The sequence below is a fragment of the Phytophthora cinnamomi genome, assembly GCF_018691715.1.
Source record: "Phytophthora cinnamomi strain GKB4 chromosome Unknown Contig9, whole genome shotgun sequence".
Taxonomy (NCBI): domain Eukaryota; phylum Oomycota; class Peronosporomycetes; order Peronosporales; family Peronosporaceae; genus Phytophthora; species Phytophthora cinnamomi.
In genome coordinates, this window is record NW_027150942.1 from 71889 (window position 1) to 137137 (window position 65249).

The 65249-nt window shown below is 57.3% G+C and overlaps 24 protein-coding genes across 25 annotated transcripts; 13 read left to right on the plus strand and 11 right to left on the minus strand.

Moving 5' to 3' along the window:
- Positions 1-6766: 6766 nt before the first annotated feature.
- On the plus strand, positions 6767-10486 carry IUM83_16300 (homeobox and zinc-finger domain-containing protein; the record flags this gene model as incomplete). Its single annotated transcript, XM_067941173.1, has 1 exon — positions 6767-10486. One exon carries the CDS (start codon positions 6767-6769, stop codon positions 10484-10486), a length of 3720 nt encoding a protein of 1239 aa, XP_067798384.1.
- A 112-nt stretch (positions 10487-10598) lies between these two features.
- Positions 10599-11744, minus strand: IUM83_16301 (dna polymerase i; the record flags this gene model as incomplete). The annotated part of the gene is made up of 4 exons (XM_067941174.1): positions 10599-11370; positions 11441-11519; positions 11581-11604; positions 11672-11744. The coding sequence occupies 4 exons, from the start codon at positions 11742-11744 to the stop codon at positions 10599-10601; spliced, it is 948 nt and encodes a 315-aa protein (XP_067798385.1).
- On the plus strand, positions 11677-13146 carry IUM83_16302 (NAK/MPSK protein kinase; the record flags this gene model as incomplete). The annotated part of the gene is made up of 7 exons (XM_067941175.1): positions 11677-11840; positions 11921-12173; positions 12245-12282; positions 12358-12469; positions 12534-12687; positions 12760-12982; positions 13068-13146. 7 exons carry the CDS (start codon positions 11677-11679, stop codon positions 13144-13146), a joined length of 1023 nt encoding a protein of 340 aa, XP_067798382.1.
- A 676-nt stretch (positions 13147-13822) lies between these two features.
- On the plus strand, positions 13823-14861 carry IUM83_16303 (uncharacterized protein; the record flags this gene model as incomplete). The annotated part of the gene is made up of 2 exons (XM_067941176.1): positions 13823-13999; positions 14082-14861. 2 exons carry the CDS (start codon positions 13823-13825, stop codon positions 14859-14861), a joined length of 957 nt encoding a protein of 318 aa, XP_067798383.1.
- A 194-nt stretch (positions 14862-15055) lies between these two features.
- Positions 15056-16225, minus strand: IUM83_16304 (NAK/MPSK protein kinase; the record flags this gene model as incomplete). The annotated part of the gene is made up of 1 exon (XM_067941177.1): positions 15056-16225. One exon carries the CDS (start codon positions 16223-16225, stop codon positions 15056-15058), a length of 1170 nt encoding a protein of 389 aa, XP_067798410.1.
- A 597-nt stretch (positions 16226-16822) lies between these two features.
- Positions 16823-17838, plus strand: IUM83_16305 (Exocyst complex component 4; the record flags this gene model as incomplete). The annotated part of the gene is made up of 4 exons (XM_067941178.1): positions 16823-16879; positions 16976-17109; positions 17201-17320; positions 17460-17838. The coding sequence occupies 4 exons, from the start codon at positions 16823-16825 to the stop codon at positions 17836-17838; spliced, it is 690 nt and encodes a 229-aa protein (XP_067798411.1).
- A 310-nt stretch (positions 17839-18148) lies between these two features.
- IUM83_16306 (V-type proton ATPase subunit B, isoform) lies at positions 18149-20109 on the plus strand (the record flags this gene model as incomplete). Its single annotated transcript, XM_067941179.1, has 6 exons — positions 18149-18224; positions 18311-18366; positions 18483-18893; positions 18974-19495; positions 19571-19708; positions 19780-20109. 6 exons carry the CDS (start codon positions 18149-18151, stop codon positions 20107-20109), a joined length of 1533 nt encoding a protein of 510 aa, XP_067798409.1.
- A 362-nt stretch (positions 20110-20471) lies between these two features.
- On the minus strand, positions 20472-21818 carry IUM83_16307 (uncharacterized protein; the record flags this gene model as incomplete). Its single annotated transcript, XM_067941180.1, has 6 exons — positions 20472-20526; positions 20598-20675; positions 21017-21318; positions 21385-21529; positions 21605-21681; positions 21738-21818. The coding sequence occupies 6 exons, from the start codon at positions 21816-21818 to the stop codon at positions 20472-20474; spliced, it is 738 nt and encodes a 245-aa protein (XP_067798386.1).
- A 190-nt stretch (positions 21819-22008) lies between these two features.
- Positions 22009-22748, minus strand: IUM83_16308 (uncharacterized protein; the record flags this gene model as incomplete). Its single annotated transcript, XM_067941181.1, has 3 exons — positions 22009-22085; positions 22155-22463; positions 22523-22748. 3 exons carry the CDS (start codon positions 22746-22748, stop codon positions 22009-22011), a joined length of 612 nt encoding a protein of 203 aa, XP_067798421.1.
- Positions 22749-22851: 103 nt separating this feature from the next.
- On the plus strand, positions 22852-27377 carry IUM83_16309 (uncharacterized protein; the record flags this gene model as incomplete). Its single annotated transcript, XM_067941182.1, has 8 exons — positions 22852-22910; positions 22995-23300; positions 23392-24284; positions 24358-24509; positions 26748-26903; positions 26988-27080; positions 27147-27234; positions 27298-27377. The coding sequence occupies 8 exons, from the start codon at positions 22852-22854 to the stop codon at positions 27375-27377; spliced, it is 1827 nt and encodes a 608-aa protein (XP_067798445.1).
- Positions 27378-27629: 252 nt separating this feature from the next.
- On the minus strand, positions 27630-28684 carry IUM83_16310 (putative CDP-alcohol phosphatidyltransferase class-I family protein 2; the record flags this gene model as incomplete). The annotated part of the gene is made up of 2 exons (XM_067941183.1): positions 27630-27639; positions 27705-28684. The coding sequence occupies 2 exons, from the start codon at positions 28682-28684 to the stop codon at positions 27630-27632; spliced, it is 990 nt and encodes a 329-aa protein (XP_067798490.1).
- A 91-nt stretch (positions 28685-28775) lies between these two features.
- On the plus strand, positions 28776-30585 carry IUM83_16311 (Telomeric repeat-binding factor 2-interacting protein 1; the record flags this gene model as incomplete). Its single annotated transcript, XM_067941184.1, has 3 exons — positions 28776-29255; positions 29332-29734; positions 29801-30585. 3 exons carry the CDS (start codon positions 28776-28778, stop codon positions 30583-30585), a joined length of 1668 nt encoding a protein of 555 aa, XP_067798450.1.
- An 86-nt stretch (positions 30586-30671) lies between these two features.
- Positions 30672-31631, minus strand: IUM83_16312 (zinc finger protein dhhc domain containing; the record flags this gene model as incomplete). The annotated part of the gene is made up of 3 exons (XM_067941185.1): positions 30672-31301; positions 31371-31505; positions 31566-31631. 3 exons carry the CDS (start codon positions 31629-31631, stop codon positions 30672-30674), a joined length of 831 nt encoding a protein of 276 aa, XP_067798451.1.
- A 60-nt stretch (positions 31632-31691) lies between these two features.
- On the plus strand, positions 31692-33270 carry IUM83_16313 (putative queuine tRNA-ribosyltransferase domain-containing protein; the record flags this gene model as incomplete). The annotated part of the gene is made up of 4 exons (XM_067941186.1): positions 31692-31869; positions 31937-31991; positions 32070-32178; positions 32263-33270. The coding sequence occupies 4 exons, from the start codon at positions 31692-31694 to the stop codon at positions 33268-33270; spliced, it is 1350 nt and encodes a 449-aa protein (XP_067798428.1).
- A 2008-nt stretch (positions 33271-35278) lies between these two features.
- Positions 35279-37564, minus strand: IUM83_16314 (4-hydroxybenzoate polyprenyltransferase; the record flags this gene model as incomplete). Its single annotated transcript, XM_067941187.1, has 3 exons — positions 35279-35536; positions 36146-37405; positions 37505-37564. 3 exons carry the CDS (start codon positions 37562-37564, stop codon positions 35279-35281), a joined length of 1578 nt encoding a protein of 525 aa, XP_067798448.1.
- A 181-nt stretch (positions 37565-37745) lies between these two features.
- Positions 37746-38814, plus strand: IUM83_16315 (Peptidyl-prolyl cis-trans isomerase; the record flags this gene model as incomplete). The annotated part of the gene is made up of 6 exons (XM_067941188.1): positions 37746-37868; positions 37960-38014; positions 38101-38336; positions 38413-38427; positions 38481-38555; positions 38629-38814. The coding sequence occupies 6 exons, from the start codon at positions 37746-37748 to the stop codon at positions 38812-38814; spliced, it is 690 nt and encodes a 229-aa protein (XP_067798447.1).
- A 286-nt stretch (positions 38815-39100) lies between these two features.
- IUM83_16316 (ATP-dependent RNA helicase) lies at positions 39101-39513 on the plus strand (the record flags this gene model as incomplete). The annotated part of the gene is made up of 2 exons (XM_067941189.1): positions 39101-39442; positions 39490-39513. The coding sequence occupies 2 exons, from the start codon at positions 39101-39103 to the stop codon at positions 39511-39513; spliced, it is 366 nt and encodes a 121-aa protein (XP_067798489.1).
- Positions 39514-40869: 1356 nt separating this feature from the next.
- On the minus strand, positions 40870-42568 carry IUM83_16317 (Zinc transporter; the record flags this gene model as incomplete). The annotated part of the gene is made up of 3 exons (XM_067941190.1): positions 40870-41197; positions 41270-41319; positions 41402-42568. 3 exons carry the CDS (start codon positions 42566-42568, stop codon positions 40870-40872), a joined length of 1545 nt encoding a protein of 514 aa, XP_067798449.1.
- A 179-nt stretch (positions 42569-42747) lies between these two features.
- On the plus strand, positions 42748-45653 carry IUM83_16318 (DENN domain-containing protein 5B; the record flags this gene model as incomplete). The annotated part of the gene is made up of 8 exons (XM_067941191.1): positions 42748-42814; positions 42896-42999; positions 43085-43229; positions 43318-43393; positions 43475-43940; positions 44019-44132; positions 44211-44531; positions 44604-45653. 8 exons carry the CDS (start codon positions 42748-42750, stop codon positions 45651-45653), a joined length of 2343 nt encoding a protein of 780 aa, XP_067798452.1.
- Positions 45654-46195: 542 nt separating this feature from the next.
- On the plus strand, positions 46196-47398 carry IUM83_16319 (4-hydroxybenzoate polyprenyltransferase; the record flags this gene model as incomplete). The annotated part of the gene is made up of 2 exons (XM_067941192.1): positions 46196-46255; positions 46364-47398. 2 exons carry the CDS (start codon positions 46196-46198, stop codon positions 47396-47398), a joined length of 1095 nt encoding a protein of 364 aa, XP_067798491.1.
- On the minus strand, positions 47153-51123 carry IUM83_16320 (uncharacterized protein; the record flags this gene model as incomplete). Of its 2 annotated transcripts, none has more annotated exons than XM_067941193.1 (2): positions 47153-47364; positions 50271-51123. In XM_067941193.1, 2 exons carry the CDS (start codon positions 51121-51123, stop codon positions 47153-47155), a joined length of 1065 nt encoding a protein of 354 aa, XP_067798438.1. The 2 variants fall into 2 exon arrangements, with proteins under 2 accessions (XP_067798438.1, XP_067798437.1); XM_067941194.1 differs by lacking the exon at positions 47153-47364 and adding an exon at positions 50192-50199.
- A 92-nt stretch (positions 51124-51215) lies between these two features.
- IUM83_16321 (putative methyltransferase) lies at positions 51216-52642 on the minus strand (the record flags this gene model as incomplete). Its single annotated transcript, XM_067941195.1, has 7 exons — positions 51216-51627; positions 51709-51904; positions 51993-52037; positions 52110-52233; positions 52317-52420; positions 52495-52567; positions 52640-52642. The coding sequence occupies 7 exons, from the start codon at positions 52640-52642 to the stop codon at positions 51216-51218; spliced, it is 957 nt and encodes a 318-aa protein (XP_067798427.1).
- Positions 52643-52966: 324 nt separating this feature from the next.
- IUM83_16322 (H - or Na -translocating F-type, V-type and A-type ATPase (F-ATPase) Superfamily) lies at positions 52967-54757 on the minus strand (the record flags this gene model as incomplete). Its single annotated transcript, XM_067941196.1, has 9 exons — positions 52967-53127; positions 53194-53446; positions 53516-53623; positions 53701-53855; positions 53934-54048; positions 54136-54217; positions 54296-54414; positions 54498-54550; positions 54622-54757. The coding sequence occupies 9 exons, from the start codon at positions 54755-54757 to the stop codon at positions 52967-52969; spliced, it is 1182 nt and encodes a 393-aa protein (XP_067798376.1).
- A 163-nt stretch (positions 54758-54920) lies between these two features.
- Positions 54921-57807, plus strand: IUM83_16323 (leucine-tRNA ligase; the record flags this gene model as incomplete). Its single annotated transcript, XM_067941197.1, has 3 exons — positions 54921-55134; positions 55209-55699; positions 55774-57807. The coding sequence occupies 3 exons, from the start codon at positions 54921-54923 to the stop codon at positions 57805-57807; spliced, it is 2739 nt and encodes a 912-aa protein (XP_067798394.1).
- Positions 57808-65249: the final 7442 nt, after the last annotated feature.

Below are 65249 nucleotides of genomic sequence, written 5' to 3' on the forward strand. Positions count from 1 at the left end.
TTGGACGGACTACAAAGTGCTACCAGGTGTAGTGGGTCTAACTTGACTCATTACTTTAACTTACACGTTGCGCAACGTGTATGAGGAAGCGTAAGTACTTAGTAACTACTTAGGTTAATTATATTTGAATACACAAATATAAGTTAAATAAGAAGGGATTCCAAGTGACTTAGATTAGGTAAAATGAGAACTGTATTGTTTGTAAATTGATCTTCCTCTAAAATCTGCTAAAAACTGTTTATCATCTATGAAAGGGTTGACAGCGGCTGGCTGTCAGAGCCCCGCTCATATGCATGTCTCTGATTGGTAGAAAGATGCTGCTTTCTACCAATAGGATCTTTGGGTATGTGTGGACCACTCATTGTGGTGGTCCACTTCAATGTATCCATTGGTGTGTCTTACACCAAGGTGAGGAAGTATCCAAAACTTTTAACAGATAACCTATCTGTTAAATTCACAAGTGGCTGCAAGCCACTTGTGCGTGTAACCCCGTTACACAATGGCTATGCCAGGAACGCCGGAATCCGGTTTGAGAGCAACGGCCGCAAAGCACGCGACCACGTCAAGCGGTTCCTCGAGACCTGCGGCGACTGGGAACTCGAACGGCGTTTGTGCCATCTGCGTATCGCGGATATCCATGAGTTGGAGGAAATGACCCAAGCGATATTGAAGATCGACGAGCGCATTTCGTCCCGCCAGTCGTCGCTGTCTCACTCCCGAGCTCGTGATGCCACTCGACAACTTGATGACAGGCGTCGCGACGACTCGCGAGATGCCTACAACCGTCGTGACCGACGCGAACGAGGTTGTGAGCGCCGTCTCTACGACTCACGCAACATGCCTCGGGTGAGCCTAGCTGAAGCATCTGTCACCGACATAATCACCGAACTTCATGGACGGAACATGCGGGACGCTCGGAGCGATCTGCAGCGCCCGCGCCACCGATATAATGGCGTCAGCAACAGCGACGATGGAAGTGAACACGACTCCGACGACTCACAGTGCTCTGGCGAAGACTGGGGTGACAGCTACTCGTCAGACGGCAGCGACGACTACCTCGCAGCAGCCAACGACAAGGGGCGACGAGTCGCCGCTGAAGGTACCTGCGCGTGGTCAGACAACCGACAACTCAGGAGTGACCCAGCTGGCCGCAGCCAAGGCCGGGACAATCGGCTCCAGATCCGTGGCTACCGTGACGAGAAATCTCGCCAGTACGGGCCGTGTGCAGCCTGCGGAGGCTTACATCACTTAGCGCACTACTGTCGACACCGTTGCCAGCTGTGCATGCAGGTCCACGATGTTGACACGTGCGAGGTTTTCCAACAACTCACAAAAATCGTCAAGTCCAAGGTGGACAAGAAATACCTCACGCCCGAGCTCCAGGAGCTGCTCTTCTCGGATCATTTAAACTAGGCAGCCCGCCAACTACGACTGGGTTGGTCCCTATCGGGCTGCCACAGTTAGCCGAGCCTGCGATTGAAGCGGAGTGTATCTACGCTTTCGTGGGCAAGAGCGAATGGACGAAAAATGAGCAAGGCAACGATGTGATAACGACGGTGCTTGAAGAGGAGAGAGGCAGAAGCCTCGGTGAAGGTATTACAAGTGGAGAAGATGACGATGAAGGGATTGGAGATACTGCCGATGACTCGCTGATAAGTGCAGTGCACGGAGACATGCCCCGACGACTCGCTACTGCAGTGCGATTATTACCCGGCGAGCGTATGGGATGGTGGTCGGTGCAGAAGTCGGACAAGAAAGCGCGTGATGAGACCCTGCTGAAGTGGGAGGCTGAACGCTATCAACAGTGGTTAGTCAAACCACAACCGATAGTGGATCGACCGAGCTACCCCACGCCCAGGGGCATCCTACGACGTCCAGAAGCGGTCGCTAAGGGTCAAGAAGGCGGAAATGTCGATGCTGATGACGGAAGTGACAACCCCGATGACTCGCCGGTGGAAGACGACTCGGAATCAGCAGTGCAAGAGCACTACCGGAACCTCCTTGCCACCGCCGACGACTCAGCGGAGGTGATCGACGCCGAAAAAGATGTTGCCATATCTTCGGAAGCACTTGAGGAAGACTCGAGTACTAGTGAGTCGACGGCGCATGGTGGCGAGGAAGTACAGAAGGCAAACGGAGCGCCGGGACATGCCTCGATGGCTCAAACGATACCTGCCCGTGCCCCCGACGACTCATTGGCGGTACCCGAACAAACATTTATCGCGACGATGTGTGACAAGCCCAATGTTCCCGACTCTGGTTTTATGTATACGGAAGCTCTCGCCACCATGCCGACGACTCACGCACAGGCTGAAGTGAAAAAGAAGCAGACCAGACCTTGCAGCAAGCCACCGAAGGCAAAGCCACCGTGGCCGACGACTCAAAACAACAAGTCGTCCGCCCACTGGTTGATTTACTCATACAAAGGACAAGAACACCGCGTTCCAGAAGCTCTCATTGTACCAGGCAACCGCATCTGGCAGTACATGGAGCGGGGCAAATCACGGCCCACCAAGAGACAGGGGCATCCACACAACCATATGTCCCCAGCCGTGACCAAGTTCAAATGCGAGCTCAAGTCATCAGGTCACGACTGTCAATTGAAGCGGACGTGCAATTATAATATTCAACTAACGTCCCGAGCCGCTCCAAGCGTCGCCGAAGACTCGCGACTTGGATTTGATGTTGGGCGTGATGCAATTGATGACTCAAGCTCTCTTTCTCGAGTATGGGTGCCTAAAATCGTTTTGGACGACCGATCCTGGAGCCACTAGCAGTCAGCACCCGCAAATGGTCCTGGTTGTTGAAGCGGAATAGGTGCCGGAGACTCGTCGCCACCATGACCTGTACTTGGGGCAATGCAGCCCAAGCCACAGACGAAGATGACTACTGCAGTATTGCATGACTACATGGAGACCGAACGCGGCCAATTTGGATGGAAATCACAAAATCGATGGATTATTACAGACTACGACAGCCTGAAGACGACACTGATGGCAGCGATTACTTTTACAAGCTGCCCCGGGAGTGCGCAGGCGGCTCCCGACGACTCGGATGCCGGAACCAACACGATGTTCACGGGTTCAACAAACTCATCCGCGTAATCAGCAGGTGTCAATCAAGTGATCAACATATGCTTCTGGATAACCAGCTGGGTGGCCAGAGACAGTTCGAGCGGTCACTGGGTGTCACGTTGTTAGCGTCAGCTGGAGCTCGCGGCTCTGAGCCTTCAAGACGTGCAATCGGCTAGTAGGGCACGTGCACCCTCAGATTCACCAAGCAACAGAAGGAACTGAAGCTGCTCCGGAGTCGGTGCGGTGTTAGGTGCCATGGCGCTGTAGCAGAAAACCGCACCGATGACTCAGCTGCCGATGACTCAGCTGCCGCCGAAGACTCAGCAGCCGATGACCCTGGCTGCGGCGTGACTTTGCGAGTCGTCGGGAGTGATCGCTACAGCTTTAGTACGAGCTGCTGCACCGACAGCAGCGACTCTCGAAGACACACCTGCTTCGCGGAAGCCTACTGTGGCATATTCCTGTGCTACCAAGTCAGAGATGGGTACATTCGTTGAGCCAAGGCAGGCAAAGCTCGCGAGACCTGTACGAGAGCGCTGGACACCACGAGCGTTGAAGCAGACACAAGGAGCACCACGACGCTCGCCAGACAATGGTTCGCATAGTGGTGGGGGCAGTTATGATGTCGAGAAATGCAGCCGAGACAGGGTGCGCAGAAGACTCGAGGCGCCGGCGCCGACTGGCAATTCACAACCCATCGCCAGTCATTGGACCAACCCCCCCCCTGATCGCTGATTGGCCTAAAATAGGCCGGTGACGATGACTCGTCGACGGTCCCAAGTCAAGCGCGGGCGGTTGCAGCTCGCTAAGTACGGTGCGAACCTACTGGCAAGATCCGAACCTATGAGTCGTCGGCGCCTGTCCCGAGTCGTCGGTGGCGTTTCAGCGGCCGTTTGAGTCGTCGGTAACGCCGCCACGTCGCAGAGAAAGCGCCAAAGAGTCGTGAGTTACAACTGGCGGTCGAAAAACGGACGCGTTTATACTTGATATTTGTATTGATCGATAGGAAACTTAAGAGAAGACCAGGTAAGCCTTCGGGCAACAATAACAGAACAGCTTTTCCTCCCAACCACGCAAGGGCGACACCGGTGCCTGCAGTGAACGACCTGCAGCTCAAGGTAAACCTGGTAGGTAGGATTATGACTGTCGGTGGGCACATCTACTAGTGTAGCGTGTGTTCATCCCTGGCAGGGCCAAGAGTTAGTGGCCGGTGTATTGGTAGCGACGAGTCGTCGCCAGGAACTGGAGGAGCGAGAGCGCACTCCATTTATTTCTTCCCGCCGGAGTATAGCTCCGGCACCCTCGTATCACGCCGTAAAAGGCCGGGACCCTTCCTTCTGAGGGCCTGCGAGGTATTTTTTGTGTGTGAGAGCGTGCTAGCCTTTGCTCGTGGCTGGTGATGCTGAGTCTTCCGTCGGTCGACTAGCGGAAGCTCGGTACACAGGGGAAACATCAACCCGGTGCAAGGGAAAGTTCCTGGGCCTTCAGGTTCTAACCCTAACAAGCCCATTGAGTCTTCGGTGACTTGGTGGGTGTTGTTGGTGGGGAAAGTGTGCCAATATATAATTTAGCGCGTGTTCCTACACGACACAGCGCAGCCAACTCGCCACACCTCATCTTGCACACGTCTTCAAGCTGCAGAACGTCTCCGTGCCCACCGATCTTCCACGCGCCATACGTCTAGACCTCGTCCGGCTGCATCGATATATGGCTGCTATGACTGCTCCATTTGGGGCAGGTTTTTGTCAGCGGGTTGCTTGGGACTGGATTCATCGCGAGGTGTAGGTTGACGTGCATTGCCTGAGTGGAAATAGCTGAGCTGGTGACAACGAGATCTCTTGGTGCCTTTCGTTGTGGTTTCTGCATGTCTAGTTTTTTTCTCCTTTGCTCAAGTGAGTCTTCACTGCGGCTCCTTTTCTTTTGCGACTCTCTTGTTTTAGAGGAACCAGCCAATCTCAACATCCTGGGATGATCCGTAATAGAACTAGTTTCAGGTGGAACTACTGCGTCCACACACACCGGGCTTGACGGACAGGAATCACTTTCCCTTCCACGAAATGTTTCCTCTTGATGACGTACAGGCTTATCACCACGAAGGTACTCGCGGAGACACCGAGGAAACAGGAAAGTTGGTTTCTTCTGGAAATGACCATTTCTCAAGTAGAAATAGATCTGGTAGAGCGCCTTGTCGAGGTCAGGGTCTTGAGAACGAGGATTAAGACGATGCATAACCTCGCGATCTTCAACGAGCCTTTCACCAAAGCGGTCGCGATCGCACACCTCGCTGCGGCACCACTTGCAGTAGTCCATACTTGTAACGGGGTTACACACACAAGTGACAACAGTCACTTGTGCATGACATTTGTCACTTATGGTTTAACAGATAAATATCTGTTAAAGGGTTTAGATACTTCCTCACATTGGTGTGAGTCACACCAATGGATACATTGAAGTGGACCACCACAATGAGTGGTCCACACCTACCCACAGATCCTATTGGTAGAAAGCAGCATCTTTCTACCAATTAGAGACGTGCATATTGGCGGGGCTCTGACAGCCAGCCGCTGTCAACCCTTTTCATAGATGATAAACAGTTTTAGCAGATTTAGAAGGAAGATCAATTCACAAAACAATACAGTTCTCATTTTACCTTAAACTACCTACTTGGTGTTTTATTTGATTTATATTATACTTGTGGACTCAAGTATAATTAATTCAAATTATTAATAAACTCCTACGCTTCCTCATACACGTAGCGCGACGTGTAAGCTAAAGTAGTGAGCCGAAGTAGGCCCACTACAATACTTCTTTTCTCTTCTGCTGTTTCTGTTCTGCGAGAGGGTGGCCAGGAGTACAGTGGAAAACAGGATAGGTTGTGATGTGATTGGTTAAAAATGAATAGACCAAATATGGTCTCTTAGAAATTCCTGGGGGGACAAGGGTTAAGGGGGGGGGGATGGTGTAACGGGGTTACACGCACAAGTGGCTGCAAGCCACTTGTGAATGTAACAGATAGGTTATCTGTTAAAAGTTTTGGATACTTCCTCACGTTGGTGTAAGACACACCAATGGATACATTGAAGTGGACCACCACAATGAGTGGTCCACACATACCCAAAGATCCTATTGGTAGAAAGCAGCATCTTTCTACCAATCAGAGACATGCATATTGGCGGGGCTCTGACAGCCAGCCGCTGCCAACCCCTGTCATAGATGATAAACAGTTTTTAGCAGATTTTAGAGGAAGATCAATTTACAAACAATACAGTTCTCATTTTACCTAATCTAAGTCACTTGGAATCCTATCTTACTTAACTTATATTTGTGTATTCAAATATAATTAACCTAAGTAGTTACTAAGTACTTACGCTTCCGCATACACGTTGCGCAACGTGTAAGCAAAAGTAGTGAGTCAAGTTAGACCCACTACAGTGTCCCTGTTGTTCTAGTTATCCTGTTGGACAAAACTGTCTTTATTACCAAAATAAGAGCCAATTATGGCATCCTATTTTCACTACTCCTTGATCATGCACTATACTGATACCGTGCACTCAATTGGTGTTTTGAGTTATACTCTAACCTATGGAGACCACACCACTTTGGTGGCCCACGCAGAATCGTACCTAGCCGCGCCCCACGCTAACTGCCCCCCACAACACGAAGCGAGACGCCAGCGAGCGAGGGAGCGACTGATGGCTGACGTCGAGATGGAGGACAAGACGGCGCTGGACGACGCCACGGAGCGCAAGAAGGCGCTGCTGGTGTACAAGAGCAACCTCCAATCGGCCTCCGATGACGACGACGACGCCTCCGACGAGGAGGAGGAGGACGCGGCCTCGGTGAAGAGCGACGCGAGGCTTGCTCCGCCGCCCGCGAGCGCCCAGGACCACGACATGGAGCAGCCCAGAGGCCTGGCGAGGCGCGCTGGAGCGGCTGGTGAGGAGGAGGACGAGGTGGACGTGGACGAGGACGAGGAGGGCGGCGTGCAGGTGGAGAAGGACGACGACGAGTCGCTCAACGCACCGTCGGACGACGACCTGGACAGCACAGCCACCCCGAGGCGCTCCGAGACCGACGAGGACGACGATGAACTGCCCAAGAGCGCGGTGTCCTCCAAGGCGCCGTCCCCAGCCCTGGATGAGACTAGCAGCCAGCCGCAGCAGAAGAAGACGCCGGCGCACAGCGAGACGGACTCGGCCTCCGAAATAGCGACGAACCGCGCACCGTCGCCCAGCCCCAGCAACGCCAGCACTCAACATGTGGACGATTCCACGACGCTGACACTCAAGTCGGGCACCTCGAACGTTGGCGCGATCATCGCTGCGCGACGTCGAACTGTCGCGCGGAAGGAGTGTGAGGTGTGCCACGAGCCACGCAACGGGCGTCGGGCGCTGCTCTGTGTGCAATGCAAGTCTATGTATCACACGAGCTGCTTCCGCCAACAATTCTCCAAAATGGTGGCCCAGGGATCTAACCGTCAGTGGTATTGTCCGGATTGCGAGCCGGCCGCCAAGAGCTCGCCAGCTGAGAAGCAACCACCCATTAGCACACCACGTAAGCAGCAGCGCACCGATGTTGTTGCCAAGGGTCGTGGCAGTCGCGGTTCGAAGCCCTCATTTGCAAGTCGAGGCAAGGGCGACAACGACGACAAAGCCGGAGTTATGAGTGGCTTAACAGGTGCTGCAGCGGAGACGGAGGTGCAGCGTTTGACAGATCTTGCATTGCGAGGTGGCAAAAACATTAATGCTACTATCCTGGAGCAAACAGGGGAGATGCTACATATCACGCAGTCTCTAACAAAAGAGATTAACAGCGTCATGGGTCCAGCTTGGCTTGACAACACCTGCGGCACAACATATGGAAACGTCTATGGTAGCAACGCCACCAGCAACAACGTCAAGCACGAGGCCCAAATATCTTCCCCACCACCGCCGCCGTTCATGTTGGTTCCCGCATCGTCCTCGACCCACGCGTCTGCTGTCACCTCTTCCCAGATTGTTGCAACAAACGACAGTGCCGCACGTACAGACGGTAACACCGCCTCATGGAATGGCCCAGCAGCATCCCCGGCAACGTCAACAGTCTCGGAGAAGGATGTCCTTTTGCGCCGTGTGCATCACGGGTTGGACTCCTTAAAACAGCTTCTAGAACAACTACAGGTTGCAGGGATCCAGTTTGAAGTGGATTTTATCAAGGAGATTAAGGCAACTCCCAACCAAGACCGCAAGGTTACATCAAGCAGCGGGGCCAGGAAAGCGCAGGGTACAACGGGAACGGCGGGTCGATCGGCGTCAGGCTCGAAGGGAAAGAGTGGGGCAAGCCGATTGTATTCGTCTAAACAGATTCAGAAGCTGGAGGAGTGGTACCAGCGGTCATCTCGGCCTGAGTCCAGCGAAATTCACTCAATGTACCGCATCATTAACTGTCCAGACTATGCGGACCCGGAGCTGCAACCTGAAGGTATTTCGGTGAAGCAAATTCGCATATGGTTTGATAATCGGCGTGCGAAGGAACGCCTCGATTACATGCGTCTGAAGATGAAAGATATATCAACAACCGACATGGATGCCGACAGTGTGAAAAAGATGAAGGCAGCATACATTGACGAGGCGAAGGAAGTACTGGAGGCTCGCGTTTCACGCATGCGTGAAAATGGGCAAGGGTCCGGTCATGTCGTCGACGAAGCAGACATGGCACTGATTGCGAACAGTGCGGAACCGATGCATGGTAAACCTCCTAAAGCAAGCCCATCTGGCACAGGAAAGTTGAACAGCTTGGTAAACGCAAGCAAAGACGGAATCGAGAGTTCCAAGGCCCCAATTTCAATTGGATCCAACATCCAGAAGAAGCGCATCCGAATTGATTACGTTGCTTCGGTGAGGAAGGCCATCAAGGATGCGCGTGATGCTGGTAAAAGTGAAGAGGAGACCAAAGCGTTGCGCACTGCAGCAATTGAGCGCGCTCGAGAACGGCTGCATGTTCCGTACAAGAATGCGCGCACAGGACCCTCAAAACCCTTGGGCAAGGATGAAGTATCACACATCAAACTAAAAATGCTGAAGTTGCTGGAGGAAGATGCCCCTGCTGAGGAGCTCACGGACATTATCGAGTTGTTACTGTCCCTGATTATCCCGCGCGCCGTTCTGATCGAGTCGGGCATTCAGCGGCAGCTGGAGTTGATTTTGATAGCTCACAAGGACAACAAAGAGCTCGTGCGACAAACGAAGAAACTCCAGGAAGAATTTCAATCAATTGTGGAATATGGTGATGCACCAAGCGTTGTAGCAGCAATGACCGGGGAAGTCAGTAGCGGCAAGAAGCGCAAAGAAAAATCGAAATCGCTGCTCCTGAGTGTCGACACAGAATCGTTGCCTGGAACGCCGGGGTCTTCGCCCAGTTCAGGCCCAACACCATCGCCAGAGTCACGGCGGCCACGTGTAAAGTTTTCGCTAGCTCAGCTTGTCAAGTTGGAGAAGTATTTCCACAAGGAAGATACACCGAGCAAAAAGAGGTTGGACAAGATTGCAGCGCGACTGAATGGTATCGCGTGCTTGGATCCGTCAAGTGATGCTGCGCAGAGGTCTATTGACTACAAACAGATTCGCTGTTGGTTCTACAAGAGACGGTCGGCGAACCAGCCTCCTCAGGCCCTAAGTGGTGCGGATCTTCACATCGATGACGCCGCTTCTAGCTCTTCGAGCTCTAGTGATACCGAGTCTGATGACAACAAATCGGAGAAGGGGTTGAAGTCCCGTGCCAAGGCAAAACCGAAAACCTCGACGTCCACCCCTGGCGGTTCTGGATCGAAGCGTAAAGCGCCCGTAAGTGACGATAAGAGCGCTGCCAAGCGACCTAAGAAGGAGGCGCCTTTTGCTCAGCCTCTGCCACCTGGACCGCCTAATTCTGAGTACGAAGACGCAACTGCAATCATGAGCGATGACGATTCAGCGGGTAACCTACACGCAGGGCGAATCTTTAACGTGAAGCAGCTCGCGACAATCATCGAGGAATACGAAAAAAATCCGCGACCGACTGTGGCTCGACTGGAGGAACTACAAAAAGTGTTGAACCAAGGTGACCATACCGATGAACACTCCTCTAGTGCTGCAGCGGTGACAAAGCAGCAGATCAAGACTTGGTTTTCCAACCGCCGCGCAAAAGAGCGCCTTGATCTTATCAAAATGAAGATCAAGGAGACTCGAGGTGGCATCCAGGCGACCGGTTCTGATACGGAAGATGATGACCGCGAAGACACGGAGTCAAAGCCTGCGGCTGGGGAAGCTGCCGCTGTTTTGCAAGGCGGGCATGCTGCTAGCACTATTGTCGGAAACGTTGCTTCTGGTGAGCAGCGAGCACTAGTTGTCACGGATGATGGTCCTGATGAGGCAGAGGATATGAAAGTTGATGCATGAATAGGCCAAGCAAACCGAGCTCGATAGCTTTTGATGCCCTAATGTGTTTTTACACCTGCGTCTATGGATATCTATTTGGCGTTGTGCTGGTTATGCGGCGAGAACAGTCGTCTTAGTTCAGCTGCGGCCGACGCAGCTCCTCGATTGGCACGGGTAGGACCACCGAGTTGACGAGCTTAACCATACGATACGAGGACTCGACCGAGGTGATACACTGCTTCAACGTCTTGCGCAGGACCGGGTCATCGAGTGTGTTTAGCTGCCGCAAAAGAGGATAGAGCCCGCCGTGCTCGGTGAGCAACTGCACTGCCACATCGTCGGTAAGATTTTCCACTCTCGGAAGCCTTTTCCACGGATGTCCGCACAGTGCGTGCAAGTCGGGGAGCAACTTGGGGTGCAGACCGAACCTTCCTCTCAAATTTCGCTCGCGGATGTATCGGCGCTTGGATGGCTGGTACAGCTCCACCGCCGCAGTCGGCAGGCCGCCACTCTCGGACGCACTGCTGTCACTAGCTCCTGGGTCGCTATTGCCGTCATGCACGAGCTGCAGAAAATCATTATCATTGGAAATCAGCAGCACGTCGACGCCAGCAGCAGTGTACTGCGACGAGTAAGAGGCGATGATGTCGTCCGCCTCCATTCCCGGGCGTTCGATGCAGTTCACGTTAGCCGCCTCCAGGACTTTTTTCGCGTGTGCAAACTGCGGGGCAAGTGACCGAGGCGTGGGCGCTCGGTCGGTCTTGTAGGTCGGCTGGATGATTCTCCGGGTGGTGGGGCGCTGTCTCGAGTCGAACACCACGGAAATGTGCTCGGGCTTGTGCGTCTTGTCCATCCGCCGCAGAAGACGCAGCAACCCGTCCACCGCGCCAGTCTTCACTCCATCTCTGTGCGTCCGAAGCAGGCAAGAGCGTCAGCTACACTACCTATGCTAGCAGAAGACACGCCACCACGTACTGCTCCACGCTGCAGAGAGGGTCGTAGAAGTGGTAGAGCGCGTTGTTGCCGTCCACCAGCAGACTCTTCTTCCGGCAGACTGGCGCCTCCTCCACCACTGCCGCCGCCGCCGTCGCGAGCAAGCGCCGCCCACGCGCCACCCATAGCCCTGCGCCTCTCATTGTCTGCTGTGGTCAGGAAGTCATTAGAGCCTTACCCTAATCCCCTTCCAGTGGAAGTCAAAGACCCGACCGAATATGGCCGAGAAGAAGTCCTTCCTGCTGGTGACGCGGCGCTCGCCCGCGGCGGCCACGTCGGGGCGCATCTGCTCCGCCGTGACGCTCTTCCCCTTTTACGCGGCGCAGCGCCTGCTGTCGTGCCTAGGCTACTCGCACTCCGTCCGCATGCAGAGCGGCCGAACGTAGGTCGTCCGCCCGCTGCCCGACACGTTGACTGACCCCAGTGCCGCTGACGCTGTTGGGAACGCTGTGACAACTGCAGGGTGGTGGTCAGCTCGGAGATCGCGCAGGGAGGCTTCTCCTTCGTGTACAGGGCCAGAGACACCGACACGGGCGAGCCCTTCGCGCTGAAGAAGGTTCTGTGCCAGACCGACGAGCAGGTGCAGCTGGCCAAGGCCGAGATCCAAGCGCACAAGTCCTTTGCGCACCCGAACATCATGTCACTCAGCGACTACGCGGTGGTGTCCTCTGGGCCAGAGACCTTCGAGTATTATCTGTTGTTCCCGTTCATGGAGGTGTGCGCTCGTCGGCAGTTGTCGGTAAGTGGAGCGAAGACTGACTTGTTTCCTGATCTTGTGGCGGACAGAACGGAACTCTGCGCGAGATGATCAATACTGCAATCAGGTATGGTTGGTGGAGCCTTGGTGCTGCGTTTGGTCTGTTGCTAAGCGAGCTGTTGGGCTGCTGCTGTGCGCGCAGTCAAGACGTGCGGATCCCGGAAGCGCAGATTCTCGACATGTTCCTTCAGATTTCCCGGGCGGTAGCGGAGCTTCATTCGAAGTCACCACCACTCGCGCACCGTGACATCAAGGTGGGGATGCTTGCGTGACGAAGCCCCAACGAATTAATCGCTTACGGGGAGTTTGTCTGTTTAGCCGGAGAATGTCATGCTGTCCGACGAGGGCGAGCCGCTGCTGACGGACTTTGGATCCGTCACCACGGCAGACGTCACAATCTCGAAGCGCTCCGATGCTCTCATGCTTCAAGAGCGCGCTGCACAGCAGAGCTCAATGGCGTATCGCGCCCCCGGTAAGTAACTGGTGCATCGGCATGCAGTCTGACGCCAGATTGACTTGATTGCCTACTGCACTGCCTCCTCAGAGCTCTACGATGTGCCGGACAATGCACACATTTCGAGCGCCACCGACGTGTGGTCGCTGGGCTGCTTGCTGTATGCCATGGCGTTCGGGTACTCGCCGTTCGAGTGCTCCTTCTACGATTCGGGCGTCGTGCGCGTCGTCGAGTGCACGTATCTGGCGGTCATCGGGCCAATCAAGTTTCCGAAGAACTGCTCGTACTCGCCAAGATTTTGCGATATGATTCGGTACGTGTGTGGATGTTTGCAATGCAATGGAGTGGAGCGGAGTAGTGTGAGGGTGTGCATATGCTAACGCCTCGTTCTACCGCAGGTGGATCCTGACCCAAGACGCTACGGCGAGGCCGTCCGTGTTTGACGTCATTGAGCGGCTGCACGGCTTCAGTGAGTGAGTGAGTGACGTGCGGGCGTGCCGTTCCTGGGGCAATGCAGCCCCCGCGGATGCCATGCCTGAAGTCTGAAGCGGCTAGAAACGAATGCATTAGTGCTACTGAGTGTCTCTTCAATGAGGACGGGCGCCGTTATTTTTTCCTTGACCGAAGCCACCAACACGGCACACGCCAGCGGCACGCTTGCCGTTGAAAATTCCGGTCGAGGCGCTCCGCCGTTGTGTGTGTGCAGCGCTTGTGTGCAGCACTTAGGAACGAACTCGCGGGCCGAGCGTGACTGCGGTCGTAGCTCACCACGCCAAGGACGCCGATCTCTTCGACCGTTACCATTATGACTACGAGAAGGTAAAGGCGAGTACACCATTACGCAGAAGGGACTTTTCAATAGTTAAGCACCTTGAACACGTAATGGCAATCACATGTATGCATAAGGAGGGATGACAGAAGGTATTTTTCTATAGCTAGACACCTTCGAAAAATAGTACAAATGTCTTGCAAATCATGGAGCCAGCTGGTGAACCCCTGCCCGCAGTCAGACGCCGAAGTTCGGCCCGAAGTGCAAGCGAGAGGAGGAAGCAGGCAAGCGCCAGCGCTGCTCGCCGCCGCCGCGAGCGAACCGACCAGCAGGGCACCGCCGCCGCCTCGCCCACCGCTGGAAACATCGGCGCGCCCGGCAACGATGAGCAAGGCCAAGGCCAAGGGCGGCGGCCAGAAGCTGTCGGACAAAGACATGGAGCAGCACCGCGAGTACATGAAGAAGTACAAGATGCAGTCGAGCGACCTGGAGCGGCACGAGATGCGCTACAAGGACCACTACGAGCTGCTGGGCATCCCGCGCGACGCCAGCCACACGGAGGTGAGCCGGCCGCCGCCGCAGTCGATAGAGAGACGGAGGGAGGAAGGGGACTGACTAACCGTGCTGTGTCTCTGTGCGTCAGATCCGCAAGGCCTACCGCAAGCTGGCGCTCAAGTGTCACCCGGACAGGAAACCGTCGGCCGAGGCGCTCGCACGCTGGGAGGGCGTGCCGGCGGCCTACGCGGTGCTGTCCGACCCGAACGACCGCACCGAGTACGACGCCACCCTGCCGACGCGCGACGCGCTCGTGGAGTTCTACCGCGCCTACAACCCCGCCAAGTTGGACAACGACACCATCCAGACCATCATCGACGGCTGGTACGGCCGAGAAGTGGAGCTCTTCGAGATGCTCAATGCCAAGTACGAGGTGGCACCCCACCAAGGCACGACCAAGAGCGCGCAGCGAGCTGCCGCCATGGCGGTCTCGCGCGAGAAGGCGCACAAAATCGCAATGGATAGCCAGACATACAAGTCCAAAGACGCCGCGAACGCAGAGATCACGTGGACGGGCACCATCGGATCGGCCTTCTGCTGCAAGGGCGTCTTCTCGCGCATGTTCAGCACGACCTACTACGAGGTGGACACGACCAGCCCGGGCTTCTTGGGCTCTCACGGCGCATCGGATACGCCCGGCCAGGCCATGCCGATGAACCTGGAATCGCCTGCGACGCCTTCGCAGCTGTCGAAGCCCGTGAGCCCAGAGTTTGACCCGCCTGTCGACGCGGAGAATCTGTCCAATGCAACTACCGTCGACGGATCGCCACCCAGCGGAGACGAGAGCTGTGCAAGAGCAGGCAATGTGTATGGCATTTCACCCCCAGCCCCGCGGGCAGCACAGTCAAACGCTGCGGCAGCTAGCTGAAGCGCGCCAACGAATCCTGGTAGGTGATGCACCCCCAAGTTTCACATCCTTAATGCCGAATAAATTATCAATGTTTCCCGAAGTAATGTATGTCTGTTTGTCTCTACGCTGTTGTGCGCTTCTTCCAAACCAATGCGGCTCGTAGTTGTAGGTGTACGGGGTGTCGTCTTCCGATTGGCGACGTGCGCGCCGAATTACGCGAAGTCTGCTAGGGGCTCCGCAGAAAGAGAAAGTGACCACGAGATAGCTCCCTTGCTCCACTCGAGCTCAGATTCCTTCATCCAGTCGTTCATCCAGTTACCCTTCTTTAGACTCTCCTGAGAACATGCCTTGGACGGAGCATCGACGCCTGACAAAACGGACAGCTCGCCCTGCGATAGGTCTGTGAGGGTAATATCCACAAAGGCGGACGGGTCGTTCCACTCGTCGGAGCTCAGCGGTGACGGGGACTGGCCCATCGAGGAGGAAAGCCCGAGTATCAAGCTGAGTCCGTCCTTCATGGATGGCACAGTGCTGTCCTCTGCGTCTTTCGCGACAAGTTTCATGTACGGAGCGTCGTCCTCGGTTTCCACTGCAGCCACCTGCGGAATAAGGCTGGAGACCGGAGGCAGCAAGACCGCTTTGGGGGTCGAAATGCTCTCCGTCTCCGAGGACTGGGCAGCAGGCCGTGGGGTGACTGCAGTCTTAGGCGCTTTGGTGCTCGTCACCGAGACGGGATCACTAGTCGAGGCACCGACGAACTCGACCCGCTGGCCGATCTTTTTGGCGAACTTGCAAAACTCACGCACCCAGTATTCTGCCTCGGCCGCTTTGAGGTCCTGGATGTTGAGGTTGGGGCCGAACTTGCAGCGGTACTGGACGTGCCAGTAGTAGTGGTTGCGCAGGTTGGAGAGCTGCTTCTGGAGCTTCACGTGCAGGTTGTAGCAGTACGTCTTGCGGTGCTGGAACAAGAAGTTCTGCTTACCGATGGCCTGGCCCGTGTACCTTTTGGTCACGCGCAGCGGGTCGCACTGCAGCATGTTCGCCATGAAGACGCGCAGGTGCAAACCGTCCGCGAGCGGCAGCGCGCCCAGCTGGAACTGCTTCATCATCATGTCGGCGTACTTGTGCTCGTCGACGCTCCACTTGCCCTTGCGCGCGCCCGAGTTGGAAAGGCCCCGGGACGCACGGAACACGAGCACGGCGGACACGGGCTCGTCGCAGATCTCGCAGTGCGTGGCCGGCCACGCGTAGATGCAGCGCGGGTGAAAGCGGTGGCCGCAGCCGTCCAGCTCCAGCACCGCCCCGCACGACTTGCACGTCTCGCAGCGAGTCGAGCTGTCGCCGCCGCTGGCGTCGGACACAGCGTCCGCTTCAGGATCCATCGCGCAGTGCTCGACGGCAAGCAAAATGGGAAGTGAGGACTTCAAGCGCGTGCAAGACCCAGCGGCCAATGAAAGACGAGGATTTGGAGAACTTTCCGCGCCCGGAATGTCAAACTTGATATGAAATGTCAGAAATGGTATGGGCTCTGCAAAAAGGTCTGCCCCGAAAAGTCAAATTTCTGAATGAAATTTTTATCGCGCACTCCAATACAAACTATGTTCCATAAAAAATGACATTTGGAAATTCTGAATTTTAGATCACACCCCATTTTTCTTTTGTTTTGGGCCCATATCAATTTTGACATCCCGACGCTCTCCAATTGTAGTTTTAGAAAGTCTCTATAATCGTGTAACCGGCTCTGTAATTGTACAGGTACGGTACACAACCAAAAAGATCATACCGTATTAGCTCTTTTAAATCCGTCAACCTAATCGAGAGGTACATTATACTTTTTTGAGAATGAATCGAACTGTTAGACTATACTTAATCGGGGAGGGCCAATCATCTCTAGTCCGTGTATGCCACATACCGTGTGGCGATGACACTGTGTGGCCGCCACAGCATTTCGCCGCCGCCGAACCCCCATTGCCTGCAGCATGATCTCGCGCGTGGGGCTCTCCGCCGCCGCCAAGAGCGGCGCCGTCGCTCGGGCAGTACGTCGCAGCACCCACCTGCACCCTGCGTGTTGCTGCTGGCGCGCCGTCAGTTGGATTAACCCGCGGTTTTTTTCTTGGCGTCTGCCGTCGCAGCTGTCGACCTCGACCGCCGAGACCTATTCGTTCGTCCAGGCGCGCGCCGAGTACCGCAAGGAGATCGCGTCGCTGCGCAAGGACTTCATCGAGGAGGAGAAGCGGCGCAGGGAGAAGCTCGCGCGTGATGCCGAGTACGTCCCACCACGAGGCTGCTGAGTGCAAAGAGGAGGAACGGGGCGCGACCGACGGGGAGAACTGACACTGTCCATCTCCGTTGTGCAGGGCTCAGCGCCAGAAGATCATGAAGGCCAAGGCGGCCCGACTAGAGATTAAGCGCCAGCAGCAAGCGATCCGCGCCAAGGAGGTCGCTCGCGAGAAGGCCATCCACGACGAGAACGTCAGGTGCGTCTCCATCGCCGGACTAGCTGGCGCACAGCAGGGCTCGCTTGATGCTGTCGTCCGACTATATTATCGACTGCCGAGAAGAAGCAGACACATAGCAGGACAGGTGACTGACGCGTGTGCTCCGTGCTGCCTGCAGGAAATACTTCGAGGAGAAGGTGGTGGTGCGCCAGGAGCGGAACGCCGAGGTGGAGCGCCGTCGCGAGGCGCTGGTGGCCTCGCTGCGCCAGCAGAGCTCCAAGTGGACGACCGAGGAGAACTACACGGAGAAGCTCAAGGAGGACGTCTTCATCTACTCCCCGCAGCAGATCTCGGCCCGCGGCTCGTTCGACCCGTCGAGCACGTCGGGCAGCGCCGTGTCATGGCTCGAGAAGCTGCAGCGCATGAAGCCCGCTGGCGTGCACGAGAGCGACGACGAGGTGGCGGCGTCTGCGGTGGCGTCAGCCGCCGACGACGAGGACGCCACGCTCGTCTCCAGCGACGACAGCGCGGCCGTGCCGAAGAAGGACGAGGAGTAAGCCTGCAGACAGGGGTCATTGGCGCTCGTTGCCCCGCTGCGTCCAATGTTGGCCACACAGTACACACTACCTAGACACGCGTTGTTGAGTCCTCGTTCGTTCCGGCCCTCTCGGCCGTCCTCCGTCTGCGCGCACAGCATACTGTTGTAGGCCGGTAGCACACGTCCATCGCTTGCTGGTCATCCAAAGTTGAAGCTGCTCGAACGCCGTGGATCCCGTTCGTACTTAGTGCGGTTTGGATTCCAGAGGGAGACTCGGTAGAATCTTTCTAGCGGCCGAAGCGAAGCAGCAGCAGCAGGATTGAAGCGCGATGGTGACGGCGGAGCAGGCCTTCCAGGCGAACGCGGCGGCGGTGGTGCGCGACTACTACGTGGAGCCGCGAATCGGTGCGTGCGCCGTCCGCTGCGACGGAGCTGCGAGGGCGTGTCGCCGTCTGTGTGTTTGCCTAACTGACCCGCCCGCGATTCCGCAGACTACCGTACGATCTCGGGCGTGAATGGCCCGCTGGTCATCCTGGAGAACGTCAAGGTGCGCCGGCTTGGCCTGCAGTGCTGCCTGTCGACTCCCTCGACTCGTGCTGCTGCTGCTGCTGCTGCGTGCGTGTCTTTTTCTACCGCTCACCCTCTTCCCTCTTGGCTCTGTAGCTGCCCAAGTTCGCCGAGATCGTCAACCTGACGCTGGCCAGCGGCGAGAAGCGCCAGGGCAAGGTGCTGGAGGTGCAGGGCAGCAAGGCCGTCGTGCAGGTGTTCGAGGGCACGGACGGCATCGACAACCGCCACACGCACTGCGAGTTCACGGGCGACGTGCTCAAGATGGCCATCTCGGAGGAGATGCTGGGCCGCGCCTTCAACGGCTCCGGCAAGGCTATCGACGGCGCCCCCGCCGTCGTGGCTGAGGAATACCTGGATATCGAAGGCCAGCCCATCAACCCATCGTGCCGCGACTACCCCAAGGAGATGATCCAGACGGGCATCTCGGCTATCGACGTGATGAACTCCATCGCCCGTGGTCAGAAGATCCCGCTGTTCTCAGCCGCTGGTCTGCCCCACAACGAGGTACGGCGCGACGCTGCGGAGCTGGAGGCTTATAGCTTGCTATAATCCTTAACTGAGTCTTTTTTGCTGGGCCGATGTAGATTGCTGCGCAAATTGTGCGCCAGGCCGGTCTGGTGCAGCGCAAGGACGTGATAGACTCGCACGAAGACAACTTCGCCATCGTGTTCGGCGCTATGGGTGTCAACATGGAGACGGCTCGTTTCTTCCGCAATGATTTCGAGGAGAGCGGATCCATGCAAAAGACGGCGCTGTTCATGAACCTGGCCAACGACCCCACCATCGAGCGTATTGTGACGCCGCGTCTGGCCTTGACTACGGCTGAGTACCTTGCGTACGAGCGTGACCTCCACGTGCTAGTCATCCTGACGGATATGAGTTCGTATGCCGATGCCCTTCGTGAGGTGTCTGCCGCTCGTGAAGAAGTGCCCGGCCGCCGTGGTTACCCTGGTTACATGTACACGGATCTGTCGACGCTGTACGAGCGCGCTGGTCGTGTCACGGGTCGCAACGGTTCCATCACGCAGCTACCCATTTTGACCATGCCCAACGATGATATCACTCACCCCATCCCCGATTTGACGGGTTACATTACCGAAGGACAGGTACCGATTGTTTAAAGGTGGAGTATTGCGGCAACCGCGTCGTTTGTTAACCATGTGCCCATTGCTGTCATGTAGATTTACGTCGACCGTCAGCTTCACAACCGTCAGATCTTCCCGCCCATTAACGTGCTGCCGTCGCTATCGCGTTTGATGAAGAGTGCTATTGGCGAGGGTATGACTCGCGATGACCACAGTGCTGTTTCGAACCAGCTGGTGAGCGGACACAGTCTCGGAAGATACTTTGTCATTCTGTACTAACTCACTGGTTGCTTGGGTGCCCGTAGTATGCAAGTTACGCCACCGGCAAGGATGTCCAGGCCATGAAGGCCGTCGTCGGTGAGGAAGCTCTGTCGCTGGAGGACCACCTTTACCTGAAGTTCACGGACAAGTTTGAGGGCAAGTTTATCGCGCAAGGCCCGTACCAGTCACGTGATATCTACGAGTCGCTGGACCTGGCGTGGTCTCTCTTCCGCGCGTTCCCGAAGGAGCTGCTGAAGAAAATCCCCAAGAAGCACCTGGACACGTACTATGCCCGTCGGACGCAAGCGCGTGAAGAGAAGGAAGAGGTGCGAACTTGTATCTTCTGTCGCTCTCTTGATAATCTTCTAAACTAACCCCGCCCATTGCTATATCGTTATTTGCAGTGAGTAAACTTGCCATAACTGTTTGAGCCCTACCTTGCAAGGCTGGGTGAAAACGTCAGTGGGAGTTGCTGCGTTTGCGGCACTGGGGAACAACTACCGGCAAGGGCTTGGCGCGTCGGCATCACGCTTTTGTCTTCTGTTTAGCCCAGCGCTCTCTCCACGTTGTTCCGAATGTGTTGAAGAACTTAAAAATGAGAGCTGCTTGAAAAGTTTAAGTTACATCTGTAATGTTATCGGGTTCCTTACGCCCCCGTCGTCGAGAAGCCGGTGGTGGTTGTACAGGCTGCCATTCAGGGTCTGTATGCTGGAGCACGAGACGACATTGCCGTACACTAAAGTGCCGCTTCCGGCACGATTCGCACATCCGCTTGAACTCGGGTGTTTTTGCTGTCCAGCATCACCATAGTAGCTCTGTTGTTAGTCCATGTGTGAATGCAGTGGAGTAAAATGAGTAATACCTTGTGAGCGGACGGACATCGTCGGTCGAGCTGGCACAGACGCTTGCATCTGGGGCCACGGTGGCATCGGCATTAATCCTGGAGGATTAAACATCAACGGCGGTGCTCCTGGAAAAGGGAAGAACACGTTCAGGTTGAACATGGCGTTTGCTGGTGGAAGTGCAATCTTGGCCATGTTGTTTCCGGCAGAGTTCGGCTTGATGGGCTGATCTCCAGTAGCAGGTAGTTGTGGTGGCGTCGGTAAGGGAGCTGATACTACCAAAGGCGGAGCCGCCGTGGGAATCGCCAGCTGACTGGCAACTAGCAAGTTCATGGGTGCCGGGGCTGGACCGGTTGTGGGTCCCTGAGAGGAGCCTTTCACGAAAGCTGCAATGTGTTGGTGTGCACGAAGCTGGTTCGCCAGCGCCACGCCTCCGCACCCTGGCTGCGCTGTATTTTCTCCTGATTTCTCTGCGGCGACCTCCAACATACCGTTCGAGTTGTCGTTCATGATGGCGCTGACGCCTTCCTCCTCGAGCACCTGATGTCGCGACTTGATCCATTGCTCCTTCGAGCGCTGGATCTCGCGGACCTTTTCACCAGCCTCAATGGCGGTTCGCAGCGCTCCTCGCTGCGTCTTCTTCTTGGATGTCTTCTTCACTTGGCCCGGCTTCTCAGCAGTCACGGCATATGTATCCGCCTCGTCGGGTTCAGCAGTCAGGTCGGCCACAGAGCTCTTCTTCTAAAAGCAACATCGAACAAATGATAAGCAAAAATGCACTCGCAGCAAGGACCCAATGCCCCTTACCGTGCTGACAGAGGCAGTAGCTTTGCCAGCGCCGCTGCTATTGCTATCGCTGTTGGTGTTCGTGTTCGTGCTGCTGTAAACGCCAAACATGGAGTCGATGAAGTCCGCCATCTCCATCAGGTCTCGGTGCAGGATGCGCTGGTAGCTTCACACGGGCACACGCAGCTCAAGTCAGTCCCCATCTTCCAGCAGCAACTCTGCACACGGACAGCAAACGCACGCCACGAGCCCTTCGACGTCCTGCTCCGCCTGGCACTCGGCCGCCGCCGCGATCATGTCCTCGTTGACGTTGAGCATCTGCGTACACAGCGATCAGTGGACGCAACGGGGCAGCGCGAGAGGCAGCCACGTACATCTGCGAACACATCCGAGATGGAGGCCGCGCCACCGCCGTCTTCGTCGTCCGCCGCTGGCGCCTTCCAGCTGCTGGTCATGGGGCGAATTGCATTTTGGCGCGGTTGGGAATAGGAGCGAAATCGCCTCAATAGTGGACCCTATTTGGACGAGACAAAGCTGGCGTGTAGCGCACGATTGAAGGCAACGTGAACAGCACTAGAGTGCTCCGTGGGAACGAGGCTACGTTAGTAAAGCACACCGCTTGCCTACAGCACCCCAAAGGCGCTGTCATCCCTCGAAATCGCTGTCGGAAATGTCCTCGTAGCGCCAGTCGTCGTGCTCGTCGGCTAAGAACAAATCCTCTTCTGCGCCGACGGTAAGCGCCAATGCAAGACAACCACCTAAGTACCGAGAGAGAGAAACATCGGTCTTACCACTGCAAGTATCCCAGCCCAGCATGTCTGCCGCCAGGCGTTCGATCTGTGACCGGGTCGGCTGCATCGGCGCCTTCTTCTTCCTCTTTGCCTTCGACTTGTCAGACGCAGCTGCAGGACGCGAGTTCCTCTTCCCCGTCGCTGCGCCCGGTGCCAGTGCCCATACATGGGCTCGCCGTTGAATCGGCTTCGCTGGCACAGACTGCCGCGCTGCCTGTGCGTCCGCGAGCTCGCTGATCTGCGAGAGCACGTCCAGCTGCGACGCGGGCGACAGCAGCAGTCTCCTGCGAGGCGCGTGCGAGGCAGAACCTACGTGCACTCGTTTAGTAGTTGACCACGCTGCAGTATGCAGCGCTGCTAGCTCGTACGTGGCTCTGCAAGCGGCGCTGAGCTCTGGGCGCCAGAGCTGGAGCTCGGCGCTGTCTCCTGCGTCGTCTCCTGCTGGGTGTCGGCCTCACGCGCCGCCGCTGGCTGCGTCCAGAGACAAGGGGACAGAGGCGAGTCCTCCTCGCCCAGCACTGTCTCGGCGTCGCTGCTGCTGCTGCTGCTGCTGCTGCTGCTGCTGCTGCTACACTCGCTGCTGGCCGGCGGCATCGTCAATTGAATTAACCAAGTTGAAGTCGCCTCGATTCGTACTTAGCGGAGTGGATACACAGATTACTCCGTGGGGCACAATCGCATCCGCTTGTATTGTGTCATGGAGCTGCGCTTCCGGGGCAAGAAGAGCGCGGAGGACGCGGACGCAGTCGCGTTCTGGTAGGCGCCAGGCCGCGGCGAGCGGCGCTCGCGCGAGTGTGGCTGTCGTGCGAACTGACCCTGCTGCGTTGTGACTGCTGGCAGGCTCTGCGAGGGCCTGAAGAAGCGCCGCGTGCAGGGCAAGAAGGCGCAGACGCTGGCGGCGGCCGCGCCCGAATGGGAGCTGGCGCGCGTGCTGGAGGACGCGGAGCTGCACTTCCTGAACGAGTCCACGGGCCTCGTGGTGCCCCGCGACGAGGCGATGGGCACGTTCGTCTCGGACCGAGACGTGGTGCGGCTGTGCACGACCAAGGAGCTGGCGGCGCTGCAGCAGAAGTTCGCGACGCGCGACCAGGAGGTGGCGGCGGAGATGATGAACCCCAAGGCCGCGACGCCCATCGGCGCGGCTCTGTGAGTTGAGATGTCCCTGTGTGGGCTATCGTTAATGCAGCTGCTGACACTGGGCTTTGCTGCTGTTGTGGTGGCGATTTGGTCGACACAGCTCGCGCCTCAAGAAGATCAGCGTCACGAACCCGACGCTAAAGAAGCTGCAAAAGACGTTCGATGAGCACACGAGCCCCCACTCGGCGACTGCAATCAGCGAGGCAGACGCGCTGGACCAGTCCCCCGAGGTGGACCCGGTATTCGAGAGTGGGCAAATCGAGGAGATCACCGAGGACGTCGCGAATCGCCCCAAGACGTGCGACATGTGCGAGGTTTCGTGGCCGGATGACGCTGCTGGGAGTATGTATCGCTGGACGAAACTCGGGATCATTACCCACCAGGGCTGCGCGCAGTTCACCGCTGATGTGTTGGCACAACACTCTGAGATCACGACGCGCGATGAGTTTCTCGGCATGTCCAAGACTCCTGTGTCGAACTTGAATAAGCCTGGCACCTTTCACGTCACAGTGCACCGCGCAATGGAGCTACCGGGAACCCAGCTGATAGGGAAGCAGGCACCGTATGCGAAGCTATCGCTGCTGCCCTGGAAGGAACCAATGCAAACTAAGCCCGTTGAGAATGGCGGTCGAAATCCAGTATGGATTAATGCACACGACAACGAAATGCAGTTCTCGCACATGTACAACAGCACCATAACGCCAATCCCGCTGTTGGAAGTCGAAGTGTATAACTACAATTATCTGGCGGACGACCAAGTCGCTTGTACCCTGGTGGACATGAGTCCTCTGCTCCGGTATCCTAATGTTGAGGCTAAGAGGTGGTTTACGTTGTCATCTCGAGCACTGCTCACGCAAAGTACGGGTCAGCCCAGAATCATGCTTGGAATCAAGTTTGTTCCGACGGAAGGAGAAATCAGTACGACCAACGCGCACAAGTTCCGTGTCCACCAGCTCAAATCAATTGGTCTCGCGATACCAGTTTGTGCAGTCTGTACGTTGACACGCTGTAGGCATATTTGATTGGTTGGGTCTTGGGCTCACGTGTATTTTGACGTGTGCTTTAGGTGATCGATCCATCATGAATGCGCTCAAGAGTATATGGGGTTATCGTTGTGAATTGTGTGGAATAGATGTGCATAAGGGCTGCATGATGAAGGCGACAATCCAGTGCGAATGCGTTGCGCAAGAGTTACTGAGCGCTGGTCAAGAGGAAAAAGTGCGTGAAGGTACCAACTTCCGAGTGCTAAATGATGGCGTGTTGCGCCCGGCGGGCGAGCTGTATGTGCGTTTCCGCGGTTTGCACTTGTGCACAAAGCACTGCCGCGACGATTTTCATGCGAGGAATATCTTTGAGGGGGATACGTATTGTCGGTTAAAATTCGATGGCATCGTACACGAGACCAGCCCGGTGCTTAAGAGTGCTGATCCGATGTACATGGAGAACTTGTGCTTCAAGGTCCGACATCCGAACTCGATGTTCTGCATTGATGTGATCGATTTCAATTCAGATCAATGCATTGCGCAGTTGAACGTGTCACTATTCCAACTTCTTCAGCGCGAAGCTGACAAGTTCATTCGCACGAACCCTCTGCTAAAAAGTTTACGCGACCCTCTTCGTCACCTGAGCCTAAACAATGAAACGAACCAAGTTGCGATCAATGATTCATGGACAGCATTACCCATTTTAAGTGACAAAGACCACTACAAATTATCGCCGCCTCTAGGGTCAAAGCTTCAGCCCGGAGAGAAGCTCGGCTTTGTGATGATCGATTTAGACTATGTGGAACACAAAGAAGATTTACTTCGCGTGCGCCTGGACAACGATTCATCTCTTCTTGAGCGCGAGGACAAAGAATTCTCGGTGGAATCGTTGCGGATTACTATTGAGCGGTTTGGCCGGGCTGTGAAGATCTTCCAAGGAATCGATGCCGAGTATGCCAGCGTGATCTCTTGGAAAAACAAGAAGAAATCTGCTGTATGCTTTTGCGCATTCGTGTATGGTTGCGCGTTTGCCGACTTGGAATACGCTTTGTCGTACATCTTTGGAGGGATTCTAGTGTACATGCTCTATCGACTTCATATTCGGTTGGAAGGGGCTTTTGTTGTCCGTTGGATCGGATACGAAGAATATGAACTTGAGCAAGAGGAGCAACAGAAGCTTTACCGACCGCTAGCAGATTTGCACGTCGCAGTTCACGAAGCACGCCTCTCGAACGAAACGGATAGTCTTCTCATCGAGTCGCAGTCACGCATGAAGGATGTTTCGTCTTCGAAGCTAGGCTTCTACGTTCGAATCAAGTATCGCCCAAATGACAAGGAATCCGAAACGGGTGATTTGGTCCTCAACCCCTCTGGCTACGACGAAACTACTGTCGCGTGGACGAGTGTGGTGGGAAAGAGCAAGAAGCCAAGTTGGCGCAAAACTTCCCTGTCATCAGCGGGTACAATGCCGTCCGCAAAACTCCGAAAAGCGCTTCCGTTTAGGAATTTTAGTGTGTCGTGGCGACATGATCCCAGAACGTGCACTTGCGACCAATGTGTTACCTACCAGGGGAGCTTGAAAGAAGACGAAGAAGAAGAACACGAAACCAAAGGAGAAACGACACGCAGTTGCGGTGTTGATCATCATGCCTATTATTTCCCGATCCCACAAGCATCTCGGAAAAACTTTTCCGGCCGTGATGATTTAGTGCCGTGGTCGTCATTCCCTGGTCTGCTGCAATTCGACTTGTGCATTTCTCTTACTGGTGAAGCAAAGGAAACGCCAGATTTAATTGCTGCAACTACAACGATTCCACTCGGAACTCTCTTACAGCGAGGCAACAACTCGGGGGAGATGCTCCTTCCACTGTCTTCATTCTCTACTCCTAGTGCCGCCAACGACTCTGAATCTCCTCTTTCCACAAACACGGAGACAAAAGACGGCGATTTTTTGCAAGTTCGAGTTGAGCTACGAGTTCCTGAACGAAACAGCATGTCCTCCAATGATAAGCTTTTGCACCATGAAACCTATGAAGCTCAAGAGCTGAAGCCTGCTCAGTTAACAGCGTCGCGGAAAAAGAGGCCTGTAAGTCATGTGGAGCGCAACTTTTCTGAATTTGTGTGCGAGAGTATGGTTGAAAAAGAGAAGTCGAAGATAATCGGCGCGAACCTCTTAGATGCCTTTTGGAAAGTGAAAGACACTATCAGGCAGCTACAGAATGAGATTGGACGTGCGTGCGGTGCGTTGGCCTGCGCTGAGAATCTCTTGAACTGGACGCATCCATGGAAGACCGCAACCGCTTTTGTTGCCATCGCTATGATGGCGCTAGTGTTTTCGGTTGTTCGCGGTCGCTGGGCGATTCTCATATTTGGCGTGACGGAATTCGGCGCCGCGTTCATCGATGATGCGCCAACAAGCAAGCGCGTGAGAAAGATCCTCTGGAACTATCTCTCCTCTCTTCCAACTGACCAGGATCTCATCGAGTTGTACGAGCCCGAGCGTGCTGTGTATATGATGAAGCGCAAAACACAACAGGAACAAGACGAGGAAATAAGCGTCCGTCTTCGCTACCACGCCTTGTGGATTGGCACCATTTCATCGAAAGCGGAGGGTGAACGCAACCCCAAGGTTTGTTTTGTTACCGCTGACGTATCGCTGACTTAGAGCAAATTTTTGTTGTATTCACTCTTTACGTTATGATTCTGTTGGTAGAATTACTTTATGGTGTATCGCCCGTATCGCTTCCTGCTATGGAAGAGTGAGGATGATGCCGAGGAAGGATCTCCGCCGCACCTACAGCTGCTGGTAGGCACTTGAAACGATAAAACTGTTGACCATTCCACAGGCACTGACAATTAATTGTGAACGTAGTTTGACAAACCTCATGCGATCACCGATAAGAGCGATGAGAAGGTGTTTGCTTTCAGTGTTGCAGGGGTGAACGGCAGTGGAAGTGAAGGTGAGTTGAAGCGTACTCCGGCGGACTTGTTGTTTCACCACACTAACAGCGTATTCTCTGTAGAGTCCCGAGTGTTCACTTCAAACTCGGTGAAGGCGAAAAATACCCTCCTAGACATCGTTCATCAGAGCTGCCGGATGTAGTTCAAGTCACTGCTGCGGGCAATAGTAGATCGATTAGATAGCTCAAGATTTCAATCACTGTCTTTAATGGCAAGAGCCTCCAGCTGCCTTACGACTCCTTCCACTGGCTTTGTAATTTTACTTAGCTTTCTCCTCGTAGTCTCTAGCTGGCTGTCAATTTGCGTTAAAACCTTCTGCACGATTTGTCTCCTGCCAGTCCTGTAGATTATAGCGGCTCGGAGGCGGTCTGAAGGAGTATCCTGCAGTAGCTGCTCATCGCATTCTGTAGTCCCCCAGCCGGTTATCGTTTCTATCAAAACGCCGCGAAGCCACTCCAATGCATCGCACAATGCAGCCAGCTCGGACACCTCAGCAGCAGTTTCACTTTGCTCTTCATCGGGCAATGGATCTGCGAGACCAGAGAGGAGGCCAGGAGGGAACACCTCATCCAGCGAGCTCTGGCGGTCGACTCGGATCACTCGCTTCATGAATCGCAGCCTCCGTCCGCGCGGCCCGACTCGGTCCTTACTGATCTCCACATCCACGTAGTCCCATTCGTTGTCGGTGAGTGCGAAGCCGTAGTCCAGCAGCAGCTGGAAGTTGGGTCGGCGCCCGTACGAGTTGAAGACCTCCGCGCCCTCGGCGAAGGTCGTGGAGGCCGACGGGTAGAGCCGAAACATGTCGTTGTCGTCTACGTCGAAGTCGTATTTGGTGGCGACGTTGGTGTGGTTGAGGCAGTCCGCAAAGGGCACGAGCGCTGTCCAGGGCAGTCTCCGCCCGAACGTCCGCGCCTGGATGGTCTTCCAGGCGAACTTGAACCTGTCCAAGGTGTAGAGTTCCTCCGGGAACTCGCCCGGGTACTTGCTCTGCAGCCTGGCCATCACGCGCCGGTAGTACACGTCGATCTCGGACGAGCGCCGCGCGGCCGCGTCCTCTAGCCGCTCATCGTGCAGCTCCCGGAGCTCGTCCTGCGTCCAGTCCTGCACGCTCTCGGGGTACGGCAGGATGGCCAGGTACGGGTGGAAGAAGGAGCGCTCCTCCAGCAGCAGCTCGCGCACCAGAAACAGCGCCAACACGGGGTCGTCGCGCGTGAAGACGTCGCGGTTGTCCTGGAACACGTGCCGCAGTTGCGGGTCGCGCCAGCACAGGTCCTCCGAGATGAGCAGCCGCCGCGGGATGCTCAGCATGGGCTCGCCCGCGGCGATGGCGCCGGTGGACACGACGCCGCGCAGACCGTTGGGCGTCGTCGCCGGCCACTGCAGCTTCGGGAACGTCGCGCCGTTGTCGCGCAGCCACTGCAGGAAGCGCTGCTCGGCGGCGGACGCCATCTATGTGAAACGCCAAGTGGAAGATAAACCCTAGCCACCACATCAAACCCTAAACGAACTAGAAACCCTAGAGTTCGAATTAGGGCGGGAGCTGCGCTTCTACCTGTCGCGCGCGCTGCCGGCCGAGGACAAGGAGGAGCTCGCGCGGCTCATCCGGCAGCACGGGGGCGTGGTGTCGGGCACCCCCGCGGGCGCCACGCAGCTCGTGGACTGCGACAAGCTGGACGCCAGGCGGCCCGAGTGGATCTCCGCCAACTTCATCCGAGAGTCGGTGGCCTTCCGGGCGCTGCAGGACCCGGCCAAGTACTCGGGCGCAGTCTTCACGGCGCGGCAGGAGAGCAGGGGATCTAGACGGCGCATCCGCTACACGAACGAGGAGGACACGAGGCTCCTGCACTTCGCCAAGCAGAGGGGCTGGAAGGCCACGGAGCCGCTTCCGCTGAGCGTCTGGCAGGCCGCGGAGGGCGATCGTGTGACGGCGCACACGGCCTACAGCATGCACCAGCGCTTCCGGAAGCGCCTGCGGACGACAACGCCCGCAGAGCAGCGAACCATCATGTCCAACGCGGCGGTAGGGCGGCTATCACTTTTTCGTTTGGTGCTGTGGTGGGGTGCAGATAGCTGATGTAACTGGTGGCGGGTTGTAGGCGGTGGCACGAGCACGGTTGCTGGGAAGAGAAGAGGAGATAGAAAGCGTTGACGAGGATGATGAAGAAGCAGAGGAGCAAACGCAGGAGCAGGAGCAGAAGCAGAAGCAAGCACCTCGAGCGTGGTCCAGTCCGAGCCCCACTGGGTTTCAGGACGTTGCGATGCCCGAGTCGACAACGTCGACGCAGTCACGGTCCACGCAGCGGCTGCCGAGATCTGCAAGCCGCGAGGGTGCTGCAACCTCGGGGACGGCTACGATTGAGAGCCGGCTGAGGCAGGTGGAGGAGGAAAAGTTTAGCGGACGTGCGCGCTCCCGCAAGCCAAAGTCTCCGCTCAGGCTTTCGCAGAGGCTCCACCCCAGTGAAGGAGTTCATTCAAGCTCGAACAGGAGCCATAGTACTGGTACGAATGCTGCTTCTCCGGTTCCTACAGCTGCAGATCAAGTATCAACCTCTGTGACTACTCCAGCTACCCCTCCCACCCCAGCAACACCAGAAGCCCAGGGAATTGAAGCAGCCCAGTCTATCTTAGCTCCTTCAGCTGGATCAACGAGTGTGCCACCTTCCAGGGATCAGAAAACAGAGAGGAAGCAGCAGAAGCGTAAGCGGAGCACCGCGAGGAGCGATACTACAAACAGCCAGGAGTCCAGCTCATCGCATCAAGAAGTCGCGTGCAGCGATGCCGAAAGTGCTGACAGCACAATCAGCCGCGATAATGGCATTTTCTTCCGCAGCGTATGGATGCAGCAGCTCGGAGACCAGCGCAAGAGCAGAATGCTGCAGCGGTTCTTCCAACCTCATGCAGAACCGGCATCTCAATCCTTCCGAGCAAGTTGTAGAGCTTCTGTGGCCGGCAGCGATCCGAATGGGGCTGCTAAGCCTAGTGGAATTGAAGCGAGGGAGAATCTCGACGAGGACATCAGCAAGGTGCAAGAAGTGGAGCAAGCAACAGATAAGGAGACCGACGAAATCATCGCCCGACTCCAACTCGACATGCACCAAGATATGGCGTCTGTGGTGCATGCCTTGTACTGCTGCAGCGGGGATGTCGAACTGGCTCGGACCTTCTTAAAGAGCGCTTCGCCGCCGGGAATGTGGTTTCCTGAGGACGATCTATTGCTTGTAAACTTGGTGGCCGAGGAAAGTACCAGTCCTGCCGCTGTTGACGCGGCTGTGGCTCGTGGAGACTTCAGGTTTATGCAAGTGGTGCGGGACACGGATACAATTTTGAAACGAGTTAAGTTTTTGCGGTGATAGTGTTGCGCTTTTGCGAGCACATAATATATGGTACGTGCACTGGGCTGCTGTGCGTGGCGTTCATCTAGTTGTTTTTGGTGGGATCAGACAGGTGTGCAACTTCCTTTTGCTGTACTCTCCGCTATCGACGACGAGTCCGCGCCAGCATGCGCACGATTTCGCTCCAGCCACTGGTAAAGCCACTCGTACGTGGTCAACCCACAGAACGCAATGTAGAGGTGAAAAGTGCCGAGCACGACGAGGAAGAAGAGCTCGAGCAGGGGCAGGATCGACAGTGCACCTAGTAGCACGGCTCGAGCGTTCGTATCTTCTTGCCCCGGAGCAAGCAATCGTGAGATGGCGTAGCCCGTGACAGCCTGCTGGGTCAGCAGCAACAGGACTGAGCACGAGAGCAGGCCGACGAACAGCGGGTAGTTGCGCGTGCCGATGCATGTGTTGAGGTAGACGCAGTGGTGGTCGTAGCCTGGCACGCACTTGTTGCATCTGCCACAGTGTCTAGTGTCGGAGGTGAGGGCCATGCGCCCGCAGTCGCTGCACGTAACCACGACTGGATGTGACGTCAGCATGACAGGACTCGCCTTGATCTCAGGAGCGGCAACGACAACTACGCTCGCTGCAATTGGCGCCGTGACTCGAGCGTCCTCATCTGCTGCTCTCGACTGCGACGGGTGCGTTGCCTGGTGTCGTGGCTGGCCCGGATCGAAGCGTGAGATCTGCACAGCAATCATGAGCAACGGAGAAGCAGCAGCACTTGCATTAGAGCTGAAAAACGAGCCACGTACGATGACGAACAGCAGAGTCGTGATGGCGAGCTGCACGCTGTAAAGCGGCACGACGGTGCGCTGCACGAGCGCTGGCAGCTCCCGCACACTGAAGCCGTAGAAAACCGCCGCCGACAGCAGCCCGATGCCCACGACCTGCAGAGAATCCGTCAGCACCTCAGCTGAACGCGCGAGCCGCTTGACGCACGAACGCACCGCGACCTGCGACGGATGGAGCGGCGCCTCGCAGCCGTGGCGACGCGGAGCTCCGGGCGCCACCATCGGCCCGGTCCACTCGCCTGCTGCTTCAATCGTACTTAGAGGAAGGCTCAAGCAGACTGGATGACCAAGCGGATCGAGGACGACGCGTCCCTGGAGGAGCGATCCCCGACCGGCAGCGACATGCTCAGGCGCGCGGCCCAGACGACGCTGGCCCGCGTGCACTCGCTCTTCAGCAGGACGCAGACGCCCTGCTACCTGCCGCCGAGCATCGCCGGCAACGTGCCCCACTTGACGCCAGGTGGGGGCGGACGGCGGACTGACATGACAGCCTGCGTTGCTTTGCTGACGGTGTTGCTGCTGGGCAGACAACTGCAGCAAGGTGGAGGACCTGACGGCCCAGGTGGTGGACTACGCCGACATGTACGCAGCATCGGAAACCTAAGCGTTCGCTGTGGGAGAACTGCCCTTTGTGACTAACGGACTGGTGGGGTGCTGCAGCTCGAGCTTGGTCAAGCTGGCGACGGACAAGAAGCGGCCTTTTCGGGAGCTCCTCAACGCGAGCGACTACGAGCTCGTGCTCTCCGCCAGGGACTATATCAGTGAGTCGGTGCGTGTCGCTGCGATTTCGTGGACTTGTCGCCGTTGCATCCCGCTGACTGACGTTGTCTTTTGTCGGCTAATGCGTGCTTAGAACCCGCCAAGCTCCAAGGCGACGGGTTTCATGATTGAGACCAGTGGTGGCAGACGCACTGTTTCCATCGAGGAATTCATGCAGGCAGCCGAGTTGCTGCAACCGGAGCTGGTTGTGCCCCTAGCTGACGAGATCCCAGTCGAAAAGGGCCGCAACCGCCATCGCGCAGCGGTTCAGACCTCTTTGGACTGGTTGGATGCCTGCCAGGCTCTCAATTCTTCGGGCACGCCTATCTGTGGAGTGGTTGTTGGCGGCAACGACCAAATGTTGCGGCAGATGAGTGCGACCGAGACCTGTAAGCGTGAGATTCAGGCCATCCTGCTCAGCGGCCTGGGATCTTGTAGCGATAAAGCGAAGCGCCTGGGGCTGATCGACGCCATCGTGAGCGAGATCACCCCGGCATCGCTTCCACGCGTCGTCACTGGGATCGGGCACCCGCTCGACGTGCTGGAGACCGTCGACCGCGGCATTGACGCTTTTGTGTCACCCTACCCTGCCACCGTCACGAAGGCGGGGTCTGCACTGATCTATTGGATTAGCGACGAGGAAGACGGAGGCAGTGCAGGCGAGCGCAACGCAGAACGCGAGCGCTCCGGTGGAGTACTTCACTTGCGCGAGAAGCGATTTGCGACGGACTTCGGTCCGCTGATGGCGGGGTGTGACTGCTTCGCTTGCCAAAAGTATACGCGGGCGTACATCCACCACCTCCTGAACGTCCGCGAGATGCTGGGCGACATTTTGCTGTACTTGCACAACCTGCAGCACCACTACCGCTTCTTCCGCCAGATCAGGACGTCAATCAACACCGATCGCTTCGAGGCGTACCACACGGATTTTGCGACCAGATTCGAGGAAAAGGCCTCTACCGCGCCACCGCTCATTATCCCTGCAGCGATAGAAGAGCGCAAGCGTAAAGTTGACGCTGACAAGGCAGCCGCTAAGGAGGCCAAAATCAAAGAGGCAGCAGCAAAGCACGAGGCGGCAGTTTTGAAGCGCGCGCGGCCGTAGACGCCGTGGGATCGATGCCACGTAAACACTCGTTAGATCGCTGCATCGGTAAGTTAGCTAGAATTGATCAATGCAGCTCGTGTGGCGATTGTGGCTGATGTGACTTCCATCTGTACACAATATTGTGTACCTGTGACGTGTGAGAACTTCAAGTGACCTTTCGGTAAGGATCCGGTCCACCCGAACCGCACGTTAGCTAGTCAAAGTAGATCTTTTTTTCGAAAGGATCTCGTGTTTTGAAAGGCATGGCCGTTGAAAGGCTTGGTCATTGCTCAATAGCAGCTCAGAGAGGACATGAGGCGATTCCTGGTGTGCGCGGCAGCGATGGCGACGCTGCTGCTTTCGGCGGCCGACAGCTACACCGCGAAGCCCTTTGAGAGAAAGAAGCCACGCGGTTGGATGCTAGCTGGAGGTCTGACCGGTAACGAGGAGCTCGCGACGCAACCGCCAGGCGGATACCTCCGAGGGTCTGAAACGACTGCTTCGTTGGCCTACACCGACAAAGCAAGTACTTCGACGACCAACAAGACAAGCGCTACATCGATTGCCAAGACAAACTCACCGCCGATTGCTTCGTATGGCGAGAAGACCGCCGCTCCGCCGAGCACGGCACCACCAGCGAATGCTCCGGTGGATGGGACAACGACCACGATAACGGACGCCGCGAAGCAAGGTGTATCAAGCGTTATCGTACCCTGGGGCAGCGTGACTGCAAGCTACTCTAGCACCGAAGCACCAACTCCAGCATGGGGCAGCACCGGTAGCACTGGGGGAGGTCTGTATCATGCTGGTATGAAGGTTGACAACCCGACCGCCTCAACGACAGCCGAGAAGAGTAGAGACTCATTCAACACCAAGACAGAGCCATCACCGAGTGCTTCTAACGGCGAGAAGACTGCTACCACGACTCCACTACCAACCGCTCCGTCGACGAGTACTTTGCCATATTCGGCAACGGACACAGTGAAGCAAGGCGCAGTAGTGTCAAGCGTTATCGTTCCCTGGGGAAGCGCGAACTCTAAGGCCTCAAGCTACTCTAGTACGAGACTGCAAACACCAACGGAAGATAATGGAGGTCTTGGGTACGGTGCCGGTGTGAATGTCCAACCACGTGTGAGCAAGAGCACGACGCAGCAAAGTGACTCCGGCGTACGGGGAGAGGACAAAGTGAGCCAGAGCCAGTTTAGCTTCCTACAGGGTTCTGCAACAACATCAACGTCGACGGATGCAACCTCCCATCCTGACGAGAACGAATATGGCGCTGATGGGGAAATTACTGAGCCCGCGTATAATAGCCCGGTCGGTCGCGTTATCCCCTGGAACGACGGAAGGCCTCAACTCGGGACGGAAAAGCCCACGTCATATCGTGATCACGCGCAAGCTGATGCGTATTCGGATGGGAATGACGACACGAAGTCTCAAAACCCCGTAGGCAACCTTGTACCGTGGAGCCACTCCCTTATCGAGAGAGAGCTACAGGCGGGAGATATCGAACAGCCCACCGATCAACCCACAGCTGAGGAATCGTCCGACAAGACTGAAGGGCAACCAGCGGGCACGTCTGCAGACAAACCTGCGGAGCAAGCAGCCAACCAGCCCTCGGAGAAGTCTGTCGACCAATCTATCGAGGATGGACAAGCTGCAGACGGCGATGAAATGATGAAGACGACCACCGTCGTCGTGGATGCAAATGTGCGATGGAACCAAGACGACTGCGATCCCTGCGATGTACCAACTCAGCCACCGACACTTTCTCCACTGTACCCGCGCAAAGATGACGACTACGAACTGCACCTTCCGAGTGTTACCGATGAAAGCAAATCGTGGGAAAACGTCAAGGAGGAACCGGTGCATGCCTCGACAAAGTCCCCAAAGAAGAGGGGATTTAAACCTCCCAAGGCGGATCTAATTCATTGCACAAAAGTGATTGGTGAGTATGGCGAAAGCTACGAGTGCGACACGTTGCCACCAAATGGAACAGAGCCACCGACGGAAACTCCGTATGGGTCTACCCCATCTCCAGAGCCACCAGGAACGGAATCACCAAGAACAGAGCCGCCGCCGACAGAGACGCCTCAAGAAACTCCAGCGCCAACGGCAACGGAGCCGCCAACAGAAGCTCCATACCCGTCAGAACCAGCGACAACTTCCCCACCAACCGCGCCCACGCCATCTCCAACCAAGCCAGTCGAGCCCACGCCATCTCCGACGAAACCGGGTGAACGAACACCAGCCCCAACGAGGCCAAGTGAACCAACACCGTCACCTACCAAGGGCAATGGAGAATCAAGCTCGACGCCTGTGTCAACCATCAAGGGAACGTCAACATTTCCAACGGGAACAAAGGCCTCCACATCCAAGACTTCAACACCCGCGGCCACGAGTGGAACCTCCACAACAACGACACCAACAACGACAACAACTTCCACTGATACTACTGGGAACAACGCGTACGGAACGTCGGGCACTACAAGCGGCTCGAATGACAGTGTCGTGGGCGTTTCGACTTCAGAGGGCAACACGTCGAGTGGGTCTTCCGGAGCGTTGAGCGGTGGAGCTATCGCCGGAATTGTTATCGCGTGCGTCGTTTTCGTGGCCGTTGTCGTGGGCGCGGTGTTCTTCCGACAGCGGTCGATCGCCCGACAGCGCGAAGAGAATCTGTTCGCGGATCTCGCTTCTGGAGGTGGGCGTGCCCTCGAGACAGATTATGCAGCGATGTAAGGAGCGTCGTCCAGGCACAGTAAAGCAGCTCGCCAGCAATAAGGTTTTGTATTCCATACCGACTCGTGCTCAACCCGCAGTCAATCTTCGCATCTAGAGTTAAACGCGATGTAGGTTACTCTTCCTGGTTGTTGTTGCCCCTTCCCATCCTCACCCTGCAGACCTTGCCATCTTCAGCCGACAAACGCGATTTCCCCACCAGCTTACTTCTCGCTGGGTCTCTCGTAGTCTTCTTTAAGGTGTTGCCCTTACTGCTGGTGCCTCTGTCTGCGACGATCGTTCGGCTTGAAATCGAAACCGGGGTCTGTTGCTTCAGTAGATAGTCCAAGGTTACCCCACGCGCTTTGAGGGCCTCCTCCAGGCGGTTAAGCTGCATTCGAGCCTGGGCCAAGTCGCGCTCTGCTTTTTCAGCTCGAACCTCCACAGCGTCAGCCGCATCTTCAGCAAGCTGTCGTAGTCGAGTCTCCTGTTCTTGCGTTTCTCGTGCCACACCTTCCGCTCGCTCCGCTTCCTGAGCAGTAGCCTCAGCCTCAACAAGCTTCTCCTGCAGTTGGGTTACCTTGGCCTCAAGCTCCTTCATGCGTCTCGATTCCTGGGATAGCTCGCACTTGTGGTTGGCGTCAACCTTACGAAGCGTGAGCTCGAGCTCGTTTAATCTCTCCTGTATTTCCAGCTTGTCTTCTGTGAGTTTGGTGATCTTTGCAGTGCTCTCGGCCAACTTCAGCTTGGTCGCTTCCTCTTCTCGCAAAAACGCCCGATCACGTTGCTCGAGTTTCTTCTGCCACACCTCAGCCACACCCGCACGCTTCTCCTTCGCATGCTCTAGTTTCTTCTTCAATTGTGGCAGCTGCGCTAATTGGCCTTGGAGTGTTTTCGTGTTGCGCGCCAGTTGTTCATTCTCCTGCAGTGCTCGTTCCATTTCTTCTCGCTTTTCCTTCAGTATCTTCTGGCACTTGCGCTTGGTCTCATCGACCGCTAATTTGCTTTTCTTGATACCTTCTTGCAAGACTGCGATCTCCTGCTCTTTCCCCACCAAGGAAGCAGCTGACTGGTCAGTGATAGCGGCGTTCTGTGCATTGAGTTCTGTAACTTGCTGCTGAAGCTCGTTCAGGCTGGCCTCGATCTCCTTGTTCCGTGCGGTCAGGGTTTGTAGTTGCTGCTTGAGTTTGAGTTCGGCAACCTTACTGCTGCTCTGCTTTGCAGCTTGGGTGTCCCTTGGCCCATTTCGAGAGGATTCCTGACCGCTACTGCTCGGGTCCTTCTGAGCGACGGTAGCACGCAGCTCTTCTTTTTCTTGGCGCAGCAAAACGAGCTCCTTCTTCAGCTCCCGGGCTTCTAGCACTGCGCGCTTCATGGTACTCTCGACAGCTTTGCGGGCCTCAATCTCCGAGCGCAAGCGACACTTGACATGACGCTGCAAAGGCAGTGCAAAGATCAAGGTAGATTCACAGAGTCTGTTAGCCAGGCTACCTTCCCCACAAGCATCCGTGTAATTAGCGTCTGGGCGACTCACCTCGATGTCCTCCTGCTGCTGCTTTCTAGCGTTCGTCGACAATTGCCCCAACGCCGACATGATTGTCCCGTGTACTCTGTATTCCCTTGTACGCTCACTTCTGCTGCGCTAAACTGTGTGTGCTTTCACCACGACAGTCGCATCGCAGTCGAGCTCTGAAAATAGGCGAGCGGAAATGGCAGCGTTTCGCGCGTGCCAGATATCCTCCTATCGACTGCCACGACATCGAAACTTTGGAAGCATGGCAGTAAATGCACGCATCAAGGCGAAAGACGAGTTCCGCGTGGGGACGGATCGAGGACCACCGCTGGTATATCTGGACCTGGGCGTGGGTGACCAACCTTCGCGACGCTTGCACATCGAGGTGGGATTGCGTCGCTAGACAGGATAAATACCAACTGTGGCTAATTTACCAGCCCCACCGCGACTACTGCTGGCTCTGGGGACGAACTCAGCTCTTCCACGAGGAACTCCCAATCACAACGGAAAACTTCCGTCTGCTTTGCACTGGTGAGCACTCCACCCAGATACGTGTTGCTATGCATTGCCGCTTGACTGCTCAACCCGGTTACCTGAGCTGGCTGCTGCTGCGGCAGGTGAACTGAGGGGGAAAGGGAAGGTGAAGGCGCTATGGTACAAGAACACGCGCTTCCACCGCGTTATCCCCGGATTCATGATGCAGGGCGGCGACATCACGCACGGTGCGATGACCTGGTATCTGCACTGGAAGTCGGTGCCGTGTGGCCTGGTAACTCACTGGCTGGCGCTCTGCTTCGACCCAGGGAACGGCGCGGGAGGTGTGGCTGCTATGGGGACGTCGTTCGAGGACGAGGTGAGGCTGTCCAGCAGCGGCAGGGAGTATTGCTGTCCGCTTGCACTCACCCCGCTTCCGTCTCTTGCATGGCCAGAGCTTCCTGTTTAAGGTTCGTGCTGGATGCGTGAGTTGCCTTGACCGCCGTTTGACCGCCGCGCGCAGCACCAGGTGGGGGCGGTGTCCATGGCGCACCAGAACTCGAGCAACCGTTCGCAGTTCTTCATCTGCTTCGGCGCGGTGCGTCTGCTGAGCATGTCCTTGATATTGCTACGTTGAAGTTGGTCTGAGTGTTGGTCGTTCACGTTGCTAGCCGAGCTGGCTGGACGGCAAGCACGTGGTGCTGGGGCAGGTGCTGCGCGACGACCTGCCGCACCTGGCCGCCTTTGAGGCCACGGGATCCGCGTCGGGTCGCCCCACAAGCGCCATCGTGGTCACGGACGCCGGCCAGGTGTGCGGTCTCGGCTTCACTCCAGCGCCCATGCTGCGCGGCGGCTGATGTGCGCGTACTCAGCTTGACTCAGCGCCTTGAGCCCAGTTTCTGATTGATCCAAAGTCGAGAATCGTCTTTAGGCCAATCAGAAACTGCCAGCTCAAATGACGGCGTTTCTCTCTCGAGCATGCCATCTTGAAGGTAAAATCCCGGAAATAAGCTGTTTGGGCACCTCTCGTTACTTTAGTCAGCATGCCGTATCGCAGAACTATGCCGTACCAGGGGTATTTGCATACTCAGGCCGTCTGCTTGCTTGCTTGCAGCGCACTTCTTCTTTCCACCGCCGCGTGCCATGGCCTCGGACGACGCCGACCTGCTGATGGACGACTTCCTGTTCCACGAGACGGACGCCTTCGCGCTGCCGCTACTGGACTTCGACCCCGACGGCGCGTTGTTGACGCCCGCCGAGCTGGCCATGAGCCAGACGCACCAGCAGCAGACGCAGACGCTTCCCTTCCCCGACGCGGACGACGACGGCCGCTACCAACCCACCAGCCCCATGAGCACCGACGACGGCAGCACGGACGCCGAGGTGTCCACGCCGCCTCCTGCCTTCGTCCAGCAGAAGCTGCAGCAGCTCACGCAATCGCAGCTTTGCGCCGAGATGGACGTGGCCTCGTCGCCTGCAGCCAAGGTGCCTCTGCTGGGGTCGACGGTGTCCATGCATTCGCCTCTCCCGAGCGAGCAGAAGCTGCTGGCACCTAGGACCACCAGCAGCACGACCGCACCTTCTAACGCAGCCAAACCCATGCAGCCCAAGCCGATGATGCCCGCACCGGCGCAGACGCAGTTCCCGGGCGTGCTGCCCTACGCCATGCCGGTGGCGTACTTCCCGCCGCTCAACGCCAACCAGAAGCGGCCGTGCCCGCAAGTCCGTCCCGGCGCTACGTCTCCGATCGCAACTACTCCTGCTGTGCCTACCACTACGACAGCCGAGCACGACAAGAAATCCAAGCGCGAGATCCGCCAGATGAAGAACCGTGAGAGCGCCAACAAGAGCCGTCTGCGCCGCAAAGCGCAGCTTACGACGCTGACGACGGAGGTGACGGAGTTGAAAAAGAAGGAGCAGGAGTTGCAGACGATCATTGCAGGTCTGCGAGCGGAGAACAAGTCGCTGCTGGATCAAAACACGTTTCTTCGGTCGCTGGTAACAAGCTTCAAGCAGGAGCCCTCATCATGCCAAAGCAACCATCAGATGGCTGCGTTCGCATCGCTGCCGCCGCCCGTGGATCAAAACTGCGTTGCCCTTAACATGCTGGAGAGTGGCAAGATGGATTCTGAAATGAACGCGGAGGCTACGCGGCCAGGCAAACGACGTGCTGTGACGTCCACGTTGTCTACAGCGAGTATGGCGGTGTGTGCATCTGTGTTCGGTATTACTGTTTTCGCCGACTATGACGGCGGTGCGGTCGATTCGGGTACCATTCGTGGCGTTGGCCGCGTGCTCCACGAGGCTCCGACCGCGTGCGGCATGGAGGGGTGCTCAACAGACGGCTCATTGTCTGTGGTGGGCTACGTGGTAGCGGCGGTGAGGTCGTGGTGGCAGTTTGTATCATCATCGGAACTGGTGTTCGGTGTACTTTTGAATGTGCTATCATTTATTGCCATCGTTGCGGTGTACCAGCTGTGGCAGTCTCACTCGGTGGGCGAGTGGCCTTGGAAGTACCCGATGCTGTCTAAGCCGGAGCGTCATGATACTCGTCGCCAGGCAGAGCTGTCACCAAGCAAAGTGGATTCTGGTGATGAGAAGAAGCGTAACGCGGGTGTTCGAGATGTCCGCCTCCGTGACAAACTCCCCCGTGGCAAGGACAGCAGCAAGGAAGCCTTCATGTAGTGGCCCTTCGTGCCCACGTTAGTATCGTTGCGTAATTTATTTTTAAGGCACTATTAGCGGCTAACAACACATCAATTAATGTATTGCTTCACGACGTTGCGTCGGTATCTATCTGGCATCTTTTCAATTAGAAAACAATTAGGTGCTGCCCACCACTACGTCCCCGACGTTCATCGGTCAACATGCACACAGCACTACAAACACTGCAACCGGCAGCGTCTTGTGAATTAATTACTAGTCCCGGTAGTAGGACGTTCAGCCTCTGTCGTTTTGCGCTCTAATGTCCGCGCAAGGAGCGCCAACGCACGGGTCATTGCTTCACGCTCGCTCGTGCGAGAGGACTTCGTCTGCATACTCAGCACGGCACGCATCTCCGACTCTTTACTATCAGGCTCCAGCTCGATGAAGGCAGCCTCAGGATAAATGCTGCGGATCACCTCTTCAACCTCCTGGACTTCCTTCTCGACCAGGCGGGTCACATCCTCAGCGTACCATGCTAGGATGAGAGGGAGATCGTTTTCCAAATCTTTTGTCTCTAAGAACACCGGCTTGTACCTGTTCGCCAAAAAACAACGTAGCATCATCAGTTCCAAAAGTACGAAAATGCAACCACAAGACGACACTTACATTCGCAGCAATTTGGCCGCGAGGTACGTTCCGTCGAAATCGACTTCAGCCTGAGTACGTCACAGCATGATGTCATCAATACAAACCCGGTACACCAGTACACACCAAAGGGTAATCCCAATACCATCGTACCTTGTAGCTGAACGTTGATGGGCCAACCCACTGGGATTGGACGGCATACACATTGTCAATGGAAGGGCGTGCCAGCAACAACTCGCGAATTCCCTTCTCGATCTCGGGCTCCACGGACTGGCCCAATAAAAACTTCTGGTTCAGACGGATGAGCGACACGGCAACACCGCCGAGAAGCACACCAATAGAAATACTTGCGAGACTATCCCAGAGCGGGTTGCCTGTGATATGGCTGGCTCCAATACCACATCCAGCCATGATAACACCCGTGCACGCCGACATGTCCTCAAGCAGCACCGCCATCATGAACGGGTCCTTCGTCCGCTTCACATGCTGGTAAAACGACATATTCTTGGGCTTGGAAGCCAGCAGATCCTGCACCGAGCGCTTCAGCACCCAGCCGTCGATGCTGAACGAAGCCGCAAGCACGCACCAGACCTCCCACGAAAGGAAGAGCTCTTTCGGAGGGTCTAAGATGGATTGGATGCCGTGGAAAATAGTCACACCCGAGCCAAGCCAGAAAATTCCCAGCGCCGAGATGAGCGACCAAAAGTACGCGGCGCGTCCGTATCCGTACTGGTGCTTCTTGTCCGGCACGCCCGAGGCCTGCTTCAAGCCCAGGATGAGGATGGCCTGGTTGCCCGTGTCCACGAGCGAGTGGATCGCCTCCGAGAGCATGGCGCTCGAGCCCGTCTTGAGCCACGCCAGCACCTTGAGCGTCGTGATGGCGGTGTTGCCCGCCATGGCGCGGAAGACCACGTCGCGCGACGTGGAGCGGTACACCTTTCCCGGGAAGTAGGCCTTGTTGATGTCTGTGCGCGGCTTGGGCGTCGGGTACGTGGGCTCCACGATCTTGGTCAGGAACGGCTCGTCGTCGTCGTCGTCGCTGTCATCCAGGAGCTTGCCTTTGCCTTCCTTCTGCATCGCCTTCTTCTTCTCGTCCTCTGTCTTCTGCACCGCCGCGTCCTTGCCGTCGGGAGCCACCGTCGCCAACCAGCGGAACGACGGCGGCTGCGTCAGCAGCATCGACTCGCGGCTCCGGAGCGGCGGCAGCATCGCTGGCAGCGGCGCGCGACGCCGCAGGGGCGCGAACGACAGCGCGCGCAGACTCGGTGGCTGCCGCAGCGACGGCCGCGCCGCCCGCAGCGCGCGCAGAGATCCCAGCATCGCCGCTGACGACGGACGAGCTGCAGCACCGACCGACCAAGAGCTCGAATGGTGATGGGTGACAACACGTTCGTCGAGGTGTGTCGTTGTGTGCGCCACACCACGATACGTAGCTCACGTTAAATCACGTTTTAAACGCGCTTCGCCGATGCCACAACAAGAGTCGCAAAGCGAGCCAGATGAGACCGAGAGCGGACAGCGCGCGACTAGCGGATTACTTCGTCGAGGTCGTGGCGGAGCCGGCGGGTGAGTGCAGCCCGCCAATAGCGAGGGTTCCACCGTGTGCGCGCGTGGCTGACCGGCATGTGGGAATGTGCGCGCTCGCAGGCACGTCGGAGCAGCAGCAGGGCGAGAACTTCGAGCGGCGAATCGTGGCGCGGATCCCCGCCAGCGACCACGAGGACTTCGCGCTTCCTGAGGGCGTGCCGTACGTAAGTGGCCGACGCAGGGTGCTGCTGGATGGGTTGCTACGCTAGTGGTGCGTGTTCTCTCTCTGACTTACCGAGTGGCTGGCAGTTCTGCATCCCAGAGAGCGAGGCGTTCTTCCAGCCGTCGGTCTACGAGCGCAAGCCCACGTTCTTCTCCTTCATCCTGACGGGGGGAGACGGCGCTCACGCGTACGGGTTCGCGCTGCACTTCTTCGAGGAATACTCCACTGCTGGTGCGCTCCAGGGACTGTGTGGCTTATAGGGACTGCAGGGCCCATGTCGACTTAACGGCATTCTTGTCGCCGTGTTGTGTGGCTGCAGGCTCGGACTGGAGACCCCGGGTACTGTGTTTGATTTCGCACCACCCGTTCTTCTCTCTATTCAAGGAGATTGTGAGGTAAGCGAGGCGAGGCGGAGTAGTCTGGTGGTGGGGGACTGGTGGTTATGCTGAATGGCTCTGTCGTGTTGGCTGGGGTAGCTGGATGCATCGAAGTCGTTATCTGAAGACGGAAGATTCGCTCGTGCAGACCAAGATCGCTTATGCGTGTGAGGACTGCAGCTGGTTCCTCTCGCCAAGACACGCAACATCTGCATTATCATCCGAGCAGCGGCTGTTTAGCAGCAGCAAAGGGCCAATAGATCGGGTCCGCGCTTCAACTCCGGATTGGAAAGATACGTCTAACAACAACAACAGCAATGTCCGGGACCAGTACTATCGGATCATCCCTCAGCTCCTTCGCAAGGCGTACCGGCCAGCTGAAGGCGGAGAGTTTGACATTCGGATGCATGGGCGAGAATTTTTCCGCTACCACATTCAGCGGGGAAAGGCTGTGCATCTTGACGACTACTGCTTTCAGATGCTGTTCCAATGTTTGAGTCTCAAGAACGTTATTTACATCGTCAACTGTCTACTTCTGGAGCAGAGGGTCTTGGTCCATTCAAATGTACGAGGACGGATAACTCAGCTTTACTTCGGTTGGTTGTTGACTAAACTGTATGATTTGGTGACATCGTAATTTTAGCATCGAGGACTTCTCACGCCGATTTGTGAAGCACTTTGTGCATTGCTGTTTCCATTCAGCTGGAAACATGTTTTCATCCCGTTCCTACCTGTAAAGCTGATCGAATATCTGCAGGTAGGTGCTGCGGGTATTGCATGTATTCGGTGTTACTTAGCTAATACCTGTGATAATCGTTTTCTTTTTTTCATATAGGCCCCAGTGCCGTATTTTATTGGCCTCCACACTAGTTCCTTAGCTACACGTGTGGGGTCTGAGATGTTTGCGTCGTGTGTTGTTGTGCACCTTGATAAGGATAAGGTTGTATCTCCCATTTTCTCGCGAGTCGAAGATTATCCTGCAGATTTTGTACTACCTCGGTTACCTTCCAAAGAAGTTTCCGTTCTTCTTTCAACACTGGAGCATGTCATTCCGAGTCCTATCGGTGCTTCTCAACCGCGCAATCCTACTTCGGAATCTCCGCAGTCAGAATCCAACACGGTCAGTGAGGTAGAATTGAGTTTCGGCGATGGACCGGTACGTGCATTTTTACTTTTCGATATGAAGACGCCATCTGAGCACTAATTGAAACGAATACTGTTGTTGTAGCTGGGTATCACCTTCGAGTCTACCCACCTTCGTCTTCTGGCGGCTAGTAACTTCGACCCCGAACGACAACTGGGAGGATCAGCGGTTGTAAAGGCACTGCCCAGGCTTTCGAGCGGGCTTGCAGGTCCGGCAGAGCGTTCAGGACTAATTTCTGCGGGAAGTTATCTGATTGGTATCAACGGTCAGTCCACGTTAGACTTGACGTTCGAAGAGACCATCGATTATTTGCGTCGTACACACCGTCCCATTCGCCTGCGATTTCTTAACGCCACGCTTCCTTATGAGAACGCGTGCCATTTTGCTGAGCGTCTACAAGCGTTGTCGCTAGTTTCAGCGCTGCAGACCGTACACGAAAACCAATTTTTGCCGTGGGTGGACATACTGCGTGGCGCTTTTGCTGGCATGTTTGCCAGCATTTTTTGCGATTATCAACGGTACATTGACGTATATCGTCGAGAAGCGGATACTATTGGTCGCATGGGCAAGGAGCACGCTCTCCCAACGCCAGAACAGTATGGCCGTTTGCGGCGTCGTTCGTCGGCCCTAGCTTTTTGCGTGCAATTCGACTGCGACTCCTTCTGCAGCGCAGTACCATCAAACCAGAGGTTCCTCGGTGACTTTACACAAACTCAGTGCTTCGCCGATTTCATCAACGAGAGCGTAATGGGATCTCGACCTCGTGATGCATCCATTTCGATGGAGCTTTTCCAGGAGTGCGTGTACCTTATGCAGGAGGCGAGAAATCCAAGAGCTGCTATCAACCTGCTATTCGAGCGGGATGGATCGCCAATCGAGTCGACGGTGCTCGATCTTCCCATGGCTCAGCCAGACGCTGGTTATTTGGCTACGAAGAACTTTGAAGATGCAGACTGCAAGTCTAATGCTATCGATGCACGGTCCAGTTTTGAGTACACGGGTGCCAGCTCCGTTTTTGGGGAGGAGTTGCTACAGGCCGACTCCCCGTATTCGTCATCGCCTTCTTCGCCGCTAGAGGGGAAAGTAAATTCGCTCGAGGAGAACCCTGAGGCAGGGCCCCTTGAGCCGGCTTAGGCACAGAAGGAACCTGCTGCTAGGACGGTGCGGGTAGTCTGGAGCCCATAAGGTTGGCTACCTATTTATTATTTACGCAAATTGTAAAACTCACGATCACTCGCAGGCCGCTTCTTTTATACATATCCACACCTTTGCCATGCACTTTGTACTGAGTATTCATCACCACTCATCGCCATCTTGCATTATCGCCACTCGATCAGCACATTCAGATGCATAGGACCAGTTGTTTGCTCCGTGGGTGTAGAATTGGTAAATATCCACCCGACGCAACCGATGTGCAGGCATTCTAATACACTCAGTAGCGGCACACGCGGACATCGCCCTTTTAATTCCGAGGCTTTAAAACGGAGCATCAAGCATGCTACCCGAAAGGATATTTGACATGCACGGGCCATTTTCGATCGCCTCGATCGCCTATTTTCAGCTGCTCAACATGGCGATACTGATCTGCGCGCGATGGCGACTTTCGTCTGAAAGCACACCTAGTTTAGCTCAGCAGAAGTGGGAATACGAACTCCAGGAGAACACACGGGACAATCATGTCAACGTTGGGGAAAATGTCGACAAATGCTAGAAAACAGCACGAAGAGGACGTCGAGGTGAGTAGATCCGACACTTGACCTTGCTTGCCATATACTTCTGAAAGCCCACCTGGCAGGCACTAATCCTCTGCTTCATTGTCATTTTGCTCAATCTGCACGTTGCAGCGTCTCGTCAAGTGTCGCTTCCGCTCGGAGATTCAGGCTCGGAAAACACTAGAGAGGATGTTGAAGCGCGCAGTGCTAGCCACGCGTGCGCTGAAGGAGGAGCTCGTTGTGCTACGCCAAGAGAATGAGGGGCTGCGTGCTGGTAATCAGCAGTGTACGAGCGATGGTGGTAAGCAATCGGCTAACCATTTGAAGGACGGCCAAACCCAAAGACTCACGATACGGAACAAGGTGCTCGAGTCCAGCGTGTGCGCACTTCAGTTACAGGTTGCGGGGACTGCCATCGACCATTCAATTGGTGCCTTATCGGAGAAAGACCGGAAAATCGCGGCGCTGGAGGATGAACTAGCGCGAGTCAAACATGTAGCCGACGACACAAATCGTCAGTGCCAGAGCCTGCTGAAGGAGAAGAGAGATGAGGCGCAGCGAGCTCTCCAGGAGAACGAACAACTAGCACGGTGCGCGAAAACACTTCAGAGCCAATTGGCCCTACTGCCACAACTGAAAAAGCAACTTGAGCTCGCAAAGGAAAAACGCGCTGGTGTGGATAGCGAGTGGCAAAAAAAGCTTGAACAACGTGATCAATCACTTTTGCAGGGAGAGGAAGCATGCAAGCAGAAGCTCGCTGAGAGCGCCGCCCAGATCGAACAACTCACGAAAGAGAAACTGGAGCTGAAGGTGAAGTTAGACAGGCTCGAACATGCGCTTCGAAAAATCGACACCAACCACGACAGCGAGCTATCCCAGGAACCCCGGTGTATGAACGAATTGGAGACTAGCATGAACCAGTTACAGGAGCGAGGTATGGCAACTGAGGCTACTGCTAAAGAAGCGGAGCGAGGTGAAGTAGTAAAACGAGAGGCCCGAGAACACGGTACTCGACTGCGGCAGCTCGCTGCTGATGCAAGTGATGCCGTGGAAGTCCTGGCTGAGAAAGTGGAACACGACTTGGTGCAGGTTCAAGGAGTTCCAACAGCGCACCGTCCCACTAGACTCGAACTCTCCAGCAACAACGAGGACGAGCGAGACCCATAGGAGTCTTAGATCGCAGTAGAGCTTAGTATGACCACCCTGGTCCCGGCTCCAATCCCGATTCAACGCGCAATTGATACCTCGCTATCATTCAATACTTATACTGTTGCATCACCATAACTATTCGTCACTGGATCTGTGCATGACACGCCCAGATTGAGATCGTCCAAAGTTGCAGAGCCCGCACACTGTTCAATCTCGGTAGATTTAGCACTGTCACTATTCGTTGCTACAAGGTCTGTAGACATTGGTTTGGCCAATATTATCGTGTCATCCGTAGAAGGTTCGGCGTCGCATCGCATAGTTTCAGCACTATCACTGTTGACATTTGTCATCACTCCATGTGAAGACGCAGGCTTATCCAGGAGCGTAATACACTTTGTTGTCGAGTCCGTGCACGTTACAACAGAAACTCCACCATCAATGCTTGTCGTTGCTGCATATGTGCATGTTTGCTCGATGCTGTGAGAAGAAGTATCTCTGCAAGACTGTTTGGGATCGGTAGAAGTCTGCCACCCACTTTCTCCAACAGAACAATCTGTGCCTTTGTTTGAGGCCTCTTCTAGGCTTTGGCGTGATACTGTAGCGCTGGAGACGACAGTGCCAGTGCTTCCACTAGATGCCGCTGCAGTGAGATCGCTACTGAGGTTGTCTTTAGTTGTCGAGACCGGGACCTTAATATTGGCACCGCTGGCAACGAGCGCGGTGGTTGCGAACTCGATGCCGTTATCTAATGACACGTCGGTAGTGGAGGGGACAGCAGTGTTATCTGGATCGTCAGCGGCAACTCCAATTGTTTCCGTAGAAGATGCAGCGGTGACTGCAGTCTTCGCATTAGCATCAGCCACGGCAGCTGATAGCTCCTTCGCGTTAATAGAACTGTCCGCCATACTCTTGTTTAGTTCCTTCAACCCATTCATACATTTCGCTTGATCTTCATCTTGTATCACAGGTAGCAAAGGTGCCCGCTCTTGCAAAGAATCGGATGCACCCTTCAGTGCCACGTCACTTCCATTTTCAACAACGCCAGGCTTTGTACCGGGAAAATGGACTACACACGTATCAAGCATGGTCCCAGAATCAGCAGTGGCTGAAGCTAATGCCGTACCAGAATCATTTGCCAAAGTGTTTCCCTCATCGTTTCCGTTGCTAGGTGACGTAGACACGGGTGCTGTAAAGCTCGCTGCCGTTTTTCCAGCTGAAGAAGACACATCATGTCCGTTAGGATCTTCGGCTTTTTTAACTGTTTTTGTTCGTGATCTAGTGCCAGATCGTTTGTTGGTGGGTTTTCTGTGGGTCCTTCGTAGTTCGTCATCATATCGTGAATTAAGATACCGTGTACGTTTGCCAGCCACACGAACTTCACGCCACTCCTCTTGCTTTTTTAGCTGTTCCTGGTACTTGCGCCAAATCTTCGCGGCTTGGTAGCGCATAAAGTCCCGCTTGCAAAATATCACCACCGTTCTATTCTCCACGCGGGGAGCCGAAACAGCGGCGGTATCAGCACCTGATACAATTTCTGTCGGAGTCTTCGCAGGTACATTAACTTGTTGCTGCTCCCCGCGCATAACCAACGTATTCGAGCCTGTCTGCGAAATCTTCGTTGTTTGTCTTCTTCGTGATGACTTACCTAACTTCGCAACTTCAGCTGTATTCACATTGACCGGGCTTTCCACCATATTGACTGGGACTGAGAGTCGGGGAGGTTTTGGTAGTTGTTCAAACTTTTCATCCGTCGGGTCATCCGAATGAAGGCGGCCATCCCCGATACTCACTTGCCGCCCTTGCTTATTCGAGAAAACCGTTGGGTTTGTAGGGGGCTGAGGCGGCTCGCTAGTGCATTCGTATGGGTCCTCATCCTGAGTGTCTGGAGGAGTCTCCGCCTTCTTCCTTTTGTACGGAGGAATTTTCTGTTCGGCAGCACTCGTCTCCCCCGCGACAAGATCCACCGACTTGTTATTCGTTTGACCAGCACCAGGCTGGGCTGTAGATACGGATAACTGCGATTGTGTAGTGTGAACCCGCAGAATTGACGGGTTCGAACTTGTGATACCAGATTTCTGCTCCAGGGCCCGAGCAGCTCTAGACTCCATGAATGCTAGATACATGGGAGTGGCTGGCTTACCGGTCGATGAGGGGCCTCCACCCGGCGCGAGACTTGAACTCTGGCTCGGCAGTAACGCTCGTACCGACCTATTCATCGGTGCGTGGCGAGGTCTTGGCTCATTTTGCTGATCAGGCATTCTAGGTCGCTTGGCAGGTATCTTCTTTCTCGATGTCTTGCGCTTCTGAGGCGCTCGCTGTTGGCTACCTCGTGGTCGGCCCCTCGATTGGTCCACTTTGTTAGCCATGTCGTCACCGTTGAGCAAATCTCGCATTGTGACAAGGCGCATCGCCGGCGATGCCAAGGAAACCCCAGGAACGATCACAGTGCCAGTTGGCGGAACTGCCACCCGTGACTGCATTTCCATTTGTGTTTGCATGCATACTGGGCGTTGTGTCTGCTGCGCTGGGGCGAACTCGAATGTGTTGCAACGATCTTCACCTTTTAAACCGGTAGGCCTGCCAGGGACAGCGGTAGTCCTGGTAGGGGCACTACCAACAGCCTCTGCGCTCGTAGGGAAGTGCCTCATAACCCCATCCAAAAAAACAACGTCAGGAACGGCTGGGCTTGCATGACCCCGCGTGGCTGGCTCCTGGGAGCTACTCCCACTACGTTCGACGGGGTAGTATGGCTGGTGTTGCTGCTGTTGCAGCATGAAGCGCTGCTCGCTTTGCATCCGAAATGGTTTCGTTTTATCCGCCTGCATCCCTGTAAGTGAAGTCGAATCGTTTGTCATCCAAGAATCATTCGACCCCCACGACGGCAACGTACTCGCCGCGAAGAGGTCGGTGTTCCTCGCCCGGAAATGTGACTGCGCCGGCTGTGGAACCTGCTGCGGTGCGAACAGCACATCATTCCTCCCTGCCGACACCCCTGCTTGCGCTTGCGAGTCATCTCCGTAATTGAACGCGTACGAGCGGCCCCCCGTTGGTGTCGTCGTGGGTCTCATCGGCACAGGCTGAGTGCGTTGAAAATCTCCGTCGTAAAGCCGGCCGTTCTGCTGCATCGTCCGTCCCTGTGATATCGCAGTGCCTTGGTTCCTGTAGCTGTCCGCGCCTCCAAAGCTCGGCGTGGCCCACGTTGACTGCTCTGATCCACCAAAGCCGGTCGAGTACCGGGGCTCCTGCACCCTCTCCACGCGCCGGTGGGCCTGCTCCTGCTGCTGTTGCTGGATCTGCGCCTGCAGGTGCTGCAGCTGCATGTGCATCTCGTGCTGCTGCTGCCTCTGCGCCAGCGCCTGCAGCTCGCGCTGCTGCTGCTCGAGCTCGTCCTGGATGCGCCGCTGCTGCTGGCGCTGCCACTCGTCGCTGGACGCCGACGGCCCGTGCATCCGCGCGAGCACGGACGCCGCATCGTCGGGCTGCGCCGCCACGGGCGCCATGTAGTACGCGCCGCTGGGCGGGTACCCGAAGGCGGAGAAGCCGCCGCCCGGCGCGAGCTGCGGCACCTGGCGGCTCCTCTCGTCGCGCGCGCGGTACGGAGGCTGCTGTTGCTGTTGCTGTTGCTGGTGTAGCGGGCGGCGGCGCTGCGTCGGCAGCGGCTCCGTGTGGTGGAAGGCGCACAGCGCGCGCGCCGTCTCCTCGTCCGACAGCGGCGACGCCGTGCCCCACGCCGGGTCCGCCATGTCGAGCGAGCGTCTATTCCCCAGCCAGACAAACGTAATGACAGCGGCAAATCGCGTTTGATTTGATCTTAGTATGGGACGCTATGGGAGCGCTAGTCGTGGCCGAGCTCCTTGAGCGAGTGCTGGGCCGACCCGCGGCGCAGCGGCTTCTGTTGCGACGCGTGCGGCGACCAGCCGATGAGGTAGACGACCTGGAACGTGGCCGGCACCGTGCCGTCGGGCTGGCCGAACATGGACTGGTAGATGGAGGCGGCGGCCAGCAGCGAGTCGCGCGTGGCCGGCGCGCCGCGCGACTGCACCGCGTGGTTCTCGCCCATGCCGCGCAGATGCTCCATGAGCACGAAGGCGTTCGGGTAGTCCACCTGGATGTAGTCCGTGTCCACGGTGCACAGGTTGAAGCCCGTGGCCGAGAGCAGGTTGCCGGCGTCGGCGACGTTCATGAACGGAGAGATGTGCGGCGAGATGCCGCCCTGCCGCTCCTGGTCGCCGAGGATGAAGGCGCTCCTGAGGGGGAGACACGCAGAGACGCCGGCCGCATCAGTGCAAACACGGCCGAGCTAGAACCGAACGAGCGAGCGAACGTACCGCAGCTCCTGCAGCGAGTCGCCGCCCAGCACGGCGCCGATGAACGCGCCGTCGGGCTTGAGCGTGTCGAGCACCTGGCGGAACGTGCTCTCGAGGTCGTTCACCCAGTGCAGACTCAGCGAGCTCATCACGAGGTCGAAGTGGTGCTTGGGGAACGGGAGGAACTCCTCGTCCACCACCATGCGCGCCGTCTCCACTGCAGGCAGAAGCAAGCGTCAGAGCAGCGAATCCATCTATCTAGCAGTGCGGGATGTGCCTTCAACAGCAAGCAGCAAGCCACGCACGAGTCGTGTTCTCCGTCTCCAGGTCGTCGCGCAAGAGCAATTTCTCTGCGAGTGGGCAACATGAACGCACACAGTTAGGGCGGTGAACGGGCCCGACACCTCCTCACGTGCACGTACCAGCGGAGTCGCATTGGATGAGCTTCTTGACGCCTCCGAGGCCGTCGTCCACGCTCAGGTTCTTGTAGAGGTGCCCGCTCCCGCAGCCCAGGTCCAGCGCCAACGGGAACTCGCGCTCAATGTCCTGCCACGCAGCGCCACAGCCACAGCAACAGCCACACACTCAGTCATCTCCCGCTGGGGGGGTTTCAATGCAGCGTTCCGCACCTCCAAGCGGTCGATCAGTCGCCGCGCGACCTCGTCCTTGAGATATTCGTACTCGTCGCTGTTCTCCAGGAGCGCGATGTTGTTGCGCTGCTGCCTCTTGATGGCTGTTGCAAGCGCGCAGGCAGAGACAACACTCGGTTAGTCCGCTCGACGCACGAGGAGCTCCAGCCACACACACCTCGATTGAAGATCGGCGCCGTGGAGAACGAGCGCTTCGCCACCGAGCGCTGCGCCAGAGCAGCGATGCGGTTCTAGCGGTACACAGAGTAGCACAGGGTCAGATGGAGACATGCCAGCCAGGGCAGCTTGGCGAAGGATCAAACCATTATGCAGCGCGCGCCTCTCGCTAGAGTGAGGAACGAAAATGGCCATCAACTGGCAACGGCGGGCGACATAGACGGGAGGCGCAAATGCGCAATAGAGCTGTGTACGGCTTTGGGGCTCGCCTTGCGTGGGGCCTGCAGGTTGCGGAGCTGCATGTAGCTCGTTGCGAGACGATAGCGAAGAGATAGATGCTTATTCAAGTTAAAACGGTCGATCAACGCCGACAACCTGGAAGAGTGGTTGCTGCGATGACCCCTTCCTGCCACCCGGTGCAACAGAGAGCCACGAGAGGCTGCCTAGCTTGCTTGACTAGTCGGGCCTTCCACTTAGTGCTTGTTGGAGCCCTTGCCACGCCATGGCGCGCTGTCGCTGAAGATCGGGATGAAGTTGTTGATGGCGTCGCGCTGGTTCTGCACGATGCACTCGCAGATCCACACCAAGTTGCGCACCTCCTGCTCTTTCAACTTTACGTACGCGTAGAAGCAGGCTGCAACAAGGCAAATGCGCATCAGTTAGCAATGCAACTTACCGAGGATCGCTAGACGATACGTACCGAAGTGCATTTGGCTCTGGAACGCCAGCTCGGCCATTTGGACGTCGCGCTCGTAGAACGCGTCGTCGATCGACTTGCTGTCCACGCCTTCACCCTGGTGGACCTCCCAGATCTTACGGTACACCGGGAACGAGTCTAGCGCTGCGCCGAGCGCCGACTCCTCACCTGCTTCCGCCAGGAGCGCTGTTGCATCGGGGTATAGCGTGCCGATGGACGGGTAAAGCGGCTTGCGGTCTGAAATACGCATCGCGGGCTATGATATACATAAGAAACAGTCAGTCCCTAGACTCTTTGCCTGGGAGAAACCATGCGAAATACACACCTCGTTCAATGGCGTGCCAAATGAATTCAACGTGATGTTAATGGCAATGCGGTCAGCTCGTGCCTCAAGGATCTCTCCCATGATAGCGGCCGTCTCACCTCCAATCTCCTGCAAAAACGGCAAAACGTTAGAACGATGCTTTCTACAAAAGCAGTTGTGATCTAGCCTAGCAATGATAGACGCACCTGGCAGAAGTTGTAGAAATCTTCAAGCCACAGTTTGAGCATGCTGTTCTTGATGAGCTCCATCTGCACCTCTTCCAGCACGTTGCGCACGTCCGAGGTGCCTTCCATGCGATCGCCGCCGGCGCTCTCCTCCAGGAATTGACTGAAGTATGTTCCTGCATATTGAAGGCAACTATACCGTCAGTCTCGAGAGAATATAAGCATAGCAGACAATTACTTGAGCAGTGCCGTACCAATGGGGGTATCGATCAGCACGGTCTCGTACAGGTCCGAGTAGCCCTTGGCGTTCGGCTCGAATGTACAAATGCTGCGCATGATCGACTCGTCGAACTTGCCCAGCGGGTGGAGCTGTCAACACCACACAGACTCAATAGCACTCAGCACCCCGCCAGCACAGTAGAAGCAGCAACCTGCTCTAGATTCCTGTGCCCGCACCTGTCCGATGAGCTCGTTCACGTCGCGTCCGTTCAGCGTGCCCTTGAGGAGCAGGATCACGTTATCGATCATGTACTCGTACCTGGCCGTTCACACACAGAGCTCAGTTGTTAGTCCGCTGAGGTCGACCTCCCACCCACCGCAGCGGCCAGACACGCACGTGATAAAGTCCAGGAACTGGCCCAGCGGCTCCATGGCCTGCGCACGCAGGAAGTTGAACTCCTCCACCAGCTTGTTGGTCGTGCCGGCCTGGATCAGGCCGGGCGAGATGGTGCCCGACTGTAGCAGCAGCAGCAGATAGCACGAACCGTCAGTGATAGTACTCCTGCTATCTCCTCCCTCCTCTCCTACTGCCGACGCACCTCGTCCGCCAGGAACTGGTCGTAGTCCGTCTCCTGCAGGTTCAGCTTGACGTCTGCGCGACCAGCAGCGCCAGCGGGGGGTTAGCTCCTTCCTCTACAGTGGCGTCTCCTCCACCTTCCTTACCTTCGAGGCTCTCGCACTGCGTGAGGTGGTGGTAGTCCACATCGTCCAGGAAGCCCGAGCGGAAGCCGCGCACCAGGCCCTCCACGTAGCCGTGCTGGATGTTGAAGGTCGACACGTCTCCTGCCGCCACCACCATCGTCTGCTCACGCCCAAGAATTCTCAGCGCCTGCTCGCTCGAACACTTTTCCTCTAACGTTACAGACAGAAATCTTTCGAAACGCCGCCCTCTAACTTTGACGCGTGCAAATTATAGAGTAGGTGCGACCGATTTGCGGCCACACGCTATCAGATCGACCAGCATGTTGCGCTGTCGCCTGCGTGGGGCGCTGTCGGCGAGCGCGCGGCGCAGCTTCGCGACGGCGTCGGGCGCCGCGTCCTCGCACGCGTGGGCGCCCATCGAGGCCAAGTGGCAGAAGCGCTGGGCACAGCAGCAGCAGCAGCAGCAGGTGCAGCCCAGTGCCACCAGCGGCAAAGAATCGTTCTACTGCCTCTCCATGTTCCCGTACCCGTCGGGTGGGTGCTGTCTCTGGCTGGAAGCCGCTCTGACCGACTGACCTAACGACTGACCGACTGACTGACGCTGCCAGGCCAACTGCACATCGGGCACGTGCGCGTGTACACCATCAGCGACTGCATGGCGCGCCTCAAGCGCATGCAGGGCTACGACGTGCTGCACCCCATGGGCTGGGACGCCTTCGGGCTGCCGGCCGAGAACGCGGCCATCGAGCGCGGCATCTCGCCCGCCGACTGGACCGTGGCCAACATCGCGCAGGCCAAGCGGCAGCTGCAGGCGCTCGGCATCAAGTTCGACTGGGACCGCGAGGTCACCACGTGCGCGCCCGACTACTACAAGTGGACGCAGTGGATCTTCCTGCAGATGTTCAACGAAGGGCTGGCCTATCGCAAGGAGGCGCTCGTGAACTGGGACCCCGTGGACAAGACTGTGCTCGCCAACGAGCAGGTGGACGCGGAGGGCCGGTCCTGGCGCTCCGGCGCCATCGTCGAGCAGCGCTCGCTCAACCAGTGGTTCCTGCGCATCACCGAGTATGGAGACCGACTGCTGGACGACCTCGACAAGGTGTGACGAGCTGGACGATAGACCGATGCTGTCTTGAGGACTGGTGCTAACCTGTTTTGTTTGCGGTTTGGCAGCTCGTTAAGTGGCCCGACGCCGTCAAGCGCATGCAGGCATCGTGGATTGGGCGCTCGCAAGGCTCGCAGGTGCAGTTTCAGGCGGTGCTGGTGGATGCTGCCGCGCAGCCGATCTCGTTGACGGTATTCACGACGCGTGTGGACACTCTCTTCGGTGTGAGCTTCGTTTCGATGGCCCCCGATAGTATTGGGGTTGAGAATCTTCTCCCTCATGTTCCTGCGGCACAGCGGGCTGCTGTCGACGCCTACGTGACTAAGGTGCGCGCCATGAGCAAGGACGACCGAGGCAAGGGTGACACGACGGCTGGAGTGTTCACGGGGCTGTACGCGCGCCACCCGCTCACAGACCGGCATGTGCCTATTTACTTGGCTGAATACGTGCTAGCGCATTATGGTACAGGCGTGGTCATGGGCGTCCCGGCGCACGATAGTCGAGACCTCGCCTTCGCGCGCCACCACAATCTAGAAGTGCGGTCTGTCGTGGGAACCATCGATGGATCTTTGTGCAACGAAGACGAGGTGTTCACAGAGCATGGAGTGCTGCACGATAGCGGCGATTTCTCCGGTATGGTGTCTGAGGAAGCGACTACTGCCATCAACGCTCGTCTTGAGGACAAGGGCGTCGGTGGCGCCACGACGCAGTTCCGCCTGCGCGATTGGCTTGTGTCCCGTCAGCGCTATTGGGGCACACCAGTACCGATCATTCATTGCGCGTCGTGTGGATCGGTCGGAGTCCCTACTGAGCAGCTACCCGTCGAGCTGCCACCCGTGGGGGAGGATGTGGCTGACGACCTGCGTGGTAAGGGAAGCAGTGACTCCCCTCTAGCACGCATGGCTGACTGGAAGCACTGTAAATGTCCACGCTGCGGTGGCGAAGCTGAGCGCGACACTGACACTCTAGACACATTTGTTGATAGCTCGTGGTATTACATGCGCTACTGCGATGCTCGCAACGATGCTGCTGCATTCAAGCCTGAGCATGCGCGGGCGTGGCTGAAGAAGGCGGGTGTAGACCTCTACATCGGTGGCATTGAGCACGCCATTTTGCACTTGCTGTATTCGCGCTTCGTAACCAAGTTCATGTGTGACCAAGGATTCCTAGCGACAGACGAGCCTTTCGCGCAGCTTCTCGCTCAGGGCATGGTTCTTGGCCGCACGCACAAGTCGCCGGGCTCGCTGCGACCACTTGCTCCCGGTGAGTACGAGGAGGCGATGCAGGATGGCCGTGCGGTAGTGATCGAAAAGAAAACTGGCCTCCCAGTCGTGACGCTCTGGGAAAAGATGTCCAAGTCGAAGCACAATGGTGTAGACCCGGAGCAGATTCGCGCGCGCCATGGTGCTGACGTGACGCGCCTCGCAGTGCTCTTCAAGGCACCTCCAGCTCACGAGCTGGAGTGGGATGAGGCTGATCTTGCTGGTCAATCGCGCTGGCTGGCACGCGTCTGGTCGCTATTGGATGGTGCTCTGGTACACCGACGTCAAGGTAGATCCGTCGCCGGTGAGGAAGAGGAGGAGCTTCGCCACGAGCTGCACGGAACGATCAAGCGCGTAACCGAGGCACTGAATGACTACCAGTCGTTCAACGTTGCGATTGCAGAACTCATGAAGCTATCCAACCTGCTTGGCGAACGTCGCACTCAGCTGCAGGGCTCCGCCACATACGAGGAGGCTCTGCGAGCTCTCGTTCAGATGTTGGCACCACTGGCCCCCCACACCGCCGCTGAAATGTTCCAGGCCCTACAAGACGGTGATGAGGCGGCCGATGTGCATGCGTGTACGTGGCCGGCGTACGACCCAGCTCTGCTGGACCGTGCTCAAGTCAAGGTGGTGCTGCAAGTGCAAGGCAAGCCGCGCGATACGATCCTCGTGGACCCAGCCCTGCTGGACGCCCAAGACTCGGGCGCCGTGTTGGCACTGGCACTGGCCTCCCCAGCTGTACAGCGTCATTTGCAGGGCCGCGACGTACGTAAGGCGATTCTGGTTTCCCCCAAGAAACAAGGGGCCCACGGCTTGCTGAACATTGTGGCAAAGTAGTGTTGCCGCACCAACCGAGACTGGGTAGTTTAGTTGCCTACGAATAGACCCCCTACCTATTACCAACGTGATAAAAGAAATCCTTGTGGTGTGTCTCCATCATATGCGCTTGCTGAGCTCGCAGCCGTCATGAAGTGTAAATGCAAAATATGTGTACTATTAATTTTTAAGATGCAAACATGCACGGAATACGCATGACTTTCCAGTCCACCTTAGTACGCCGTCAAGGCGATTCGCTTCCACACCGCTCCGCTTCCACAAAAGTAGATTGCATTCGCGTCATACCGAAGGGTTCCAGTGGTGCACGCACTGCCTCCCGTTGGAGCGGTTGTCGTCGCGCTACCATCGAAAATGACATCACCACCCGTCAACTTGAGATTGGGCGACGAAAGCGTGAGTACGTTCGACGACCCGGTCTGAGAGTGGACGATCGCTGCCTGCGCAGCGCTCATTGTGAGCTGTCCGATGACATTCATTGCAAGAGCGTTCACAACGCCTCCATTCACGTCCACATACAAAACGTCAGTCGACGCGCTCATGGACACGTGGAAGTCGTTCAAGTCGACATACAACGCCCCCCCCGAAACAGTCGTCGACGTTCCAGCGGTAATCATGACCGCTGATGCCGAGGTGAGAGAAATTGTGGAGGTTGTGGAACTAAATGCGACGGCGTAACTACTGCCCGTGAGCTGGGTGCTCGTAACCTTGAGAATGTCCGTTGCACCAGAAGTAGCCTTCTTCACGTAAAATCCGCCATCATTCACTGCCGTGGAACCTGCACCAATATATGCGTGCACTGAGCCGCCTGTGCCCAGCGTGCCATCGCCAGCAGTCAAATCGACCGAGCCACCGATGCCACTCGTAGACGTGGTTGGACCAGCCGCAATCGTAACAGCTCCACCGTCGCCCGTGTCTCCTCCTCCAACCGACAGGACAATAGGTCCTCCTGCTCCGCCAGCAACCGACCCGCCGGTACTGAGTGCGATGCTGCCGCTATTGGCGCCAGACGACGTGCCCGAAGACAACGTAATCGAACCACTCGCAAACCCCGAAGCGCCTGTGCTAGTCATCAGCGATATGGCACCACCTGCGGCACCAGTGCTCTGGCCACTCGACAAATTAACATCACCCCCGTTTGCCGAGCTCCCATTGCCGCCATTGATGTTAACACTGCCACCTGAAGTGCTTCCCACTCCGCCACTGATTGAAGCAACACCGCCGGTCCCGGCTGTAGTCGATCCTGCTGAGGCTGTCCAGCTTCCACCTGAAGTTGCCGTGCTGGACCCAACTGCTAGTGCCATACTGCCAGCAAGTCCATTCGTTGAGATGCCTGTGGATAATGCCAAGCCTCCCGTTGACCCAGACGCGGTTCCAGAGCCAAGGGATACATCTCCACTACCACTGGTTCCACCAGCAGCAGATGCCATTTGAAGTAACCCGCTGTTGCTGCTTGTACTGGAACCGCTGGTGATCACAACAGCACCGCCGCTACCTGTTGATCCGGAGCCGCCAGTAAGAGTTGCCTTGCCTCCGACTGTACCCCCTCCCGCCGTCATAGTAACGTCGCCACCAGTCCCGCCTGTGCTCTGACCAGCAGAGAGACTCAAGCCCCCACCAGCGCCGGTCGTACCGGCACCAACAGATACGGATATTGCACCGGCCGCCCCGCTAGAAGTGGCCCCTGACGAAATCGAGATACCACCGCTGTTTCCAGACGTTGCTGATCCCGTATTTATCCACAGAGCGCCACTTGCACCAGGAACTGACTTGGAAGCAGAGGCGATAGTAACATCCCCGCTTGCTGCTGAAGATGAACTCGTGCCACTGGAGAGAGAAATAGACCCACCGATTCCACCACTGCTGGTGCCAGCTTGAACTACGACAGCTCCTCCGCCGGTACCGCCATTGCCTGATGAAATAGACACTTGACCGCCGACTGCTGTAGTCGCGGTGGCCGTTCCAGATGCCAACGTCAACGCCCCACCAGCGCCAACAGATCCGGACCCCACTTGAATCAGTATGTCTCCACCAGTGCCACCAACAGCATTACCTGTGGAAAGTGTAAGAGATCCCGAGCTACCAGCCCCGGTAGTACCAGAAGCAAGTTGCACGTTGCCACTCACGCCATTGGTACCCCCATTTGCGCTCAGGATGTCAATATTTCCTGAACTTTTGGTGGTACCCGTTCCGCTAACTAGTGAGAGGAGACCACCTGTTGCAGAAGCTGAATCGCCAGGAGACAGTGAAATACTGCCACCGATACCGACACCTGCTGTCGAATCCGAAGCAGCACCACCTATTAAAGAAATACTGCTACCATTCCCCACAACACCACCTCCGACCGACAAATTGATCGAACCTGCAGTCCCACCGGCTGTAGAAGCACCAGTGGATAAACCGATTGAGCCACTCGATCCCGAGCTCGCAGGACCCGATTGCATCGTAATTGCACCGCTGGAACTTGTCGCCGTGGTCGCATTACTTGAAGCACCCGTAGTCAATATTAAGGCGCCGCTAATACCGCTTGTTGCGCTACCGGTCGCGACAGACACTGCACCCCCAGTACTACCACCAGCGCCGCCAATGATCTCGACAGCACCACCGGCGCCCGTGCTGCCACCAGTACCGCCAGATATAGATATCTTGCCACCACCACCAGAGGCATCGTTCGTTAACCCGCCCTTGATCGACACAGCACCGCCGATTCCGCCACTCCCTACCCCATCCCCGCCAGTAATACTCACTTGTCCACTTGTACCCCCAGTGCTCGCACCAGATGCAACAGTAACTGCCCCCGACACCCCAGCACTGCTAATGCCAGAGCTAATAGCCACAAGGCCAGATATACCGCTGCTTGCCGATCGCAAGTAGACTTCGCCGCTATTCCAAAGAGACGATGCACCACTCGTAATGTCAATCTTTCCACCTGAGCTCGCAGCCGTGGTCCCACCAGCAGTAACTACAACGCCACCGCCGGTACCAGATACACCATTGCCAACTGAAAGTATAATTGAGCCACCAGTGCCACCTCCGCTAGACGTACCAGTCGACACGGTAACCGAGCCGCTAGAACCTGAAGTTGCCATCCCAGACGCCACCGTCACGGAACCGCTCGACATTGTTCCTGTGCTGTAAAGCGGGTTCGTCGTCAACAACAGCGTCCCGCTCACACCATTTGAAGCTTTACCACTGGCGACTGACACCGTGCCGCCAGCACTGCCTCCGACTCCTCCTGTTAGCTCCAGAGCGCCGCCAGTGCCAGTGCTGCCGCCGATGCCACCCGACACAGACACTTTACCACCACTACCCGAGCCATCACTGGTTAATCCGCCCTGGATAGACACAGCCCCGCCAATGCCACCATTTCCTGTTCCATCCCCGCCAGATACAGTTACCTGTCCACTTGCACCCCCAGTGCTCGCACCAGAGCCAACTGAAACTGCCCCGGACAGACCAGCACTACTTGAACCAGAGCTCACTGTCACTGCACCTGATATAGCACTAACAGCAGAACTAATAACAGCAGATCCACTAGCATACCCAGCTCCAGCCCCGCCTGTTGTGATTTCGATGGCCCCACCAGCCAGGCTGCTTGAGCCTGAGCTGCGCCCGGCCGTCAGAGACACCTTGCCGCCGGCGCCGCTCGTGCCGTCGCCCACGCTCACCAACACGGACCCGCCGTTGCCACCGCTGGTACTCGCGCCGCTGCCCAGCAACAGGTTGCCAGACGACCCGGCACTCGCGCTGCCGGTGCTGAAGCTCAGCACGCCAGACCGACCCAACGTGCCGCCACTGCCCGTGCTCAGCGTGATTGAGCCGCTGGAGCTCTTCACGCCACGACCAGTCAGCACACTCACGGACCCGCCCGTGCCGCTCGTCGCGTCCGCCGCAGCCGTCGAATCGCCCGCCGACAGCGAAATGTCGCCTCCGACCAACGTGTCTCCGGACCCAACCGACAGAGAGATCGACCCACCGCGGCCGCCCGTCGACACACCGGTACTCATGCTCACGGAGCCACTACTGCCTGCATTCCCTGCGCCAGTAATTACGCCAACCGATCCGCTGTTGCCCACGCGACTCGCGCCACTCGTCAGACGTAGACTGCCGCTCACGCCGCTCGAACTCGCAGCGTCCGGCGTCGTCAGCGAAATGTCGCCGCTGGACGACGTCAGGCCCACGCCGCTCTGCAGCGAGATCGACCCGCCAGTCGCCACACCGCTGCCGCCGCTCAGCGAGATCGACCCGCCAACCGTGCCGGTAGGGGTATTCGACGCACCTGTTCCGGCATGGGTGTCGCCCGACCGGAGCGAGATGGACCCGCCAGCGCCACTGCTGCCCGTGCCAACGCTCAGCAACACAGACCCGCCGTTGCCGCCGGTGCTGCCGCCGGTGCTCACAGTCACATCGCCTACCGTGCCCGCTGTCGCGGACCCCGTCGTCAAGCTTATCAACCCTGACGCGCCGCCGTCCGCCGTACTGATGAGCACCTCGCCGCTCGCCAAACCGGTGCTTGGACCACTAGACAGGCTAATGCTGCCACCCGCGCCGGTGTCACCACCGCCCACGGACAGCTCGATATTGCCTCCTCCGCCGCCCGTCGCCGCACCCGTCGTCAGACGAACAGACCCGCTCGACGCCTTGGACGCATCGCCGCTCGCCAGAGACAGCGACCCGCTCGTGCCGGACGGCGCACTCCACAGCGACACGTCGCCGCTCGTCGTGTTCGCGCCGGCTCCGCTGTTCACGCGGATGGACCCGCCCGTCAGTGCGCCTTGGCCGCCGACCAGCTCGATCAAGCCGCCAGCTAGGCCATTTGTGCCCGAGCTGCTGCCGGCCGTCAGAGACACCTTGCCACCGGCGCCGCTCGTGCCGTCGCCCACGCTCACCAACACGGACCCGCCGTTGCCACCGCTGGTACTCGCGCCGCTGCCCAGCAACAGGTTGCCAGACGACCCGGCACTCGCGCTGCCGGTGCTGAAGCTCAGCACGCCAGACCGACCCAACGTGCCGCCACTGCCCGTGCTCAGCGAGATCGAGCCGCTGGAGCTCTTCACGCCACGACCAGTCAGCACACTCACGGACCCGCCCGTGCCGCTCGTCGCGTCCGCCGCAGCCGTCGAATCGCCCGCCGACAGCGAAATGTCGCCTCCGACCAACGTGTCTCCGGACCCAACCGACAGAGAGATCGACCCACCGCGGCCTCCCGTCGACACACCGGTACTCATGCTCACGGAGCCACTACTGCCTGCATTCCCTGCGCCAGTAATTACGCCAACCGATCCGCTGTTGCCCACGCGACTCGCGCCACTCGTCAGACGTAGACTGCCGCTCACGCCGCTCGAACTCGCAGCGTCCGGCGTCGTCAGCGAAATGTCGCCGCTGGACGACGTCAGGCCCACGCCGCTCTGCAGCGAGATCGACCCGCCAGTCGCCACACCGCTGCCGCCGCTCAGCGAGATCGACCCGCCAACCGTGCCGGTAGGGGTATTCGACGCACCTGTTCCGGCATGGGTGTCGCCCGACCGGAGCGAGATGGACCCGCCAGCGCCACTGCTGCCCGTGCCAACGCTCAGCAACACAGACCCGCCGTTGCCGCCGGTGCTGCCGCCGGTGCTCACAGTCACATCGCCTACCGTGCCCGCTGTCGCGGACCCCGTCGTCAAGCTTATCAACCCTGACGCGCCGCCGTCCGCCGTACTGATGAGCACCTCGCCGCTCGCCAAACCGGTGCTTGGACCACTAGACAGGCTAATGCTGCCACCCGCGCCGGTGTCACCACCGCCCACGGACAGCTCGATATTGCCTCCTCCGCCGCCCGTCGCCGCACCCGTCGTCAGACGAACAGACCCGCTCGACGCCTTGGACGCATCGCCGCTCGCCAGAGACAGCGACCCGCTCGTGCCGGACGGCGCACTCCACAGCGACACGTCGCCGCTCGTCGTGTTCGCGCCGGCTCCGCTGTTCACGCGGATGGACCCGCCCGTCAGTGCGCCTTGGCCGCCGACCAGCTCGATCAAGCCGCCAGCTAGGCCATTTGTGCCCGAGCTGCTGCCGGCCGTCAGAGACACCTTGCCGCCGGCGCCGCTCGTGCCGTCGCCCACGCTCACCAACACGGACCCGCCGTTGCCACCGCTGGTACTCGCGCCGCTGCCCAGCAACAGGTTGCCAGACGACCCGGCACTCGCGCTGCCGGTGCTGAAGCTCAGCACGCCAGACCGACCCAACGTGCCGCCACTGCCCGTGCTCAGCGAGATCGAGCCGCTGGAGCTCTTCACGCCACGACCAGTCAGCACACTCACGGACCCGCCCGTGCCGCTCGTCGCGTCCGCCGCAGCCGTCGAATCGCCCGCCGACAGCGAAATGTCGCCTCCGACCAACGTGTCTCCGGACCCAACCGACAGAGAGATCGACCCACCGCGGCCGCCCGTCGACACACCGGTACTCATGCTCACGGAGCCACTACTGCCTGCATTCCCTGCGCCAGTAATTACGCCAACCGATCCGCTGTTGCCCACGCGACTCGCGCCACTCGTCAGACGTAGACTGCCGCTCACGCCGCTCGAACTCGCAGCGTCCGGCGTCGTCAGCGAAATGTCGCCGCTGGACGACGTCAGGCCCACGCCGCTCTGCAGCGAGATCGACCCGCCAGTCGCCACACCGCTGCCGCCGCTCAGCGAGATCGACCCGCCAACCGTGCCGGTAGGGGTATTCGACGCACCTGTTCCGGCATGGGTGTCGCCCGACCGGAGCGAGATGGACCCGCCAGCGCCACTGCTGCCCGTGCCAACGCTCAGCAACACAGACCCGCCGTTGCCGCCGGTGCTGCCGCCGGTGCTCACAGTCACATCGCCTACCGTGCCCGCTGTCGCGGACCCCGTCGTCAAGCTTATCAACCCTGACGCGCCGCCGTCCGCCGTACTGATGAGCACCTCGCCGCTCGCCAAACCGGTGCTTGGACCACTAGACAGGCTAATGCTGCCACCCGCGCCGGTGTCACCACCGCCCACGGACAGCTCGATGTTGCCTCCTCCGCCGCCCGTCGCCGCACCCGTCGTCAGACGAACAGACCCGCTCGACGCCTTGGACGCATCGCCGCTCGCCAGAGACAGCGACCCGCTCGTGCCGGACGGCGCACTCCACAGCGACACGTCGCCGCTCGTCGTGTTCGCGCCGGCTCCGCTGTTCACGCGGATGGACCCGCCCGTCAGTGCGCCTTGGCCGCCGACCAGCTCGATCAAGCCGCCAGCTAGGCCATTTGTGCCCGAGCTGCTGCCGGCCGTCAGAGACACCTTGCCGCCGGCGCCGCTCGTGCCGTCGCCCACGCTCACCAACACGGACCCGCCGTTGCCACCGCTGGTACTCGCGCCGCTGCCCAGCAACAGGTTGCCAGACGACCCGGCACTCGCGCTGCCGGTGCTGAAGCTCAGCACGCCAGACCGACC